Source organism: Medicago truncatula, chromosome 7 (assembly GCF_003473485.1).
Source record: "Medicago truncatula cultivar Jemalong A17 chromosome 7, MtrunA17r5.0-ANR, whole genome shotgun sequence".
NCBI classification, from domain to species: Eukaryota; Viridiplantae; Streptophyta; class Magnoliopsida; order Fabales; family Fabaceae; genus Medicago; species Medicago truncatula.
The window spans coordinates 4399426-4471514 of record NC_053048.1 but is presented as its reverse complement, the minus strand read 5'-3'; the positions used below and the strand labels follow the sequence as shown (position 1 = coordinate 4471514).

The window sequence follows — 72089 nt, the reverse complement described above, 5'->3', positions numbered from 1 at the left end:
ACGCCATGTGATGTACTCAAAACCTTAAAGCCTAGGAAATACGCAAGCTTACAAAGCTCAGTGATCTCAAAGTCTAACCTCATTCTAGCGTTGAATTCATCTACCTCTTGTGCACAACTACCATTCACCAATAGACCGTCTACAAAAAGACATATGATCGGTAAATATAAATTCACTCATTCTTTGCCTTTTACATACACTCTATGCTTAGTAGTTTAATTCTAAAAATAATTTATCTACTCTTTTATTCCAAGCTCTTGAAGTTTGTTTTAGGCCATACAAGGCTATGTGTAATCTATACATTTTATCTTCTTTGAAAAATGCTTGACACATCATCAATGGCTGAAAAACACCGGTAGAAGATTGAAATGACCGGGCGGCAGTTAACTGCCGGGGAAGGGAACCGGCCGCAGTTAACTGTTGATAATCTGTTATAAGAACAGAACAGACATAGGAATTTCCAAAATTTCATTATTGCGTTTTTGGAATTCTTAGGTGCGATTTTCACCAAGCATAAGTCATTCCAAGCCAATTTCAAGCACAAAATCAAGTAAGTTGTTATCATCCTATTGCATTGCTGTTTTGTGATTGAATTGTTAGGTTTTTTTGGCTAAATTTTGATTATAGAAGTTTGTTGATTTTCTGATTTTATGATTTGATGTTAGATTAGAGTTGAATCTAATATTGTTGTAGAATGATAGGAAATTGTGGTAGAAATTTTAGGATTAGCTTAGGTTTTGATGAATTGTTAGGAATAGTTTAGGTTTTGATGAATTTTTGATAGAATTGTTAGGATTAGTTTAGATTTTGATCACCGATTTGTTTATGTAGATGTATCAAAATAAGAATCAGGGTAATGTTCAATTGAACAAAAAGGAGGGCGATGAGAAGAAGAAAGCAAAATCGCCTATGACATGGCACGAAATCGAATGTGATGGTTCCGTAAAAAAAAAGATTCGAAGGTGCCGGTGTACAATCATTCCAGGTGGAGGAGGAGCGGGAGGACATGCTATTTTGATCCTCAACCAAAAGCAGGTGCCCCAGGGACTGTCGAGGACAACCCAATTGACTTGTGTGACGAGGAAGATGATTGATTGTAATGGCTTGTAATGTCTAATTGTTTTGGATCTTTTTTTATGTTTTTTTATATGTCGTGCGCATTTTGGTACATTTTGCTTGACATTATGGTACTTTGAATAAAGTCGCGTATTGAGTAATTTCGATTAAAATCGCGTGTTGAATATTTTTGATTAAAAGTTACATATTATATTACGTTACATAAAGTTCCTAAATATGTCCTATCATTACATTACATTCGGGTAGAGATATGTCGTACAACAATTGTCTTACCTCTGAATTTGGGGTAAATTCAAACTTGCTAAACAACAACCCTCAAGCATTAAACCGGAAATTTTATTGTTCCATTCAAAACAAGATGTATTACGCATTATCAACTATATATGTTATCACATCGAATTCCCTCATATAAGACGAGTCATCGCATAAAGAATGAGGTCCATTCTGTGACACTCATCTTATATGAAGGAATTCAATAAGCAAGGCCCTTGAGGCCCAAACCCAAGAGAATTGGGGAAAACACAATGATGGGACACACTAATTCTTATGCCGGGTCAACCGTCCAAAACCATTTCCAACGGACTCTACAATAGCAGCGCATCTCATAGAGGAATTTACGAGCCTCAACGCCTATATTAGGGTGATTCCACATCACCTTCGAGGTACACTTCACTTTTACCACATTCTGCACTTATCCATCTTATTTAGATTCTGACTTGAGCGTTAGAGTGCTAACGTGCCTACAAACACCTTTCTCCTCCATCGTTAAGACTCAACCTCCGCCGCATCGGAGCACGCAAGCCAGCTGCATATCCAGGTTCCCATTATTATTTATATGTCTTCAAATATAAAATAACCATTTCTTTTTGACTGGATGTAAGAAATAGTGCTGCTATTGATTTTAATATTTTCAGTTCTTTTAATAAAATTTTCATTTGGATGAATTTGACTACACATATTTGGACCGACGACATTGTCCAACAAAAAAATTGGACAATTGAAAGAAGAAAGCCAGCAAATAACCTGCAGCTTTCTTGGTGACGTTTGGACGAAATGGAATTTGTATTTTGAAGCCGTGACTGTGATTGACTAGTGTGATGTGGCTACCTATTATTCATTAGTCGTCGAGGAATATGTTTGTGTTGATTTTTTAGAAAAAGGTAAAGTTAACTAACGTTATTATCTTGTATAAAAAAACTAACTTTACTATGCAAAACCCAAAATTGATTTATGTTGCAACATGTGTTTGGTTTAAAAGAAAAACTAACCAGTGTTTTGAGAGAATAAGTTAAGAAAACCAATATAGTAAAATTCAGTTGGAAAATGTATATTCAATTTTTTAAGTTAAAAAATGATCAAATGTATTTAAAGGTCCTTCAAACATCTTTATTTATGTAAACACCTAAGTGGTAAATGAAGGTAAAGTTATGAGACCAAATTGAGACGGTTTAAAGTTAAGGGACCAAAATGAAATTAAAAAATAAGTTAAGGGATCAAAGCATGTATCAAGCCTAAAAACAATTATGTTGTCTCATTTCCTAAAAAAAAACTATTTGTTCGTGTTTTCATTCGGTCACTCATAGCAAAATAATATCAAATTAGTCTATGCTTGTATCTAAAATAAATAGATGGATTAATTCGTTCCTAATTTGTATGAAAATGTCATCCATTAATTAGTTTGAATATCAAACCAAGTTGTTTGGGCTCCAGCGGCAAGGAGCTCCTTCCAAGGACGTATCCGAGGAATACCAGGTTCGATTTCCAGGAACAACGTTTGGCCAGTGCACATGCCCCTACGCATGAGCCGGATTAGTCGCCCACCATTGATGGGTCGAAAATCGGTGAAAAAGCCAAAAATAAAAATTGAATATCGTATTTTGTTTGATACTAAGTGCGTGTTTGGTTACGCGGTAACAATAATTGATTTTGGTTGAATTGATTTTACATAATTGATTTTGATTAAAAGTGAGTTGAATGAAAAGTGATTTATGTTTGGATACCTTTAAGATAGAAGTGATTCATATGAAAGATGTTGTTTGAATATTTTGTGTCAAAATTGCTTTTAGTCATAAAAATGACCAAAATGAGTTTTTCCTTTATGTGCATTTAAAATAGATTTCATTTATCTTTTTTTTTTTCTACAAATTTCATGACCATTTTTAGGTTTTTATTTAGAACATTTCCACATTTTTTTTTTAGAAGAAAGAGCATTTCCACTTTTTAGTTAGATATTTAATTTTGTGTTTAAGTTTAATACAATTGTGCAAAGATTATTAAAAAAACTTTCTAAGGAATAAGATAATTAAAAAACAATTAGTTAATTTTTTATTTTTTTTGAAAGAATTAGTTATTTTATTATTTTGTAAAATGTTAAAAATTATTGGGCTCCACAGGGTGATATAAGGGTTATTAAAAAAAGGCTTTTTGATAAACAAAGTAATAAACAGTAGTCGACAAAAACCACCGTTTCTTGTGTCTTCTTCATTCTTCTGCTTGAAATTTCTGAAAGAAAAAAAAAAATCACAGCAACAAAAATGGTACACATACAACAATAGCAGTGAGATGAAGTAAAGGATTTCTCATGTAGCTGGAGGGATTTGTCAAATATAAACAGATATGTGAAAAAAAGTGATGAGATTCAAGGGTAAAAGAGACAAATGGGGCTATGTACTTTCACGGTAGGGAAACTCGATTCCAAAAAGCTAGGGAAAGCAGCTTCTGTACAAATCGATTCTGAAAACGCAAACTTACGATGGCGGTATAGTGTTGGTGGATAACCAAACACCTTGAAATTGCATTTGACGATACAACGTGCGGTGAATCCGTTTTCACCGGGTAACCAAACACCGACTAAATTGAGCTGCAAGCAATTGTGTAAAATAAAACTGAGTCTTTAATTTTGTTTAGGGGATAATTGAGTGTTTATTCAAAAAATCAAAACTAAATTGTCACCTCATGTATAATTTGGATAAGAAATTCTAACCATGTATCAAAACGCACACCAAGTGTCCTCGTGAGCTTAACTCAGTTGGTATGGACAATGCATAAAACATGTAAGGTATAGGGTTCAAACCTTAGCCACCACAAAAAAAAAAAAAAAAAAACACAGACTAAGTATTTGCAAATTTTTTTTTTTTTTGATAGATAGACGAAATGGCAAAGCCATTATAAACTCACACACACAAGTGGAGGTACCGGGGTTCGAACCCCGATCATGGCATCCGACCTAACAATTTCGGTATTTTACCGGTTGATCTAGGACTTCTGAATTTTGCAAATATTTTTTTATTAGACTATCTATCAAAACAAAGAGCGATATGATAAACTATAGGCTTAAATATGCATTTCATCCCTGTAATTATAGGCCATTTGATTTTTCATCCTTGAGCTTACTAATCCTCCCATTTTGTCCCTGTAAAAATTAACCATTTAAAATTTCGTCCCTCTTTCCGGTTAATCACTGCCACATCATAAAATTAGCAAAATGGCATGAGAATGGACAAAAATACCTTCATAGTATTGTTATAGTATTGTTGCTACAACACACCACCACCGTCCCATTTAACTCGCTAGCCCATGATTCTTCTCACACACCCCATCAATTTTTTCACTGTTTTCATCGCTTTCTTCTTCCTTCACCTTCTTCATTTTTCTGTCTTCATTAGTTCCTGATGAAAGTGAACGTTTCATTTCAACGCTGATTTCGAATTGAATTGCAGATTCAATAACCCTTTTGGATTTTCTTTCTTCTAAAGCAAAAAAGTTGGAGTTATGGTGAAGGGAGAAGAAGAAAGTTGAAGGGGGTGTGAAAAGAACAAAGAGGTGTTTTTCTTGTGGTGAAAGTTCATCGGTGATAGCAAAAACAACGCAAACAAGAACAACTAAAACACGCACACAAGGACCCTTACACGTGGAATCCATGTTCAGGTGACTTAGCTTTGCTCCGTCGAAGCTTCGGTAACATTTTTTTTTTCGTTTTTCTTTTCGATTCCGTTTGTTCTCTGCTAGTGGGTTTGGTTCTCCCTCTTGATTCAACTATTTTGTGGTTTTTCGAAGCTGTTGGCTCCGGTTCTGCCTTGTTTCGGCGAAACTTCGTCGTCGACCCTTTTTCTAGATCCACTCTGCTTGTGGTTTTGTTTTTCCTTTGATTTTTGGAAGATCGAGGCTTTTCAGGGTGTTTGGTTTGAGGTTGGGTCGTTATGTTCGAAGTTTTTCTGGTTTGAGGTTGGTTCCCTTCAAAGAAGGGAAAATAAAATTTTGCAGAAAAAATGTGAAGCTTGAAGAAGAAGGATGATGAGGGTATTTTTGTCCATTCCCATGCCATTTTGCTAATTTGATGACGTGGCAGTGATTAACCGGGAAGAAGGACGAAATTTTAAATGATTAATTTTTACAGGGGCAAAATGGAAGGATTAGTAAGCTCATGGTTGAAGAATCAAATGGCCTATAATTACAGGGATGAAATGCATATTTAAGCCTAAACTATATATTGATAATGTGATGGATAGAAAAAGATAAAGATCAAATGAAATATTAAATATTTGTATATAACTTAGGAAGAATATTCAAATATAATAATTGACGTTTCCTTAAAACGGCAAGGTAACAGTGTTGTCAAAACATGGTTAGAGGATGTGTTATTTAAAATTAGTTATATTTAAAATTAGAGATGTGTTATTTGAACAATTTTTTAGGTGACAACTTATTTGACAACCATAGTTTTATAAAGAAAAAGTAGGTATTGACACGAAAACCAAAACAATAGAGAGATAAAGTAAAATATCATGTGAATATGAGAAAGTTGTCACAAAATGGATGTTTAAATATCATAAAAAATAATAGTTTTAGTAGTTTTATTTGAGCTAATTTTATTAACTAAATTTCTTTGTAACCTTTAGAATTGCTAATTAGAACAAAATAAACAGTTAAATTTCTCTAACATTTCATTGTTATAGACATTGGTTTGACTATAGCCACACCAGGTTATACATAGATCCACCCATGTTGACAACCAACTCTCCTTTAAATAAATAAATAAAATATCAAGGTTTAGCTTCTGTTTGTTAGAGTGAATGAAATCCCTAATTGTGGTTTCAAACTTTTTAAACTTCTTTATGTTTTGTTAGAGTGAATGAAATCCCTAATTATGGTTTCAAACTTTTTAAAAATTCTTTATGTTTTTGGTGTTCATTTTTAAAAGAAAAGTGACATTTTAATTGATCTCATACATACTTTTAACCAATTTTAGTCTAACAAATTTAATTTAGTATATGAGTAAAGAAAATCATGAAGTGAATCTCAACTCAAAATTGTATTACAAGTATTGAAGGATAAGAACTTATTCTGGAAGTTATTACAATAAGATTTTATTTGATAAGAGTAAGTTTCCTTCATCATATAATTTCATAAGTTGTTCAACATTTGAAGATGTTGAAGACTATCGTTGAAATAAAGAGTTCTTGGATTTGGAAGGTTATTATTGAAGAATCATCAAATGATTCTTTTAAGTTTGCATTGCCTTTGACTCGTTTGATTATAATAGATCAAGTCCTCGTATGGATTGTGAAATGTGACGAATGTTTTCAGAAGTTCAAAAATAAGCTTACGACAACGCCAATAAGAAATCATGAGACTCGACAAAAGCTATTTGTATAAGGAAACTATCTAATGGGGTAATCAAATCAAAAGAAATTCATGAGTTTCACCCATTTGAAAATCGAGACAAGATTTACAACATCTACCTTTCTATTTTACGACATAATAATTATTGTTTATGTCGCATTACATTTTTACTCAAAGCTAACAAATAATGGTTTGTTATCATCAAAATTTATGGGCTTATGTTCTTTAATCAATTTTGGTGTAACATGTTGATCTTGTCCCTTAGAAGATACGAAATCAATGAATTAATAATATGCATTATCTTTATAGTGTAACTTCTAACTGTACCCATATATATAGGAAGGGTTTTTGCCGACAAGCTAGCTAGTTTTGGTCACACCATTGTTAATGACAATAGTGGTCCATTTGTTTTAGTTTTGTTAGGGCTATTTTTTTTATAGATATGTATGTGTCAACCTATGTTTTTCTTAGTTTTTTGATGGGTTTTTGTTTCGTCCCTCCATTTTTTATTTGTTTTGTCTTTATTTTGTTTTATTTTTTAGTATATATAAGATGATGTTCATTTGACGTATAATGTTTTTGGATGAAAGGAAATAGCCAATTGAAATTTGAAATAGTCACAATTTACAGAAAGAGAAAGCCAGCAAATAACATGCAGCTAATTTCTTGGTGACGTTTGGAGAAAATGGAATTTCTATTTTGAAGCTGTGATTGACTAGTGTGATGTGGCTACCTATTATTCATTGGTTGTAGTGGAATATGCGTGTTGAATTTTCAGAAAAAAAAGTTCAAGTTCATATTTTTGCTAAAGAAAAGAAAAATTAAAGTTAGCTAACGTTATCAAGCTTCCTTTTATAACCTCCACAATTAATGTCTTTAAGCACTCTTAAAGCAAAACCCAAAATGAAGTTATGTTGCAACACGTGTTTGGTTAAAAAGGAAACTAACGAGTGTATACGAGAATAAGTTAAGAAAATCAATATAGTAAAATTATTTTGGAAAATCTGTGTTCAACTTGTATAGTTACAAAATTGCTCGTTCTTTCTATTAATCAAAAACAAAATTGTTGTTTTCAACGACCACAACGACAACCAAACAAAAACATCACCACACACACAACAATCATCTTACTTTTTGGCGAAGCAAATCAGCCGCGACAAAGGTGGTCGAACAACCCAAAACAAAGCTATAAAGAAGATTCGCAACAAACAAGCAACGGGTCTGCACAACCTATTTTAAAAAGAGAACCTAGAAACAAAAATTGAAATGAATCCAGAAAGTGAGGCAAACAACTTGCAACCTAGCATCCATATCTGAAAACTAAAACAAGAACTCGAGCACTGAAAGGACCAGCCGATGAAAAACAACCTCCAGCGAGTCGGAAAGATACATAAGTATGGAACACCTATCAAAAATTAACTTGAATCAATGCAATGACGATCAGAGGAAACCTAAAAATGGAAACCATAAAGATTAAAACAACTAAAACCAGGTCGTGAACATAGAGCTAGGCCTAGGTTATGAACCACAGTAACCCATAACATTGAAGAACCATATCCTAAATACTGAATCGCATAACACATAAGGGAATCCATAAAACCAACCACAAGAACATCGATTACCCATTTCAGAAGGAAGGCAGATTTGGAAAAGGGTGGAGCCATTGTTGGCCGTGGCAACGTTTGGGGTTTAGGGGTTGTACAGTGGAGATTGTTGGAACAAAATGTGTTTCACAATGAACCTTATTAAGTTTTGATGATAACAAGGTATTAAAAATTGTCAATTGGTTATTACTAATAATTGTTCAAGTGTACAGGACCAAAGGCTACTCAAGTTATTTCAATAGGTCTTGGAAGAACAATGGAAAGAAAAAGAAATTCTGAGCATCTGAAGAAAACTGCTCCTGAAGCTGAAGTGCTCCTGAAGAGATGACGTCATCAGAAGCAGAAGGTCATCAGAAGCAAAAGTTTTCATCAGAAGCAATATCTTCACCAGAAGCTACGTTTGATCCTTTAATCAAACTGAAGATTCAAAGTAGCTGATTCTCAATTCAGTCTTATCAAAGAAGAACGAAGAATTGAAAGGGAGGTATCAACGGATATATGGATAGCACTGAGCACTTGTCTCTCATTAATAGAGTTGACAAAGTACAAGTGTACAACCACTACCTCCACTACTCTGTTTTCTGTCTACGCTACAAGACAAAACAACAGCCATGCCTGCAGAATTTGTACACTCAAGATGGGAATGAATTTGAAGCTTATTCTTCAAAGGACTACACCCAAATCAGGCAAAGGATCACTGGTGGATAATCAAAGGATTTCAAACGACTCTTTAGACGTGCTGATTATCTCAACGTCTCTTTCACGCCTCTATATAAAGGAGTGAAGACTTGAAGATTACATATAGAGAAATACATAAGTTCAAAAGCGCCAAAACTCTGTCAATTTGATTCTACAAAGCACACTGAATTTCTGCACTGATTTGATACATCTTAGAAATTCAAAGTCTAGAGTCTTTTCTGTATTGTATTGTGAACACCACTGATTGTATATCAAGTGTTCAATTCAAACTCAATTCTCTGTATTTTTGTTTGATTAGAAGTCTCTTGCCTGCGTGCTTGAGCATTAGAAGTCTCTTGCTTAGTGCTTGAGCATTGGAAGACTCTTGCGTGTGTGCTTGAGCATTTTTTTGTGAAGTCTCATACTTAGAAAGTATTGAGCAGTTGTAATCTTGTGATTATAGTGAAATCTCCTTGGAAGTGCAAGGGGGACTGGACTACTTCCGTGTTGTGGAAGGAACCGGGATAACTGCTTGTGTCTGTGTCTTTCTTTTCTCTGCTCTGTTCTTTTCCGCTGCAATCGGACTCTGATCATTTCATCAGAAGCAATCAAACTGCTTCTGAAGTTTTATCAGAAGAAGTAATATTGAGAAAAAGAAAACACAATTCAAACCCCCCCCCCTTCTTGTGTTTTTCACCTTCAATTGGTATCAGAGCTTGCTCTGTTATCACAGCACTTAACCGTGTTACAGTTCAAGATCTATTAGAAAAACATGTCTGGAGATGAGGAATCAGTTACTACAAAATACACAAGTGTCAAGCATGACTATGATACTGCTGACAAGAAAACAGACTCTGGAAAAGCTCCAAAGTTTAATGGAGATCCAGAAGAGTTTTCATGGTGGAAAACTAATATGTACAGCTTTATCATGGGATTGGATGAAGAGCTATGGGATATACTGGAAGATGGAGTTGATGATCTGGATTTGGATGAAGAAGGAGCTGCTATAGACAGAAGAATACATACTCCTGCTCAGAAGAAGCTTTATAAGAAACACCACAAGATAAGAGGAATCATTGTGGCTTCTATACCTCGCACCGAATACATGAAAATGAGTGACAAATCTACTGCGAAGGCTATGTTTGCTTCTCTATGTGCAAACTTTGAAGGCAGCAAGAAAGTAAAAGAGGCTAAAGCTTTGATGCTAGTTCATCAGTATGAACTTTTCAGAATGAAGGATGATGAGAGTATAGAAGAAATGTACTCAAGATTTCAAACTTTAGTTTCTGGATTGCAAATACTGAAGAAAAGCTATGTTGCTTCTGATCATGTTAGTAAGATTTTAAGAAGCTTACCTTCAAGATGGAGACCCAAAGTAACTGCTATTGAGGAAGCTAAGGATCTAAATACTTTAAGTGTTGAAGATCTTGTTAGCTCACTCAAAGTGCATGAAATGAGTTTAAATGAGCATGAAACCTCTAAGAAGAGTAAATCCATTGCTTTACCATCTAAAGGAAAGACCTCAAAATCTTCCAAAGCCTACAAAGCCAGTGAATCTGAAGAAGAATCACCTGATGGAGATTCTGATGAAGATCAATCTGTAAAGATGGCTATGCTGTCCAACAAGCTTGAGTATCTGGCAAGGAAGCAGAAGAAATTTTTGAGCAAGAGAGGTAGCTACAAGAACTCCAAGAAAGAAGATCAGAAGGGATGTTTCAATTGTAAGAAGCCTGGTCATTTCATTGCTGATTGCCCTGATCTTCAGAAGGAGAAGTTTAAAGGCAAATCCAAGAAATCAAGCTTCAACTCCAGTAAATTCAGAAAGCAAATCAAAAAGAGCTTGATGGCGACCTGGGAAGATTTGGATAGTGAATCTGGTTCTGATAAAGAAGAAGCTGATGATGATGCTAAGGCAGCCGTGGGGTTAGTGGCAACAGTATCATCAGAAGCAGTATCAGAAGCTGAATCAGATTCAGAAGATGAAAATGAGGTATATTCCAAAATCCCTAGACAAGAACTTGTTGATTCTCTAAAAGAACTTTTATCACTGTTTGAACACAGAACCAATGAGTTGACAGATTTAAAAGAAAAATATGTTGATTTGATGAAACAACAAAAGTCAACTCTATTGGAACTGAAAGCTTCTGAAGAAGAACTCAAAGGGTTTAACCTCATATCAACAACATATGAAGATAGACTCAAGAGTCTTTGTCAGAAACTACAAGAAAAATGTGATAAAGGTTCAGGCAGTAAACATGAGATTTCCTTGGATGATTTTATTATGGCTGGAATAGACAGAAGCAAAGTTGCTTCTATGATCTACAGCACATACAAGAACAAAGGCAAAGGGATTGGATATTCTGAGGAGAAATCCAAAGAATACAGTCTCAAGAGCTACTGTGATTGTATCAAGGATGGATTGAAATCCACCTTTGTGCCTGAAGGTACAAATGCTGTAACTGCTGATCAGTCAAAACCTGAAGCTTCTGGTTCACAGGCTAAGATCACATCAAAGCCAGAAAACCTTAAGATCAAGGTAATGACAAAATCTGATCCTAAGAGTCAAAAGATTACAATTCTGAAAAGATCAGAAACTGTTCATCAGAATCTGATTAAACCAGAATCTAAAATCCCAAAACAAAAGGATCAGAAGAACAAAGCAGCTACTGCTTCTGAGAAAACAATACCAAAAGGTGTCAAACCTAAAGTATTGAATGATCAGAAGCCACTCAGCATTCACCCTAAGGTACAAGGGAGGAAAAGTAAAACCTCCAAAACTAACCCAAAAGGACCCATGAAGATATGGGTACCTAAATCTGAATTGTCCAAAAATGCAGGTGTGCTTAAGCGCAAGAGAGAAACAAAGGTCATGGTACCTAGACAGCGGATGTTCAAGGCACATGACTGGAGAGAAAGCTTTGTTCCTTACCCTTACAATGAAAGATGGAGGAGAAGTGAAGTTTGGTGGCAACCAAACTGGAAAGATCATTGGTACAGGTACTATTGGTAATTCCTCCATCTCAATTAATAATGTGTGGCTAGTAGATGGTCTGAAGCATAACCTATTGAGCATTAGTCAATTTTGTGACAATGGGTATGATGTAAAGTTCAGTAAGACCAACTGCACACTAGTCAACAAGGATGACAAATCCATTACATTCAAGGGAAAGAGAGTTGAGAATGTCTATAAAATAAATTTCTCTGATCTGGCTGATCAGAAGGTAGTTTGCCTTCTGTCAATGAATGATAAAAAATGGGTATGGCATAAAAGGTTGGGACATGCTAATTGGAGATTAATTTCTAAAATTAGCAAGTTACAACTGGTCAAAGGATTGCCTAACATTGATTATCATTCAGATGCACTTTGTGGTGCATGTCAGAAAGGGAAAATTGTGAAAAGTTCTTTCAAATCTAAAGACATTGTATCGACCTCCAGACCCTTAGTATTACTCCATATTGATCTTTTTGGTCCAGTTAACACTGCATCTTTATATGGAAGTAAATATGGATTAGTCATTGTTGATGATTACAGCAGATGGACTTGGGTAAAATTCATTAAAAGTAAAGACTATGCATGTGAAGTGTTTAGCAGCTTCTGCACTCAAATACAATCTGAAAAAGAATTGAAAATTTTGAAAGTCAGAAGTGATCATGGTGGAGAATTTGAAAATGAGCCATTTGAACTTTTTTGTGAAAAACATGGGATTCTCCATGAGTTTTCTTCTCCTAGAACTCCACAACAAAATGGGGTTGTAGAAAGAAAGAACAGAACCTTACAAGAAATGGCCAGAACCATGATCCATGAAAACAACTTAGCTAAACATTTTTGGGCAGAAGTAGTCAATACTTCATGTTATATTCAAAATAGGATCTATATCAGACCTATGTTGGAGAAAACAGCATATGAACTCTTTAAATGAAGAAGACCCAATATCTCTTACTTTCATCAGTTTGGATGTACTTGTTACATCTTAAACACTAAAGACTATCTGAAGAAATTTGATGCCAAGGCTCAAAGAGGAATCTTTTTAGGTTACTCTGAAAGGTCAAAGGCATACAGAGTGTATAATTCAGAAACACAATGTGTTGAAGAATCTATGCATGTAAAATTTGATGATAGAGAGCCTAGAAGTAAAACTTCAGAGCAAAGTGAAAGTAATGCAGGTACAACTGATTCTGAAGATGCATCAGAATCTGATCAACCTTCTGATTCTGAAAAGTATACAGAAGTTGAATCTAGTCCAGAAGCTGAAATCACTCCAGAAGCTGAGTCTAATTCAGAAGCAGAACCTAGCCCAAAAGTACAGAATGAAAGTGCTTCTGAGGACTTTCAAGATAACACTCAGCAGGTTATTCAACCTAAATTCAAGCACAAATCTTCACATCCTGAGGAGCTAATCATTGGAAGCAAAGATAGTCCTAGAAGAACAAGATCACATTTTAGACAAGAAGAGTCATTAATAGGACTGCTTTCAATAATTGAGCCTAAAACTGTTGAAGAAGCTCTCTCAGATGATGGATGGATATTAGCTATGCAAGAAGAGCTAAATCAATTCCAAAGGAATGATGTGTGGGATCTGGTACCCAAACCTTTTCAGAAGAACATTATTGGAACAAAATGGGTATTCAGAAACAAGCTGAATGAACAAGGAGAAGTAACCAGAAACAAAGCTAGACTTGTTGCTCAAGGCTACAGTCAACAAGAAGGCATTGATTACACTGAAACATTTGCTCCAGTTGCAAGATTGGAAGCAATCAGGTTACTTCTATCCTATGCAATTAATCATGGCATAATATTATATCAAATGGATGTCAAAAGTGCCTTTCTTAATGGTGTCATTGAAGAAGAAGTGTATGTTAAACAACCTCCTGGGTTTGAGGATCTTAAGCATCCTGACCATGTTTATAAACTTAAGAAATCACTATATGGCTTGAAACAAGCTCCCAGAGCTTGGTATGATAGACTAAGTAATTTCTTAATTAAAAATGATTTTGAAAGAGGACAAGTTGACACAACACTCTTCAGAAGGACTCTTAAGAAAGATATTTTGATTGTCCAAATATATGTTGATGATATAATATTTGGTTCTACTAATGCATCTCTTTGCAAAGAATTTTCTAAGTTAATGCAGGATGAATTTGAAATGAGTATGATGGGAGAATTGAAATTCTTCCTTGGAATTCAAATCAACCAAAGTAAAGAAGGAGTATATGTTCATCAAACAAAATATACAAAGGAGCTTCTGAAGAAGTTCAAGCTAGAAGATTGTAAAGTGATGAACACTCCAATGCATCCAACCTGCACCTTAAGCAAAGAAGATACTGGAACAGTAGTAGACCAGAAGCTATACAGAGGTATGATTGGTTCTCTGTTATACCTCACTGCATCTAGACCTGATATTTTATTCAGTGTATGCTTGTGTGCAAGATTTCAATCAGATCCTAGAGAATCTCATTTAACTGCAGTTAAGAGAATCTTCAGGTATCTGAAAGGAACAACTAATCTTGGACTCCTGTATAGGAAATCCCTAGATTATAAGTTGATTGGATTCTGTGATGCTGATTATGCTGGTGATAGGATTGAAAGAAAATCAACCAGTGGAAATTGTCAATTCCTGGGAGAGAATCTGATATCCTGGGCAAGCAAAAGACAAGCAACTATTGCTATGTCTACAGCAGAAGCAGAATACATTTCAGCTGCAAGTTGTTGCACACAACTACTTTGGATGAAACATCAGTTGGAAGACTATCAGATTAATGCTAACAGTATTCCCATTTACTGTGATAATACTGCTGCTATTTGTTTGTCAAAGAATCCAATTCTACATTCAAGAGCCAAGCATATTGAAATCAAACACCATTTTATCAGAGACTATGTTCAAAAAGGGATTTTAGATATACAATTCATTGATACTAAACATCAATGGGCTGATATATTTACAAAACCTTTATCTGTTGAAAGATTTGATTTTATTAAGAAAAATTTGAACATGCATTTTGTGTCTGATTGAAAAATTGCTTGCCTCTGAATAAGAAGTTTGGTTCTGAAGTTTATTCAGAAGCATTTTGGTTCATCAGAAGCTCTTAACTGAGGTTCTGAGGAAAATGTGTTTCTGAAGATGACGTCAGCACTAAAACTTCAGAAGTGTTATTCTTTGCTTCTGAATAGCTTGGTTAGTGGGAACGTTGGTAGTTACTTTATGTAACAGCTGTTCCATTACCCAAAAGGTAGTTTTCTGAAGAGTCTCTGACGTGGTCTATTTGTATTGGAGTATAACAAAAAGGGCAATGATGTTTTATTCGCTTTTTAACATACTTACACGCGCCCCCAATTTGTCATTAATGCTGTGTTTGTTTATCCCTTTTGAATTGCAAACGTTTTATTAAAAACACTAAGTCAATTCACACATTACTCACTTCACAACAAACACTTTCTATTTTCTTCTCAACCCTCTGCGAAAGTAAGCGCATTCACTCATCCTCTCAAAACACCTTAGAACCCTAAAACTACTTCAAATCAATGGCATCTTCAAGTTCTGCTGGTGGTTCTTCATCAAATATGGATATAGATACTCCAGCATATGAGATCAAAGGAAGAACTATGTCTATTGAGGAATGGGAGTTAATCATTCAAGCGGAAAATCCAGTGGATTTCGCTTCTCTAACTCACCATGGGTGTGACTTGGTAAGATTCTACAAGAAGCAGAAGATGATGGGTTACTTCAGTCTTCTCAATGGTCCAACTTATGAAGTTCTAGTCAGACAATTCTGGGTAAGGGCTTCAGTCTTTGACATTGAAGCTGCTAGACAGGAAGAAGCTCAACTGATCCTGATTGATCCTACTCTAAAGGGAAAAACCAGAGAAGAAATGGGTCTACTCTCCTTCACCGGCACAGAGATTAGATCAAATGTCATGGGTATTCCTGTAACCATAAATGAGCAGATTATTGCTCAAGCCATGGGAAGGGATACTTCTGGCAAATACTTTGGAGAAGAAATTCCTAATCCAAGAACCAGCTCTTGGAAGGAAATTGTCAATGAGACCATCTATGGGTCTAAGGTTGCTCAACCTTACAGCACTTTGAGCATTGAGAAGAAAATGTTGCTGAAGATACAGAATGAAAACATCTTTCCCAAAGGTGGAGGAAGTGATCAACCCTATCTTGGTCACAAAGTCTTTCTGCATCACACCATCACTCAGGAAACAACGATGAATGTTCCAAAGTACATGTTCAAATACATGATCAAGGAACTAAAGAAGAGTCAAATGGAAAACAGAAAGTTTGTTCCTTATGGAAGACTACTCTCTGTAATCTTTCAAGAAGGAGGACTTCTAAGTGCCTTGAAGGATGTGGGCATCTATGATAACCAGAAGCTGGGAGCAGTAACTGGGAAGATAATCAATGCATCAACTCTTGTAAAGATGAAACTCATTCCAGCAAATGCTCACAAGAAACTAGATTCTGATATGCGTGAATCAGATGCAATATCTGATCTAATCACTCATCACATCCCCATCTGCAAGAAGGATCCCCTGGATGTGCAGAGAGCCTACATCTTGGACTTCTACAAAACCTACAACAAGAATATCAGCTTGAAAGATGTCCTTGAGGAAATGTATGGTGGTGATCTGCCTGTGGCCAAAGGCAGAAAATCTAAGAAGAAGCAGATCACCAAGGAAGAATACCTTGCTGAAGATGCTACTGAGGAGGGTGCTCAGAAGCATAAGAAAACCAAGAATGAAAAATCTGCTATGTCCACCATTCTTGAGGAAGTGGAGGATTTGGATGATGTCCCTCTTATCTCAAAAAGGACAAGGAATGCTCAAGAAACAGCAGAACATCCTGCTTCTGAACAAACAGGTTCTGAGCAAGCTGCTTCTGAAGAGCCTCTAAGTCCCAAGAAGAAAAGAGAAGCTGCTCTTAAGACCATCAAAAGGAAGAGATCTTCAAGGAATCTGAAGACAGCTGAAGGACGAAGGGCAGAAATGTTGGAAGAACTGGAAGATAACTGGGATGAAGACTCAAGCCCCAAGAAGGCAAAGAGGACTATAACTTCAGAGCCTATAGTCATGCCCAGTTTTGAAATGACTGAAGAATTAAAGCAGTATGCTAAGGAGTACTCTGCATCTAAGATAGCAGAGAAGAAAAGGTTGAAGGAAGTGTTTGAGAAAGAAAGGGATGAGCGTCTCAAGGCTGCAGGGTATGTGCCTACTCCTGACATTGCTGCTTTAGCGTCTGAGTTAGAAACTGTTCAGTATGGAGCAACTCTGCTTTCTCAAGCCTTGAAGAATAAGCAAGCTTCAGGAGCAACTTCATCAGAACCAGTTTCAAAAGCTCCAGAAGCAGTTCATCCAGAAGCTCAATCTTCAGGTAATTCATCCAAACCTGACATCTATACTCAGATTCAATCTCTACCCTCTTCACCCTCTTCATCATCCACAGAATCAGATGACCAACCCCTTAGCCAACACATAGACAAACTTCTAAAAACCAAACCTACCAAACTAACAGAATATGGAACACTTGACTATGAGAGCACTCAAATAGAATTTTCCAAAAATAGGATTAAACTGTGTGAGAAATTCAATTTGCCTACTACTCATCCACTATATCCAGATATTCCAGAACCTGTTAGTGTACAACAACCTGAACCCAACCAAGAACCTAACCAAACTCCACAAAGAGCCTCTGAAGTAGTTTCGGAAGCAACTACTTCAGAAATCCCCCAACAACAACAAGAATCCTCAACCATTCACAATTTAGAAAAACACTTAGGTGGTGAAATGCAACCTACACCTACAAAGGCCTCTAAGACAGTCCCTAGAAAGACTGTGTTAGAAAACCAACAAACTGTTCCTGAGAAAACTGTTCCTGAACAAACTGTTCCTGAACAAGATGCTTCTGAACAAGTTGCTCCTGACCTACAAACAACTTCTGACCAAACAACAGAACCAGAACAACAACCAGAACCACCAATAATAGATTTAGCCTCTGACCAACCTTCCACATCTCATACAACTCAATCTGAACCTTCAACCATCCCTAACTATATCCTTGAATCTGAGTATATTGATGAACAGTTAATCAAGCTTAGTGATGAGATTCAGACACTGATTCTTCGCAGAACAGTTCCTGTACCTCCTATTCACTATCTTGATCAATGGATGGATCTGAAAAAGAGTTTTGATAACCTGCTGGATAAGCTTAGTTCAAAGTGTGTCTCATCTCACTCTGCCATGCTGCAAAAGATGTTGGATGATATGCATGAAGCAGCTAGAGTGAAAGAGCTGAATTACGTGCCTCTGCTGGACATCACTCCTTTCTATCCAGAAGAAGAGTACATTACAAGGGCATCAAGAATTCATGCTGGGTATAAAAGAAGAATGAGGGAAAATGATGAGCTACTCAAGAAGAAGGATGAGAAAATCAAGTATCTATTGGAACAGATGTACAAGCAAACCCAACCTTAGTTGCACATTTTTTTTGCTTGTTTTAATTCTTGTTCTAAGTACTTTAGTTGCACTGCATTTGTATCTCAACTTTTCTATATATATATATTATCATTGTTTCTGGATCTTGTGCTTTTTCACCTTCAATATGTTTTACAAGCTTTAACTCTGATGATATTTACTGTTTTTAATGCTGCTTGCTCTGAAATACTATTTTTAAAGGTTATATGTTTATTCTTTTGTTTTGTTTTGCTCTGATACTCTTTCTTTTGTTTCTATTCTTTTTGTTGATGACAAAAGGGGGAGTAAATGTATAGTATTTTTAAGGCACTGAGCCCCACTATAACCACTTCTAAATTTCTTTTAAATACTTCTGATTTGATTTTTATAAGTATTTTATTGAAATTTAATTAATAAGAATAGAACTTAGGGGGAGCTTACAAACCTCACCTTAAAGATCTATTAGACTCAGGGGGAGCTTACAAACCTCTATCCCAGTGGTCAACTTATTAATTAGATCAACAACAATTGAACATTTTAAATACTATTGTTTGTCATCATTAAAAAGGGGGAGATTGTTGGAACAAAATATGTTTCACAATGAACCTTATTAAGTTTTGATGATAACAAGGTATTAAAAATTGTCAATTGGTTATTACTAATAATTGTTCAAGTGTACAGGACCAAAGGCTACTCAAGTTATTTCAATAGGTCTTGGAAGAACAATGGAAAGAAAAAGAAATTCTGAGCATCTGAAGAAAACTGCTCCTGAAGCTGAAGTGCTCCTGAAGAGATGACGTCATCAGAAGCAGAAGGTCATCAGAAGCAAAAGTTTTCTTCAGAAGCAATATCTTCACCAGAAGCTACGTTTGATCCTTTAATCAAACTGAAGATTCAAAGTAGCTGATTCTCAATTCAGTCTTATCAAAGAAGAACGAAGAATTGAAAGGGAGGTATCAACGGATATATGGATAGCACTGAGCACTTGTCTCTCATTAATAGAGTTGACAAAGTACAAGTGTACAACCACTACCTCCACTACTCTGTTTTCTGTCTACGCTACAAGACAAAACAACAGCCATGCCTGCAGAATTTGTACACTCAAGATGGAAATGAATTTGAAGCTTATTCTTCAAAGGACTACACCCAAATCAGGCAAAGGATCACTGGTGGATAATCAAAGGATTTCAAACGACTCTTTAGACGTGCTGATTATCTCAACGTCTCTTTCACGCCTCTATATAAAGGAGTGAAGACTTGAAGATTACATATAGAGAAATACATAAGTTCAAAAGCGCCAAAACTCTGTCAATTTGATTCTACAAAGCACACTGAATTTCTGCACTGATTTGATACATCTTAGAAATTCAAAGTCTAGAGTCTTTTCTGTATTGTATTGTGAACACCACTGATTGTATATCAAGTGTTCAATTCAAACTCAATTCTCTGTATTTTTGTTTGATTAGAAGTCTCTTGCTTAGTGCTTGAGCATTGGAAGACTCTTGCGTGTGTGCTTGAGCATTTTTTTGTGAAGTCTCATACTTAGAAAGTATTGAGCAGTTGTAATCTTGTGATTATAGTGAAATCTCCTTGGAAGTGCAAGGGGGACTGGACTACTTCCGTGTTGTGGAAGGAACCAGGATAACTGCTTGTGTCTTTGTCTTTCTTTTCTCTGCTCTGTTCTTTTCCGCTGCAATCTGACTCTGATCATTTCATCAGAAACAATCAAACTGATTCTGAAGTTTTATCAGAAGAAGTAATATTGAGAAAAAGAAAACACAATTCAACCCCCCCCCCCCCCCCCTTCTTGTGTTTTTCACCTTCAGAGATTGTGTGCACCGCCGACGGCGTAAGATCACATCTTGAGGGTAATATTTGTATTTTGAAGGATGTAAGGGAATGACATGATCGGAGGTGGTTGTAGGATCTTCTCTCTCTAAGGTTAAAAATCAACTTCATCTGTTATGCTCAATTCAATTTATCTTTTACTTAAATGTATTTAAATACAAATCAACTTATATTAATCTTTTAACCAAAATTGGTTTTTTAAAATCAATTTATTTGAAAAATTTCGTACCACCAAAATTACAAGCTAAAACATATTTTAAGAAAAAAGAAAGATTAATCTTTATAGTTGCCCTTCCTCTCCACAATCAATTAATGTGAAGTCCTTCAAGAAACAACGTTTTAAAGAGATCCATTACATGTTTATTTAGAACAAGCCCAACTTCAATTCCACCTTTACCATCTTTGCTCTCTGCCAGGCCAATTGTTAAACCTCTATCTACCGAAACTATCTCCACCTTTGTTGGTCTTCCCCACCCAAAATCAATCTCATAAACACCAAATCTATTAGATCCCGCCACTCCTATTATTTCAAATCCTTCAGTTGACAAATAATTGAATTTACTAAACCCATCACTAGCTCCTTCAAGACCACCCTTTTCATTTATCATCTTTATTTTCTCATGAATACACTTAGCAACTAAAAACACCCCATCTTCATTTATGTAATCCGATGGTTTTGTATCAACCAAATGTCCCCATACACAATTTCCAAAATAGTTATTTGGTAGTGATGGCTCTAACCTTGCTCTGCAATCTACGGTGAATCCAAATGCAAACTTCTCTTTCTCCATTTTAATTCCATGAATTGCTTTTGCCAAACAAACAAGGGCATAAGAACATGTGAGAACAAACGATGATAAAGTGGGTGTGTTATCATGGTTTTTGGGTGCCAAGCCATTAATTGGACTTGAACCTTTTGACCGTTGATATTCTCTATTTTTTCTTGGGAAGGGCAAAATTGAGAAAAACCCTTAGATTCTAAGTTCGGGGGTCGTTTTCGCTACGGGAAGGTGTTAGGCACCCGGAGCGATTATGGTACTCCATAAGAACCGCTCTCCTAAGTTTATTTCTACGCTTTAATTTTATTGCTTATTTGTAAAAAAGAAGGTATGATTAGTTAAGAATGGGGGTGAGAAGAAGTAGAATTTGATTTTATTTCGGCTTGGATGAGTTTTGACTCATTGCCTACGTACCGTTTTACGGGATCAAAACCGGCGTAGTTCTTGCTCAAAAATGGTTTTTTGTTTTTGTTAGTTGATTTTAAGTTCGAAAAGAGATTTTGAAGAATAGGGATGAGAGGCCTCAAGGGCATAAGATTTGGAAAGTGTGAGGTGGAATTAGTCATTTTGCAAAAGTAAAGTCCAAGGAGGATTAAGGTTTATTGAAAATTTTACTTAAGAAAAATAAAAGGGAAATAAGGAGTTTTGACTCCTATTTTATTTTCAAAAAGGTTTTCAAGTGAAGTTATTTGCATGTTCTTTTTGGAAAAAAAAGTTGGATTTTTATCTAAGTGTTCAAACCTAAACGCTTATCTAACCATACAATCCTATGCATACATCTAAGGTGAGTGTGTGCGTGTCGGTGCGTCATAGTGTCCATAGTCCATATTACAAAAATTGCCTAAGTACATTCTATGGCCCCTTTGCCAAGCTACAAACCAATGATAACAAATTACATCATCGAATGAATTAAAATTTGCAAAAATAAGTGCTAAGCTAAAGAAAGTGGAGGAGGTGGTGGAATGCTATGAAATGAATGTCACATGAGATGAAATAGTTAGTAGAATAAGGCATAGAATAAAAAGAAATGCACAAAAAGAAAAATTAGGAGGAAAGACATGGAAGAAATTAACAAAGTGACAAAATGTGCATGAGAATGGTCATAAGGCTCTAACATGTGTATGTCCTATGATCCCTTCATTATGGCAAAATTTTAGAAGTCTTGCTTTGTGCCATAAGGTGAGAATTAATAGGACATATTCAAGCTAAAGCTCATGACACATTTTCAAGACATTTTGCACCTTATTTATTATTAAAACACATATTAATTGCAAGGCAAGAAGAAAAATGAGATTCAAATTCACAAGTAGCAAGCCACACATAGGATCAGCAACAAATTTATCATAAAATTGCATTCCAAGAGTTCAAATCACATGTCCATAATTCATGAATGATATGATACTAAAAAAACACAAGTTTATGTCTAAACACACTAATTAACCAAAAAATATCACATGCTCCTTTTTTATCATTTTAAAACCATTTAAAAATATAAAAGAGACATGAAAATATATCAAGAAACATGTGATAATTTTTGGAGATTTTTTAGAGAAAATTTTAAACATACAGGGGTTCAATCAGCAAAGAAAAGTGGTGCAAATAGCAGAAAAAGAAAGCAAAAACGAAAGTGAAAGGCCCAAACCATAACAAAAAAACTGGAGCATCAGGGAGCGTTAGATTGATCTGAAGGCTGAGAATGAGAGAGTAAAACCGAAAATAAACCGGACCGGTTCAAGTCTCTATATATAGAGGTGAAATCCGGTTTTTTCATTTTGATACTCCTCTTTCTCTTTCTTCTCTCTTTTAGAGAGAGAAGCTCCACCTTCTCTCTAACTTTCCGGTCATCTTCTCCGGTTGGCATGGCTTTTCCGGCGCGGCGGACGGCGGTGGCGCCTCCGCGCCGGAGTTCGAAACTGCTCCGATTCAAATTTTTTTTACGTTTTTAAACATCCTTTTTTATGTATTACTCGAATCCGAGCTTAGATTTTTCAAAAGAGCTTTGAATCGGAGTAGATCTAAACTTGAACTTTGAGGAAAACCTTTCTTTTTTTTTTTGAACAAAGAAAAGGAAAAGGAAAGCGCGGAGAGTTACCTCTCCACTGTGCTTTGCGGTTCTGGCTTGCGGTTCTGGCTGCGCGTTTCTGGCTTTGTGATTCTTGCTTTCCGGTTCTAGCTTCGCGTTTCCGGCCTCGCGTTTCTGGCTTTCCGGTTCTAGCTTTCTTCTTATTTCTTCTTCTCTGTGTTTTGCGATTCGGTTCTGGCTTTGCGTTTCCTCACGTTTTGCGTTTCCTCTGTGATCGGTGCTAGAGTTTCTCGCCTCCGGTGAGAAATTCGTACCTTGAATTGCAGGGGAATCAATTCAATGATGAAGATTCATCAGTGAATCTCTGAGAATTGGTGAATTTGTTGCTGAATCTGATTCTGGAAACAGTTAGGGTTTTCTTTGTTCTTGAGACTTTTTCTGTTTTTGATCTGTAACTGAATGGAAAGAGAAAAAAAAAATCTGTTTGTGGTGATTTCAATGATTGTGTATCTGATCCTGAGAATCTGACACTGTGTTGTTTTTATAGCTGACATGTGGCATTGGGCTGAGAAAGGGGCGCTGCCCTGTAATTTTGACTTGAGGGACCTGTTTGCAATTTTAAAAGAAAAAGGACTGGACTGAAAAAAATAAAAGCAAGGACTGAAATGAAATAAAAAAACTTTTGGACAAAAAATGCAATTTTGGAACCTCAATTGAGGGACCAAAATGCAATTAAAATAAAATTGAATAAAAAACGCAATTTGACCAAACGTAAAGCGAAACAAAAGTAAAAATGACAAAACGGACTAAAACGAACCAATGGCCTAAATGAGGTACTTCAAAGTACCCTCTCTACGCCAAAATTTTGTGTGAAATGACCAAAATGCCCCTAGGGCTAAAAATGACCTAAACAGATTGAAATTGACTTAACACTGACTCAGACGCAAGTTTGAAATGAATTTAACAAGGTTTACTGATGAAATAAAAAAACAATCTGAAAAGACTCAGAGACAGTCACAAGGATGAAAATGGGTCCCACTGCAGGAAATGACCAAAATACCCTTCTGTATGACTTTTTGCAAATTTTGAAATAAACTGTAGAAAAAGCAATGTAATGATTCAGAGACACTTTTGAATGACTTACAAGACAAGTAAAGACATTTCAAAAGGTTTTATGCAAGAAAAACATAGGTAAAATTGTGATTGAAAATACTGCGAGGCAGAGACAATTTGAACTGTGCAGTTGAAATTTGATAATTGACAAAGTTTGAAATGAAATTGGGCCCAATATTTTTAGGTCCAAAAACAGGGTATAACAGCTGCCCCTATTTAAGTTTCTTTGTCTGGAGAGTCAAGAGACGGGGTCTTTGGCTTGACAGGACGAAGATACTTAAATATTAGCATTTGCACTGTGTTTGGTCGTAAAAATACGCCTACCCATTTTCAAATAATATGCATGCCATGCATCATTTGGATTATGAATGCAAGACCTCATGGGGATTGGAATTAACAAAATACGTCGTATCCATTGCGGGATTGGTAGACATTGACAAAGATAGTGAATAGCAGAGTAACGGGAAACTAGAAACAAGTTGGACAGGTACAAGCTGTTCTTGGATTCAAACTAGCCACTCGACCGGGGATGAAACAAACAGACAACTGCGAGTTGTTCTTATGGATTTGAACTGGTCACTTCACAGGGGATAGAGGTTACTGGACAAACATGAGTTGTTCTTATGGATTCGAACTGGTAACTCACTTGGGGATATTGGAAAGTGCGAGTTGTTCTTATGGATTCGAACTGGTGACCCGACTGGAAAAAAGAGAAAATTGGCAAGTACGAGTTGTTCTTACGGATTCGAACTGGTTACTCGACTGAAAGCAAGGCAAATAGACAGGTGCGAGCTTGTTCTTGGATGCGAACTGGTTACTCCACCGGACAGAAACAGATAGACAGGTACAAGCTGCTCTTGGATTGAGCTGGGCACTCGACCGATAACATTGAAAAGTAAACGGGTGCAAGTCGTTCTTGGATGCGAACTAGTAACTTGACCGAACAGAAACATATTCACTGGGGATTGGTTTGTTTTGACAAAATATAGATTGAGATTGACTTGACGTCGATTTGTATTGAAAGGCAGAAATTGATCGATATTATTGGCTCACAAGGTTTTGACAGAGAACCTGACATGAGTATTGAATTGAGACTGATGTTGATATTGGAAATGCAATATGCATGGATGATATAACAGATTCACTAAATGCATGGGTACGTAATATGCATGATTATGCATGTATGAATGCTTGTAATGCATGACTATTGGCATTTTGTAGGCACGACTTCACGGGGAAGACAAGACATTAGAGTGTTGGGCACGTAGTGGCTCGTGCTATATTACACATTCCTGGAAATCCTCTTTGGAGATGACGTCGTTGGGAGACGTGCCGGAACCATGGCCGAGGGCAGGTAGGTATGCAACTTGCTGGGGATAGAATCTTGAGAGACTCCACCGGGGAAAACGCCGTTGTGCTGGGCATGTTGTAGATATCGCATCTGTGGTCAATGCTTTTTGCATGTTATATTTTCAACCTCCATTCATTCATTTTTTGCATCCCATTTTTGCCTGGATCGCCCTTTCGGGTTTTCAATCCACCGGAGAAATAAATTCTTTTCAATGCCCCATTTTTGCCTGAACTGCCCTTTCGGGGTGTCAATCCAGCGGGGTGCTCATTTTTGCCTAAGCCGCCCTTTCGGGTTTTCAACTTAGCGAGCTCATTCATTTTCATGCATTTTCATTCTGTTTTTTCATTCTTGCCATTGACCACAGATTATCTTGGAGGAGAACCTGCTTGTAACACATATTGAAATAGACACCAACATACTCTCGCTCATGCATGTTTCATTTGAATGTACCCTGTTGCTCAGGTTTGCTTTTCAAAATAGACAAAAGGTTTTCAATTTTTCAAAATGTTTGTTTCAAGCATTGTCATTATCAAAATAGAAGGAAAATGATTTGTATATAGCTTTGAAAATAGAAGAAAATAGAGTTTTAAACAAAAGCACAGGCTCAATTTGATGTATAAGAGTGGTGGTCAGCCGAAGGCGTGACTCCACGGATTCACAAAGCTTGGAAAATGGTAATTTTATTGGTTGGTGGTACATTGAACACAGTAATCATTACATTTCCCAAAAAACTTTGAATTCACAAGTACAGAAGCTTCAGATGAAGATGGTCATTAACAGCTGCAGATGCCCCAAGGGGGACGATGGTTAGCCAGATATAGTTACTTGCCTTTTGTTTCAATCTCATTTTTGCATGAACCGCCCTTCTGGGTTTTCGGCTCATCGAGACGCTCATTCTTGCCTGAGTTGTGTTCAATCTCAGCGAGCTTTTCATATTTGTTTCTTTTGTCCCTTATTTTTGCCTGGATCGCCCTTTCGGGTTTTCGATCCACCGGGAAGCGCATTTTTGCCTAGGCCGCCCTTTCGGGTTTTCGACCTACCACGCTGTTCTTTTCACATTTCTAGGCGAAGTATTTCTTGACTATATCGGCATTCACTGGATTTGGAAGTTCTACACCATCCATGTGTGTAAGGATTAAAGCACCACCGGAGAAGGCCTTCTTGACAACATAAGGACCTTCATAGTTAGGCGTCCACTTGCCCCTTGGGTCGGGTTGCTGACTTATCCTCCTTTTCAAAACAAGTTCCCCTACCTTGAATTCTCGAGGATGGACTTTCTTGTCAAAAGCAGTCTTCATTCTTGCTTGATATGACTGTCCACGAGCCATGGCATCCATACGTTTTTCCTCAATCAAATTCAACTGATCATACCGGCTTTGGCACCATTCAGCCTCGGATAACTTTGCTTCCATGATCACACGGAGAGACGGGATCTCCACTTCCAAAGGAAGAACTGCTTCCATACCATATACAAGAGAGAAAGGGGTTGCCCCGGTTGAACTGCGCACTGTAGTACGGTAGCCATGCAGAGCATAGGGTAACATCTCATGCCAGTCCTTGTAAGTGGTTACCATCTTCTGGACAATTCTCTTGATATTCTTGTTGGCGGCCTCAACTGCACCATTCATCTGAGGTCTATAAGGAGAAGAGTTATGATGCTCAATTTTGAATTCTTCACAAAGAGCCTGCACCACATTATTATTCAGGTTGGTACCATTGTCAGTAATAATCTTGCTGGGAACACCATATCGACAGATGATGTTGTTCTTGATGAACTTAGCTACCACTTGCTTGGTCACATTGGTATAAGATGCTGCTTCAACCCATTTGGTGAAGTAGTCAATTGCCACTAAGATGAAACGATGACCATTTGAAGCCTTCGGTTCAATTCTTCCAATCATGTCAATGCCCCACATTGAGAACGGCCATGGGGATGAAATAACATTGAGAGCGTGCGGAGGCACATGAATCTTATCAGCATAGATTTGACATTTATGGCACTTTCTGGCGTGCTGGTAGCAATCATGCTCCATGGCCATCCAGTAGTAACCTGCTCGTAACAACTTCCTTGACATAGTATGCCCCGTAGCATGGGTCCCGAAGGTACCGTCATGTACATCATGCATTAACTGCTCTGCTTCGTGTTCATCAACACATCTTAACAATACCATGTCATAGTTTCTCTTGTACAGAATATCTCCATCTAACAGGAATCTACTGGCCAATCTTCTCAGGGTCTTCTTATCTTGTTTGGAAGCACCCGGCGGATACTCACGGCTCAGCAAGAACTGTTTGATGTCATAATACCAGGGTCTATAGTCAACCATATTTTCACCAGCCTGATCGATCACATCCCCAATAGCAAACACATGCGAAGGTCTTTCAAGGCGTTGCACTTTGATTAATGGCACGTCATTCCAATGGTTTACTCGAAACATGGAGGATAGAGTAGCAAGAGCATCAGCCATTTGGTTCTCATCACGAGGAATATGGTGCAGCTCAACCTTTGTAAAATATGTCAGAAGACGTCTCGCATAATCACGATAAGGAATCAACTTAGCATGGTGGGTCTCCCATTCACCCTTTATCTGATTGATGACGAGCGCAGAATCTCCATAGATGTCGAGGTGTTTGATTCTCATGTCAATTGCTTCCTCGATCCCAAAGATACATGCTTCATACTCAGCCATATTGTTTGTACATTCGAACAGAATTCGGGCGGTAAAAGGAATGTGATGCCCCTGCGGGGATACAATGACTGCCCCAATTCCTTTACCATAAGCATTGACAGCACCATCAAAGATTAAACCCCACTTGCTATTGGGATCTGGACCTTCATCAATCAACGGCTCGTCGCAGTCTTTGGATTTCAAATACATGATCTCTTCATCGGGGAAATCGAATTCAATTGGTTGGTAATCATCAAGAGGTTGGTAAGCAAGGTGATCGGCAAGAATGCTACCTTTGATGGCCTTTTGAGTTTTGAACACAATATCATATTCAGACAAAAGCATCTGCCAGCGTGCAATCTTCCCAGTAACAGCAGCTTTCTCAAAGATATATTTGATCGGATCCATTCTGGATATCAACCAAGTTGTATGATTCACCAAATAATGACGCAGGCGTTTGGCAGCCCAAGCTAAAGCACAACAAGTCTTCTCAAGCATTGTATACCGAGTTTCACAGTCGGTGAACTTCTTGCTCAGATAGTAGATAGCGTGCTCTTTCTTTCCAGTTTCATCTTGTTGACCAAGCACGCATCCCATGGATTCATCAAACACTGCCAAATACATAATCAAAGGCCTTCCTTCCACGGGTGGGACAAGGATAGGTGGTTCCAGCAGATAATTCTTGATGCTATCAAAAGCTTCTTGGCATTCATCATTCCATACAATAGGCTGGCTCTTTCTGAGTAGCTTGAAGATCGGCCCGCAAGTTGCGGTCATGTGAGATATGAATCGAGAGATGTAATTCAAACGTCCGAGGAAGCCTCTAACTTGCTTCTCTGTCTGTGGAGCTGGCATTTCTCGGATGGCCCGGACTTTATCAGGATCGACTTCAATGCCCTTTTGGCTGACAATGAAGCCTAATAACTTCCCGGATCTGACGCCGAATGTACATTTGTTGGGATTCAATCGAAGCTTGTATTTTCTCAACCTTTCAAACATCTTTGTTAAATATTCAACATGCTGATCCTCATCTGTTGACTTCACGATCATGTCGTCTACATATATTTCGACTTCTTTGTGAATCATGTCATGAAACAGAGTAGTCATTCCCCTTTGGTAGGTAGCACCAGCATTGATTAGGCCGAACGGCATTACTTTGTAGCAGAAGGTACCCCATGGAGTGATAAAAGACGTCTTTTCTCTATCTTCCGGAGACATTTTGATCTGATTGTAACCGGAGAAACCGTCCATGAAGGAGAACACCTTAGATTGAGCAGTATTATCAACAAGCACATCAATATGAGGTAACGGAAAGTTGTCTTTTGGACTGGCTTTGTTCAAGTCCCTGAAGTCAACGCACATCCGGACTTTACCATCCTTCTTCGGCACAGGCACAATATTAGCAACCCATTCAGGGTATTCAACTGTCATGAGGAAACCCGCATCAATTTGCTTTTGAACCTCGCTCTTGATCTTGAGAGCCATATCTGGATGAGTCCTTCTCAATTTCTGCCTGACGGGAGGACATTCAGGCTTGGTAGGGATCCGATGCTCCACAATCATAGGGTCTAGACCTGGCATATCTTCATACGACCATGCGAAAATATCCGGATATTCCCGGAGGAGCTGGATGATCTTACTTTTAACCTCTTCCCCTAGAGCAGCACCGATCTTGATTTCCCGCTTGTTCTCCTCGGTACCTATGTTGATAAGCTCAATCTCTTCCTGATGGGGTTGAATGGCTTTCTTTTCTTGCTCAAGTAACCGAGTGATCTCATATGGTATGTCATCACCGCCCTCATCTTCGGCTTCATATACCGGGAATTCAAAGTTTGGAGGAACCATAGGATTACTGTGTTCAACGGGTTTATTATGGTTCAACCTGCATATAATGATTGGATGATTTTAGAAAGAGTTGTTTTTTTCATGCAGATTTTTGAAATTAATAAGAAAATACAGATGTTTTGGTTTTTTCTGGCATTACCATTTTTTCCAAGAAAAAGGCACTAAAAAAGCAGTCGTGAAAGAAACGACAATTTTTATTAATCAACGGCAATGCCGAAACAAACACGCCCTTACAGAAAATATCACTCTCGCTTTGGGCAGAGCGAGAGGATTGTTATTTTTGAAAACAAAGCGCTAAAGCAACAAGACACATTACTCGGAAACATGCATGATTGAAGGAATGTCAATGGCATCCCAATCTCTCGCAATGCCTCCTGGTGTAACAAATGCAGGCCTGAGACCGGATCCAGTTGCTTCTTCAGAGATAGCATTAACAAACCCAGCACTGTGGAAGACTCCTGAGGAAACCTTTGATGACGGGGAGAACCCGAGACCTTCTTTACGCTTGTTCTCAAGGAGTTGTATTAACTTGCCCCAGCCAGCAGCTTGTCCTTCTTGGATGTCATTGACAGTCAGATAATTGTCGTTCATCAGTCTCTGGATGTCATTCTGAACAACGTAGCAACCCAAAGGATTACAGAATCATTCTTGGCAATTGGCATGATCATGGTCAAACAGAGAGGCTTGGCATAACTTGATGTGTAGTGGCACCAGAGGAGTTGTAACATTACGGACGTCAAGTCCGGGAGCTTCCTCATATACCTCAATCATGTTCACAGCAGCGTGATTTGGAAGAGGGTTATCGAGGACATGAGGGACGTTGTTCTCAAAAGTCAACTTTCCTTGGTTAATGAGCTTCTTCACAATGTGTTTCAAAGCATAGCATCCTTCGACATCATGACCCAGAGCACCTTGATGGAAATCACATTTGAGGTCGGATCGGTGTATTCTGTCTGATTCGTAAACTTTCCGAGCACGAGCCACCTTTCAATCTGCGGCAGAAGAACCAGGAGGCAGTGAGCACTTGGAAGCCTTTGTGACCGATGTATGATGCATATGATGCATGATATGCAGATGCAAATGCAAAAACGACTCTTTTTAATGTCATCGAAGGACTTTTTAAACAAATTCGAAACATTGTAAACACTGTTAAACAAGCAAAATAAGGTTTTACAATGGTAAACTTATGAATACAAGTTCACACCTGCGGTGTCTTACAATGTTTCGATCTGTCTAAAAAAATCTTCGATGTATGCGTGAAAAAAAACTTATGCATGAATGCATGTATGCATTGTTGTTTTGTTTAGTTACAAAGAACAAGGTGGGTTGAGATTCAAAGTAACAGGGCCACGGATGGACACGGCGTCCGGTGAACTAAGACTTTGGATAGTAGTAACCAAGGTTCTAACACAGTTCCCAAACTGCAACCTCTCTCACATATATCATGGTAGTACAGGACGACACCCGTTCCATGATTATTTGTGAGAAGGTCTAGTTTGAGTGTAGTATCGCGTGACGACTAAAGTTTGAGACAACACTCAATTTAGCCACCGCACTACGTCCTAAAAAGGCTAGGATGGGTTTGGTAACTACGGTTCATAGCTTCGTCGAACAATTGAAAGTGAAGTGCCTAAGCATGACAACACACGCCGACAATATCACCTTCAAAATGCCTCAGCTATGTGAGATTGATCGCATAATCCAATACACGAGGCAACCCCCGGATCGAATTGTCGATTATATCTCTACCTAAACATAAGTTCACTCAGCCCGGGTATAGGACTTTTGATATTCTCACCCCACACGTCAAATGAAAATAAACAAGTATTCACATATGTAAGCAATAAAACAAAGCGTAAATATAAACTAAGGAAAACTAGGCGCGACCCGCTAAAAAGAATCCCCAGTGAAGTCGCCATTTCTGTTATCATGGTTTTTGGGTGCCAAGCCATTAATTGGACTTGAACCTTTTGACCGTTGATATTCTCTATTTTTTCTTGGGAAGGGCAAAATTGAGAAAAACCCTTAGATTCTAAGTTCGGGGGTCGTTTTCGCTACGGGAAGGTGTTAGGCACCCGGAGCGATTATGGTACTCCATAAGAACCGCTCTCCTAAGTTTATTTCTACGCTTTAATTTTATTGCTTATTTGTAAAAAAGAAGGTATGATTAGTTAAGAATGGGGGTGAGAAGAAGTAGAATTTGATTTTATTTCGGCTTGGATGAGTTTTGACTCATTGCCTACGTACCGTTTTACGGGATCAAAACCGGCGTAGTTCTTGCCCAAAAATGGTTTTTTGTTTTTGTTAGTTGATTTTAAGTTCGAAAAGAGATTTTGAAGAATAGGGATGAGAGGCCTCAAGGGCATAAGATTTGGAAAGTGTGAGGTGGAATTAGTCATTTTGCAAAAGTAAAGTCCAAGGAGGATTAAGGTTTATTGAAAATTTTACTTAAGAAAAATAAAAGGGAAATAAGGAGTTTTGACTCCTATTTTATTTTCAAAAAGGTTTTCAAGTGAAGTTATTTGCATGTTCTTTTTAGAAAAAAAAGTTGGATTTTTATCTAAGTGTTCAAACCTAAACGCTTATCTAACCATACAATCCTATGCATACATCTAAGGTGAGTGTGTGCGTGTCGGTGCGTCATAGTGTCCATAGTCCATATTACAAAAATTGCCTAAGTACATTCTATGGCCCCTTTGCCAAGCTACAAACCAATGATAACAAATTACATCATCGAATGAATTAAAATTTGCAAAAATAAGTGCTAAGCTAAAGAAAGTGGAGGAGGTGGTGGAATGCTATGAAATGAATGTCACATGAGATGAAATAGTTAGTAGAATAAGGCATAGAATAAAAAGAAATGCACAAAAAGAAAAATTAGGAGGAAAGACATGGAAGAAATTAACAAAGTGACAAAATGTGCATGAGAATGGTCATAAGGCTCTAACATGTGTATGTCCTATGATCCCTTCATTATGGCAAAATTTTAGAAGTCTTGCTTTGTGCCATAAGGTGAGAATTAATAGGACATATTCAAGCTAAAGCTCATGACACATTTTCAAGACATTTTGCACCTTATTTATTATTAAAACACATATTAATTGCAAGGCAAGAAGAAAAATGAGATTCAAATTCACAAGTAGCAAGCCACACATAGGATCAGCAACAAATTTATCATAAAATTGCATTCCAAGAGTTCAAATCACATGTCCATAATTCATGAATGATATGATACTAAAAAAACACAAGTTTATGTCTAAACACACTAATTAACCAAAAAATATCACATGCTCCTTTTTTATCATTTTAAAACCATTTAAAAATATAAAAGAGACATGAAAATATATCAAGAAACATGTGATAATTTTTGGAGATTTTTTAGAGAAAATTTTAAACATACAGGGGTTCAATCAGCAAAGAAAAGTGGTGCAAATAGCAGAAAAAGAAAGCAAAAACGAAAGTGAAAGGCCCAAACCATAACAAAAAAAACTGGAGCATCAGGGAGCGTTAGATTGATCTGAAGGCTGAGAATGAGAGAGTAAAACCGAAAATAAACCGGACCGGTTCAAGTCTCTATATATAGAGGTGAAATCCGGTTTTTTCATTTTGATACTCCTCTTTCTCTTTCTTCTCTCTTTTAGAGAGAGAAGCTCCACCTTCTCTCTAACTTTCCGGTCATCTTCTCCGGTTGGCATGGCTTTTCCGGCGCGGCGGACGGCGGTGGCGCCTCCGCGCCGGAGTTCGAAACTGCTCCGATTCAAATTTTTTTTACGTTTTTAAACATCCTTTTTTATGTATTACTCGAATCCGAGCTTAGATTTTTCAAAAGAGCTTTGAATCGGAGTAGATCTAAACTTGAACTTTGAGGAAAACCTTTCTTTTTTTTTTTGAACAAAGAAAAGGAAAAGGAAAGCGCGGAGAGTTACCTCTCCACTGTGCTTTGCGGTTCTGGCTGCGCGTTTCTGGCTTTGTGATTCTAGCTTTCCGGTTCTAGCTTCGCGTTTCCGGCCTCGCGTTTCTGGCTTTCCGGTTCTAGCTTTCTTCTTATTTCTTCTTCTCTGTGTTTTGCGATTCGGTTCTGGCTTTGCGTTTCCTCACGTTTTGCGTTTCCTCTGTGATCGGTGCTAGAGTTTCTCGCCTCCGGTGAGAAATTCGTACCTTGAATTGCAGGGGAATCAATTCAATGATGAAGATTCATCAGTGAATCTCTGAGAATTGGTGAATTTGTTGCTGAATCTGATTCTGGAAACAGTTAGGGTTTTCTTTGTTCTTGAGACTTTTTCTGTTTTTGATCTGTAACTGAATGGAAAGAGAAAAAAAAAATCTGTTTGTGGTGATTTCAATGATTGTGTATCTGATCCTGAGAATCTGACACTGTGTTGTTTTTATAGCTGACATGTGGCATTGGGCTGAGAAAGGGGCGCTGCCCTGTAATTTTGACTTGAGGGACCTGTTTGCAATTTTAAAAGAAAAAGGACTGGACTGAAAAAAATAAAAGCAAGGACTGAAATGAAATAAAAAAACTTTTGGACAAAAAATGCAATTTTGGAACCTCAATTGAGGGACCAAAATGCAATTAAAATAAAATTGAATAAAAAACGCAATTTGACCAAACGTAAAGCGAAACAAAAGTAAAAATGACAAAACGGACTAAAACGAACCAATGGCCTAAATGAGGTACTTCAAAGTACCCTCTCTACGCCAAAATTTTGTGTGAAATGACCAAAATGCCCCTAGGGCTAAAAATGACCTAAACAGATTGAAATTGACTTAACACTGACTCAGACGCAAGTTTGAAATGAATTTAACAAGGTTTACTGATGAAATAAAAAAACAATCTGAAAAGACTCAGAGACAGTCACAAGGATGAAAATGGATCCCACTGCAGGAAATGACCAAAATACCCTTCTGTATGACTTTTTGCAAATTTTGAAATAAACTGTAGAAAAAGCAATGTAATGATTCAGAGACACTTTTGAATGACTTACAAGACAAGTAAAGACATTTCAAAAGGTTTTATGCAAGAAAAACATAGGTAAAATTGTGATTGAAAATACTGCGAGGCAGAGACAATTTGAACTGTGCAGTTGAAATTTGATAATTGACAAAGTTTGAAATGAAATTGGGCCCAATATTTTTAGGTCCAAAAACAGGGTATAACAGGGTGGCTTAGAATTTAATTCATTTGTGTCCAATAATTCCCATTTTGTTAACACCATTTGCTTTATCTTGTTCAAATCTTCACGTGTGAGCTTGAACGTAGCACGAAGAGAGTCTTCGAGGTTTGGTTCAAAAGCTAAAATCTTCAAGCATCTTTCGTTTCCTTTTTCATTTGGGAACATGTTGGTTATGAACTCTCTCCAATTATTTGTGAACTTATCACCAAGTTCATCTAGATCTTTCACGATATTCCTATCAAATAATGGTTGTAATTCTCGCAACAAAGTTGGTGGTTCTTCGGTTTCAATGGTTTTGTTGCATAGATAAGCCCAAGCTTTGATGAACATGATTGAGGATTTTCCATCTAGAATAGCATGGTGAGTGCTTATTCCAATGGAAAAACCACTTTCCGGAAAAAAGGTTATCTGAATTGAGATAATAGAAGCAAAAGAATCAGTTGATTCCAAATGTGGTATAAAAGAGCGAGACAAAGAAGCTTCATGGGGTGATTTTTCAATAGCATGATTGAAATCTAAATCAGACTCTGCAATGATAAAGGAAACTCCATCATCATTTGGATTGAATTGGATGAATGGTTGTGGAGAATCAGAAGGCCAAACGATTTTACCAGCTAAAGGAAGAAAGTGTTGGAGGGTTAAAGAGAATGAAGATTTGAGAATTGGAACAAGTTTTTGGAAAAAGAAAGAAGTGTGTGAATGTGAATTTGGGAGGGTGTAGAAGAAAACACGTTCTACCGGATGGAACCTAAGCCAAAATATGTCAAAGTAAGTAAGAGGGGTTGTTGTTTTTTGGGTTGATGATGGAGGAGTAACTTTAATGTGTTCATGGATTTTAATGTTGCTCTTGTCGATGGAATCCATGTAAACCAAAGGTAGTGTTGTTTGAATAAATTTCTTAGCTATAAGAAGATTAGAGGGAAGCTCTATTGTAAGGGGAAAAATGAAAGAGAGACGTGTGGAAAAGAAATATAAAGAGTTAAAAGATATAAGAGAGGAAAACTTGAATATTAAGATAATTTATGTCGGGAATTAAAAACTATAGATTATGTAGCAATTAAAATTAAATTATATCAACCAAGTTGCTTGGGCTCCAGTGGCAAGGAGCTCCTGCCAAGGACGTATCCGGGGAATACCGAGTTCGATTTCCAGGAGGAACAACATTTGGCTAGTGCGCATGCCTCTACGCATGAGCCGGATTAGCCGTCCACCATTGGTGGGTTGGAAACCGATGCGAAAGCTATAAAAAAAAAATTAAATTATATCACCTCGTATATTTTGAACAAGAAACTTTCAACCACGTATCAAAACACAGACCAAGTATTTGCAGGCGTTATTTTGGTATTTTTTTCCTTTCAGCAATTTTTTTTTAAACAACCAAATGGCAATCTATCACTTGAGAGATAGATATATGAGAGAGTGATATGATAAATTGATAATGTGATGGATAGAAAAAGTTAAAGAGAAAATGAAATGTTGACTATATAAAATTGATGAAAGACCGGATTTCGAACTTTATATATCCATTTCTCCACAATTAAAATACCTAAGCTTCAACTGCATAATTAATTAAAAAAAAAAAAAGGTAAGAGAATATTCAAATATATTAATTGATGTTTCCTTAGAACGGCAAGGTAAAATCGTTGTCCAGACATGTTTAGAATATTTTTAGAAAAAGGTTAGAAACCAAAAATTGTGGAAAACTCTATGATTTGAAGAAACAGAAACCAAAATATTGGGTGATAAAATCAAAGGTATATATGGCTTTTGCTTTTGTTTCGTTTCTGCTTCTGGAAGAACGACGTTTGTAACAATCTCCTTGAAAATATTTCAAATTAGTGAAAAGCAAGTTCTATGGTAATCCTATTCATAGCCCACTACTGGTCAGATGTATCTATTCACTGTAGCTTCTACAATTTCAAATATAATAAAGATATATTTTTTTCTTTCTCATTTATTGAATAATTATATTTTAAATTTTTTGTTCAAATTATCTTTATTCGAACTAAAATTCATAAACCTTTCTTCGAGAAACGAGTGTTAACAAACGTCCTTGTGAGCTTATAGTTTAGTTAGTATAGACAATTCATAATATATGAAAGGTTCGAAGCTCGAACCCGACCACCACTAAAAAAACAAGTGTTAACAAATAAACAAAAATGAAAAAAAAAAACCTTTAGTATATTTAAAATTAGTGACCATTAATTTAGAAATTAATAAAATGCTAATACTCAATTGAAATTATTTTAGAATTAGCATCTCTGATATTGTTCGAACTCATCTCAAGTTTGATAGTAAATTTTTGTAAGAGCTTTTTGGTAGGTATAAATTTGTCTAATTCTTAGTTGGTGGAAGTGTCCGTGGTTTTTAATTATAAGATTGATCAAATTTCGTTTGTGTATATGAGGCTTTCTATTTACTAATTCTATACATTTTTTTAAGTCATATAGCTTACGAAAACACTAACTATTGTACTTACCACTTTTTAGAGTAGGTAAGAAACTCATAATTGATGGTCATTGTTTCTTTCTCGACGTAGTTGCTTGAAGAAAAAAAAAATTACAATTAAAAAATATTACGCACATGAGAAATTCTCAATATTTTTTGAAAAGACCAAAAAGACAACATATAAAAATATACTAACAATACCAAACCTATAATTTTGGCCCCTTTCCTTCCAAAATTGCTGAAAAGACGTCACGTGTCTCAAAAAAGGGGCCATAATTGCAACTTTTTGAAAAGATAAGGGGTCAAAAGATCATATTTCTCTTATGTTAAGGGTCAAAAGAGCATATTTCCCTAAACGCAGGGGTCACTTTTGTTATTTTTTTATATGAAGCCAAAATCGCAACTTTTTAAAATTTAAGGAGTGTAAAGTGCACTTTAACCTAGAAAATAATGTGAGTAAACTTTTTCTCAAAAATTTCAACACACAAATTCCTCAACCGCCATTGAATAATAGGTATCTACATCACATTAGTAAATTAAACAAACAAAATACCAATTCTATTGTCTCCAAGGGATTCACAAAACAACAAGGGCATTTCCTTATTCCACTATTTGCACCACTAAAACAAGTTACAAATACAAACTTAATTTTCCTTCATTCAAAATAAAAAATTTATTCAGGCATGTTAATCATTTGTTCCTATCCATAGGAAGATATTAATCAACATTGCACATCCTTTCCACTGTCAATTAATGCAAAGTCCTTCAAAAAAGAAACTGCTAAAGAGATCCATTACAAGCTTATTAAGAACAAGCTCAACTTCAACCCCACCATTGCCATCTTTGCTCTCTGCCAAACCAATGTATAAACCTCTATCCACTGATACTGTCACCACCTTTTCTGGCTTTCCCCAACCAAAATCAGTCTCATAAACACCAAATTTGTTAGAACCCCCAACTCCAAAAACACCAAATCCCTCATTTATCAAAGAATTATATTTGCCAAACCCATCATTAATAGATCCTTGAAAAACACCATGATCATTTATCATCTTTATTTTCTCATGAATACACTTAGCAACTAAATAAACATCATCTTCTTCCATAAAGTTCGATGGTTTTGTATCAACAAAATGCCCCCAGACACAGTTTCCAAAATAGTTATTTGGTATTGGTGGTTCTAACCTTGATCTGCAATCTATGGGGAAAGCAAAAGAAAACTTATCTTTCTCCTTAGCAGCTCCATGAATCGCTTTTGCCAAACAAACAAGCGAATATGCACAAGTGAGAACAAAAGCTGATAAAGATTGTGGCTTTAAATTTGATTCATTTTTATCAACAACTTCCAATTTTGATGATACCATTTGCTTTATCTTGATCAAATCTTCAAGCGTGAGATTGAACGTGGCACGAACTGAGTCTTTGAGTTTTGGTTCAAAGTGTAAAATATTTAAGCTATTTGGGAATCATGGATATGATCTCATTGCAACTATTTTTGAATGTAACACCAAGTTCATTTGGGTCTTTGATGATTTCCATGTTGAATAGAGGTTCTAACTTAGCTAACAAAGTTGGTGATTCTTCATTGGTTTCAATTGTTTTGTTGCATAAATAAGCCCAAGCTTTGATGAACATGGTTGAAGATTTTCCATCAAGAACACCATGGTGTGTGCTAGTTCTAATGGAAAAACCACTTTTTTGAAAAAGGGTTATCTGAACTGAAATAATAGAAGCAAAAGAATCTGCGGATTCCAAATGCGGTATAAAAGAACGAGACAAAGAAGCTTCATCGGGTGAGTTTTCAACGACTTGATCGAAATCAACTTTAGACTCTGCAATTAGCAAGGAGACACCATCATTTGGTGTATATAGGATTATTGGTTGTTGAGACTCGGAAGGCCAAATTATCTTACCAGCTAAAGGGAGAAAGTGTTTGAGGGTTAAAGAGGGTGAAGATTTGAGAATTGTAACAAGCTTTTGGAAGAAGAAAGAAGGGTGTGATTGTGAACTTGGGAGGGTGTAGAAGAAAACACGTTCCACTGGATATACCTTTAGCCATAATATGTCGAAGAAAGTGAGAGGGAATGTTGTCGTTTGTGTTGATGATTGGAGGAACAACATTGATGTGTTCATGAGTTTTGATATTGTTGTTATTGAAAGCCATACGAGATAAAGGAAGTGTTGTTTGATTAAAATTTCTTAGCTTTGAATGATTAGAAGAAAGCTTATCGTAATCGTAATAGATAAACTCTGATTGAAAGGAAACAAAAGCTCACGTGGAAAATATGGGGGCTTTATCGTGTTGGTACTTACTCATCTGGTCACATTTATAATTAAGAAACACATTTTTAGATACATTGAATAGTTAATGTATATCTGACCTTTAAATATGATCAGATATATTATTTATTCAATATATCTAAAAAGTAATTTTTTGTTGATAAATGAGTCCGGAGGGAATAGTATTGAGCTCACATCATGGATTTTGATATTTTTGTTGTTGAAAGCCATATGAGATAAAGAAGTGTTGTTTGAATTAAATTTCTAAGCTTTGAATGATTAGAAGAAATCTTTTATTATCGAAAGATGAGAGAGGCATGTGTGGTGAGAAATATCAAGAGTTCAAAATGATAAGACAGAAAAAATGGAGTACTGTCATAAATAATGTCATGAATAAAACAACAAAACTATTTCACCTTAGATGGCCAAATTAATGGAAATTATTGTAGGTAATGGTAAGAGACTAAAAAAAAAAAAAAATCTAGGTACATTTACTTATATGTTTTTTGTATGAATCATAACTAAACTATTTATAATTTTTTTTTTTTTTTTAATATCTACAATTTTCTCTATGTTTGATTTTTTTTTTTTTTTTGAGCAAATTCTCTATGTTTGATATAGTCACTAAATGTGCATTTTTAGTTAAGATTAATACCAAAAGTATATAAAAATATGCATATAAATTTTTACCAAAATGTATTTGATTAAAAATAAAAAACTGAGTTAGGAAAACTCTATGATTGCAAGGGAACAAAAGCTCACGTGGAAAATATGAGGCTTTAGCTTGTTAGTATTGAGCTCACATTATGAGTCCCATATTCTAAGCTAGGTTGGTTTTTGAATAAACCATGTTATATATGGGCACCATATTTAATTATTGTAATATACATAAAGTTTGGCACCATATTTAAAACTACAAATGTAAAGGTATAGGGTAAAATATTCTTACTAGAGTCCTTCTAATTATATAACATATTCGCATGTAATCTTTGATTCAAGTTTCAACCCATGAACATATTTCATCATAAAATAGATCTTTGCTTTTGTAGCAATTATTTCAACAGTTGGACTATGTTGGATTTTCGAATATGGCCAATCAAGCAACAAATTTTCAACGATGGCATCAATTAGTTAAATTTCCAAAGGATTCAATTCCAATTGTTCTAAGTAACAACCTTCAACCGGAACCTTTTCCCTTTCTATACATTTGTTTTCTACAATAGTGGAAACACAACAGCACAATGATAGAGTCAAGTCCCTTTTAAAAAAAATGATAGTCAATTCAAAAACAAAGCAAACATATTTTAAAAATTTTGGGACTCTGAAGTGACGAATAATTTTAAGAAGTTCGAATCATGATCTTGATGTCATGTTAACAAAATAGAGAATCATAGAAAAAGAAAATAACAAACGAGGCAACATAGATTTAAATAATATCAAAAGCATAACTTATTAAAATTAGGTTTACAAGTGAATATTATATAATAAAATCTAAAAGGACTCGATTCACTTAAACCCTAAAAAGATCCAACAACATGAGCCCGACATCTTATTATCTAACACATTGCACTTGCATCCCACAATCAATTGGAGCATAGTCCTTCAAGAAACAAATTGCTAAAGAGATCCATTACATGCTTATTAAGAACAAGACCAATTTCAACCCCACCATTGCCATCTTTGCTTTCTGCGAAACCAATGGTTAAACCTCTATCAACCGACACTATCTCCACCTTCTTTGGCCTTCCCCAACCAAAATCAGTCTCATAAACACCAAATCTATTAGACCCCGACACTCCAAACACACCAAATCCTTCATTTATCAAATAATTATACTTATCATACCCATCATTAATAGCCCCTTCAAGAACACCGTTCTCATTTATCATCTTTATTTTCTCGTAAATACACTTAGCAACTAAGAAAACACCGTCTTTTTTAATGAAATCCAACGGTTGTGTACTGATGAAGTTCCCCCAAACACAGTTTCCAAAATAGTTACTTGGTATTGGTGGTTCTAACCTTGCTCTGCAATCTACGGTGAAAGCAAAAGAAAACTTTTCTTTCTCCATATCTGCTCGGTGAATCGCTTTTGCATAACAAACGAGTGAATAAGCACAAGTGAGAACAAAAGATGATAAAGTTTGTGGCTTTGAATATGATTCATTTGTATCATAAAATTCCCATTTTGATAACACCATTTGCTTTATCTTGTTCAAATCTTCACGCGTGAGATTGAATGTGGCACGAACGGAGTCTTCAAGTTTTGGTTCAAAGTGTAAAATATTTAAGCTATGTTCGTTTCCTTTTTCGCTTGGGAAAATCGTGGATATGATCTCGGTCCAGCTATTTGTGAATGTAACACCAAGCTCATTCGGGTCTTTGATGACTTCCCTATCAAATAAAGGTTCTAACTCAGGTAACAAAGTTGGTGATTCTTCTTTGGTTTCAATTATTTTGTGGCATAGATAAGCCCAAGCTTTCATGAACATGGTTGATGATTTTCCATCAAGACCAGCATGGTGTGTGCTTATTCCAATGGAAAAACCACTTTTTGGAAAAAGGGTTATCTGAATTGAAATAATAGAAGCAGATGAATCTGTTGATTCCAAATGTGGTAGAAAAGAACGAGACAAAGAAGCTTCATGAGGTGAGTTTTCAATCACATGACTGAAATCTGCATCAGACTCTGCAATGAGCAATGAAACACCATCATTTGTTGTGTACTGGATTTTTGGTTGTTGAGATTCTGATGGCCAAACAATTTTACCAGCTAAAGGGAGAAAGTGTTGGAGGGTTAAAGAGAGTGATGATCTGAGAATTGGAACTAGTTTTTGAAAGAAGAAAGAAGGGTGTGATTGTGAATTTGGGAGGGTGTAAAAGAAGATTCGTTCTATAGGATGGAACTTTATCCAAAATATGTCGAAGAAAGTGAAAGGAATTGTTGTAGTTTGGGTTGATGATGAAGGAACAACTTTGAAGTGTTCATGGATTTTGATATTGTTCTTGTTAAATGCCATGTAAAACAGAAGAAGTGTTGGTTGAATCAATTTTTTGGCTCGGACAGATTAGAAGGAAGCTTATTGTATGGGAAAGATGAGAGAGACATGTGTGGTGAGAAAATAGAAATAGAAAGAGTACGTTATCGTAATTAATGTCATGAATAAAACACTAAAATCATGTCCATACAAGTATAGACATTGTAATATGTAAGATCCGTAGTTCGAACCCCATACACAATTTTATTTATTCTAGTCACCAGACTACTTGATCAAAAACAAAGAAAAAAAAATTATTTTTGTAAAAAAAGAAAAAACAACTTTTCCATATTACAACGGGAATGAGAAACCGTTGTCAGTACTGCATAAGTTACTGCACATATTCATTGCATAAGTTATTGCACACATACAACAATGTCAAGCGAGTCCACCACACAGAGATTTTTTTGTACGTCCTTTTCTTTGTGAACGCTCCCGTGAACTAATGACTTTGATAATTCAAAGTTTGGCTGAAAAAAATAAGAAAGTCAGATACAAATTGTTCCATCTAATAAGCTAATTCAAATTCTTTTATGTACTCCCTCTGTTTCTAAATATAAGCAAAATCGATTTTTTAGGTTCATTCATTTAATGATGTATGTGGTCCATACTATGAAACACATGCATCATTAAATAAATGAATCTAAAAAGTGAATTTTACTTATATTTAAAAACGGAGGGAGTAATTCGTTTTGGTTGGATTCATAACTAGTTATGTCCAATTGTTTTGGTTTGTCTGTCCGTACACTTTTTTTAAATGAAAGATGTGAGTATTTGGTTGGTTGTGATGTTAATTAATGAGAGGAAATCAAAAGACTTTTTGCGGTTGTAATTAACTTTTTTGTTTGTTTAAGCTAGGTAAAATATCAAAAGACCTTTTAATTCGATAGAATTTCAAGTTAGTCATTTAAGTTTTAATTAGATCCTTTTAATTTGACAGAATTTTCAAGTTAGTCCTTTAAATTTTAAAAGTTTTAAATAGGTCATTTTAGTTGATAAACTATTTCACCTTCACCATTTCAAAAGTTTCAAATAAGTCATTTTAGTTTGAAACTTTTGAAACTTAAAGAACTAACTTGGGAATTATGTCAAACAAAAAGTACCTAATTGAAACTTTCTAAACTTAAAGGATTAATTTATGAATTCTGTCAAACTAAACTGACGAAAAGTGATATTTAACCTTTATGTTATTATGATACTGATATAAAGTTAGTATGGTCTAATCTCTGTCGGAGAACTTGTGAGACATATATGATAGGTTCTTCTCTTTCAAGCATATTTTTTCAATAAACAACAGTCAATGATCAAATCATAATCACATGCTTAGAGTGATAAGTTTTTTTTTATTTAATAAGCTTTTGGCAATTCCATGTTGATTGGTAATACAGCTGATATAACACAAAGAAAGGGAAAACATAATGATACACAACAAGTTGAATCCATCATAGAGGTTGAAGAAGGTGAAATTTTAATCTCTCAGAAGCTTCATAGTCATGCTGAGTTTAATGTTGATATTAATACCTCAAGCCCAAGATTAACTCTACAAAACTCCTTTGATCTGCTTGATGAGGAAGAACATTCTGAGGAGGAACTTTTTGTGGCAAAGGTGGCTAAGCTAGTTGATGGGTGTTATCGCGATTTTCGGGTGTCAAGTCATTAATTAGGCTTGAACCTTTCAATCTTTGATATTCTCTATTTTTTCTTGGGAAGGGCAAAATTGAGAAAAAATCCTTAGATTCTAAGTTCGGGGGTCGTTTTCACTACGGGAAGGTGTTAGGCACCCGCGGTGACTATAGTACTCTATAGGAGCCGTTTTCTTAGTTTTATGTCTACGCTTTATTTTTAATGTTATTTATGAAAAAGGGAATTTATTTATGTTAAGAATGGGGGGGATAAAGTGTTTGAGGTTTTATTTTAGTGGACTTGGAGAGGTTTTGACCTCATGCCTACATACCCATTTAAGGGATCAAACTCCATGTAGTTCTCTTTCAAAAAAAAAATGTCTTTTTGTGTGTTTGGTTGATTTTAGTTTTTGTTGGAAAATGATTTTGAAGAAGAGAAAGAGGCCTTAAAGGCATAAGAGAAGAAAATGGTGAATGGTTGGTTCAATTATTTATTAAAAAAGTTTAAGTAGGAATTAGGATTCATTTGGATTTGGTTAAGAAAATAAAGGAAAAGATTCAATGGAGTTTTGACTCCAAGGTTTGTTTGGAAAAAAATTGAATTATGGAATTTACTATTATTATTTTTTTTGAAAATTGGCATTTGTCTAAAAATCGCGTTTCCTAAGCATACATCTAAACGGTAAGCATGCAACGTGTGTGCGTGTCGGTGCTTGTGTCGGTGTACATCACTTATAGTGTCCATAGTCCTTTACATTGAGTCCTAAATACATGTTATGGTCTTGCAAGGAATTAAAAAGGGAACTAATCTACCTAAAATTATTACAAACCCATTTGATATAGAAATGAATAGAAAAATGATGCCTAAACTATGGGATGAATGAAATGTGAGATGAAATGGTTAGTATCATAAGGCATAAAAATGGTAGAAAGGTAAACAAAATTGAATAGAATAGCAAGAGAAAAAAAAAAAAAAAAAAAAAAGGTAATGAAATGAAATAAAATGGCAAAATATACCTAAAATTGGTTATGACACTTAGACATGCTCATGACCTATAATCCTCCCATTATAGCAATGTTAAAGGGGTTTGATTTTGAGCTATAATGTGGGAACAAATAGGACACATTCAAGCCAAGAATCATGACACATTTTTAAAGATATTTTGCACTTTATTTCTTGATAAAACACACATTACTTGCAAAACAAGAAAGAAATGAAAATCTACATCCACAATCAGCAAGATATACATATGATCAGCAACACATTCACCATGAAATTACACACCAATCATCCACATCACATGCCAACATTTTATGAGAAAATATACCTCAAAAATACACATACTTAGATCAAACACAAAATTAATCGAGAAAAAATAACACACACATTTTTATCATTTTTAAACCATTGAAAAATATCACAAAAGTATTAAAATGTATTAAGAAACATATAACAATTTTTTTAGGAATTTTTAGAGAAAAGATTAAGCACGCAGAGGTTCAATTAGCAAAAAAGCAGGTGCAGACAGCACAAAAAAGCAAAAACGTACAGGAACCTTAGGCCCAAACCCAAAGCCCAACACCAGATCACAGGAAAGTACAGGGGCCGTTGGATTGATCCAGGAGATGGAAACCTAGATCCAACGGTCTAGATTGAGGGAAAACGAACCAGAATTGGACCGGTCCGGTTCAGTTGGTTATAAAAAGGTTGGGGGACCGGTCCAGTTCATTCTTCCTTCTCCTCTCTCTCTCTAACCTAAACCTAGTGAGAGAAGCTCTCACCTCTCTCCTCTCTTCCGGTCGTCTTCTCCGGCATGGCTCAACTTTCCGGCGCGGTGGCCGGCGGTGGCACCACCGCGCCGGAGTTCGAAACTCCTCCGATTCAAAAACTTTTTACACTTTCAAATATCCTTTTTCTTCTACTTCTCGAATCCGAGCTTAGATTTTTAAAATAAAGTTCCAATCGGAGTAGATCTAAGTTTGAACCTTGCGAAACTTTTTGGAAACGGAAGGAAAGGAAAAGTGAAAAAACGAAGGGTTACCTCTTCGCTGTTGATGCCTCTGTTTTACGGTCTGGATTCGCGCACGCTCTTCGTATTTCACGATTCCGATTCGGTTTCTTCACCTTCCTTCTCTTCTCTTTCTTCTCACGTCTTCTTCGTGATCGTGCTTGAGTCCGTCACCTAATAGTGATGGATTCGCACTTGTATTGCGAAGAAGCTGAATCGGTGATGAGGATTCAGTATTGGATCTCTGAGAATTGCAAGGGATCTTGTTGATTCTTCGTTGATTTGCACTGATTTGTGATGTTTTGTGTTGATTTGTGTTGATTTGTGATGATTTGTGTTGATTTGTGATGATTCTGGTGGAATTTGGAAACGGTTAGGGTTTGGAAGATGATGAATGTTCTTGAGTGTTCATCGTGATTCCTGGAAATTGTTGAGTTTTGATCTTTGGGATCAGAAAGAGAAAATTGGGAAGTGTTTGTGATGTGGCGTGTGATTGATTCCTTTCTGACTTGTGCATTGAATGCAGCCTTTTATAGGCTGCCACTTGTATCTGAGACCCAATGGGACACTGCCACCTGGAATTGGACTTAATATGGCTCTGCCTTGGACTTTTGACCTTAAGGACCTTTCTGCAAAATGTAAAAAATGAGGACTGGACTGTAAATAAGAAAAATGGACTAGAAATGTAATTTTGAAAAGTTTTGGACAAAAATGCAATTTTGGAAACCTTTTGAGGGACCAAAATGCAATTAAAAGAAAATTGAATTAAAATTGGTAATTTGAAAAAAAAGTAAAGTGAAACCTAAAATAAAATCAACAAGAGGACTAAAACAAACCAATTACTGACATGAGGTATTTTAAAATACCTCCCTGCCGAAATTTTGACAGGAAAAGACCAAAATGCCCCTAAGGACTAAACTGACTCAAACTGACTCAGATGCAATTTTTGAAATGACTTTTTAAACAAAGACTCAACAGTGATTTGTACAGACAAGTTGAAAAGACTCAGAAGCAAACACAGGGACTAAAATGGGTTCCACTGCAGGAAATGACCAAAATACCCTTTTGTATGATTTTTGAAATAAAATGCAAGAAAAGTAATGCGACGCTTCAGAGAGTTCTTAAATGACTTGTAATGTCAGAAAAGACAGAGGCAGTAAAATACGTTTAAAAAGAGAGTAAAGATTCAGAGTAAAATAACAGAGAATTGACAAATATCAGTGTAAAAAAAGAAATTTGAACGAGTATTTTTAGGTCCAAAATCAGGGTATAACAATGGGGATCTTCCCTCCCTTACTCTTGATGATTTGAATAGCAGTTGTAAGGTTGTGGAAGTATCCATAGAGAGGGAGTCTGAGTTACACCCCATAGTCTTAGAGGGCCCAGGAAAATTTGATGATGACCCCTCTAAGATTGTGGCTTGTAAGCCCAGCACTCCTAAACAAGTTTCTGATAATGGGAAGCAGGATGTCCCCATTGATGAAACTTCATCTCTAGTGCAGAGTAGTAATGTTGGTAGGAGGATTCTCCCCAAAATTATTTCTACCTCAATTGGTTTGGCTTTGGATTCTGACTGGGTGGAGCAGCCTATTTTGCAGCCTTTGGCTACTACTGTGTCACTTGGTGATGTTAGGGATCCTATTTTTTATGATAATTTGACAATGCAGCCTATCATTTCCCCCATCACTACTAATGATGAGATTTTAGGGCTAGATAAGAGAAAGGTTCACTTCACTTCTGGCCCTAAGAATTTGTCTGCTGCCTGTTTGAAAGATGGTAAAATATTGAGTAAGTATTGGGGGGAAGAGGACACTGATACTACTGATGGCACATTGGAACCTGATACTGACCATGAGGATGATATAGACCTGCAACATTCTCATGAAGCTGGTTTTATTAAACTAGGCAGGAAAGGCCGGAAGAAAGCTGCTAAAACCTTAGATGGTAAAAACTCTGTCAGAGTTTCAACTAGATATAAGAAGACTAGTGTTCGCCTTAAGGACCAAGCATGAAGTGCATCCTTTGGACTTTTAGGGGATTTGTCTTTACTAGATTTTCTATGCTTTAGCTGTTTTTCTTCCCTCCTTGCTGTTTTAGGAGGGTTTGCTTCTTTTTGTTGGATTTGTTTCTTTTTGTTTCTTTGTTTCTGAAACTTTTTGTATGAGGTTCAGGCTGCACCTGAAAACATTTATTGAATTTTTTAGCTTTATCAAAAAAAAAATGTAAGGGACGGGGTTCAAACCATGGACATTCCACTTATTTACATTATAAAGTAAAATCTAGTCACTACGCTACCTAACCAATAAATCCATCTAGAATAAATGGAATGGAATGCAGTGAGTTTATTTCAATTCAAAAAATTAAATTAAGATGCAAAATTTTAAGACCGTAAACATCGTATATAATACAAAGTGTGTTTGCATTTTAAAGACAGGGACAATATTAATATAAAAAGTAATGATATTTTAACAACCATTTAAGATAACTTTTGGTGACAACTTATTTTCTCTCTCTTTTTATTGGTTAAAAATATTGGAGAGAGAAAAATAAAGAGAGAATAAGAAGATAATATGAATATGAGAGAACGTTATCAAAAAGTATTCTCTAATATAAATTAAAAAATGTCGTAGTACGGTGTCGCATATCAACCTATGTTGACCAAAAAATCATTTTTAAAAAAAGTATTTACTAGATAGATGTATGCGAAAAATATTCGAAATTGTCCTATCAATATTCATTCTAGAACTGGCACAGACAAATTTGCCCTCCCTCTCTCTATCTCCAATAAACAAACAACAGTTGAACCCCCAAATCAATGATGTACTAGAAATATGACTTGACTTTTATGAGCCATCAACTATGAATAGTCAAATTGAGTTTTTCTTGTTTTTGTGTTGAGACGTCGAAGGAATTAATTATATGCAGGAGATCCATATTAACATTTCTCACACTCCCTAACAAATCAACTGGGTATTAGAAACACAAAATATAGAGACCAATTTTAACATTATAAAACTTTGCAAAAACTAGAAAAAGCACAAGACTAAATTTACAAACGAATATATTTGATTTTTTTTTTTTGTTGTGAATAAGAAATATTATTAAATAAAAATATAAGTAAAACCGACCGTCAGTGTTTTCGTGAATATGACTCAATTGCATCTAATATGTGGTGGGTTAATATTCAAACTTTAAATTCTTCACTTATTCACCTTACAAGGTGTTATATAACTTGATTGTTAGAAAGAGGTTGCTGCACTTGAAACTTGAAAAGTTTAATGGTTATGTATGTAAAATTCAAAGCGTATGGGGTTGTCACACTAACCTTTAGGTTCGATTCTTCCCCACCAATAACTCTATATTGGATGCAATTGGAATGACCAGAGAATCCCCTTCATGATACTATGAGTTCCTTGACATGTATTGCACAACCACATCAAGCGTATCTACTAACAGTATTTTACGGGTTTATGGTTCGAGCAATCACTCATGCATTAGAGAATTGATGGATGATTTAGATTAAGAGAATGAGGGAGAATTATGTTGTTAATGCAACAAAATTCTCGTTTATGTGTGTGTCAAATTAATGCCCAAATGTCAAACATTTATAGTGCATTATATGACTCTTCATATGAGAGAAAACACCATTTTGACTTGAATCAATGTTAAGGTTCATTAAGCACCCCTTTGCCAAAAGATTCTATGTATATAAAGAGTTGCAACTTTTGATTTTAAAGTGATTCCATTATTTTGGAAATCACCAACACAAGGTGCATTTCTATACATTAAACTAAATGACAAAAAAAATAAACCATAAGTCACCAATGTCAAAACGCTCATATAAAAACATGGCCACCTCTCCAATTTTTTTTTCTCTCTCTCTCCCCCTCCTTTTCTTCTTCTTCATCCATTGATATGAGGTGGTTTATCGCTGAGGATGTATAGTATGAGAATGACAATCTTATATGAGAATGGTGAGAATAATTATCAACCATTTGATTAAAAGTTTATGGCTGAGATTTAAATGCTCACTTAATATACCACATGCACCTCTATTTTTCTCTCACGCGCGCCTCTTGCTCTTCTTCTTCTTCCATACAACAAACTAAACCCTTTTCACTCAAAGCTAACCCTTCTTCTTCCTTGACCAAATGCTGGGAAAAACTAAATTTAACAAATTCAAAATTCGCTTAACAAATTAACCAACACACAAAAACCAATTTTTTTTTTTGAAATAATAAACCCACATTTGTTATTCACTCGGTGGATGATTGCTGCATCTCCTCCATACTCTGTCGAGAGAGAAGAACTGTGCGCGTAAGTGAAAAAAAGAGGTCCACGTAATATTTTAATTGTGCATTTAAATCTCAACCATTTTCATATAAAATTGTCATTCTCATAGTATACATCCTCATTTATGGCTAATTAAACAATAAATAATTTGAAGTATCCAACATTACAAATCTTGATGCATATGAATATTCCACACACTACCTCAAAAAAAAAAAAAAAAAGAATATTCCACACACTTTGTTTGTTCAATGTTATTAATTAATCAAAATAAATTAAATGATTGAGTTTAAATGATTAAAGAATTTCTTTCTTTATGGACGTATTATTCATAAGAATTTGCATTTGAAACCAAATTAAAACAGGTGAGGTTTAACATGGAAAAGCTACATTTTTCCCACCATGGGAAAGTTAGTTTTTGACCATTAGATCAAACTAAGAACACATCCTTACCATACTCCCTCATCACTAGATTTTGTAATTTTATTATTTTAAAATCATTTTTTAAAAACAAAAAATATATTTTGAAATTAAAATAAACATTTAAAAATAAAAAATAAACTTAAAAATATGGTAATTAATTTTCCAAAATTTTAAAAAATATAAATAAATTTTTTGAAATAAACTTGTTTTCAAAAAATTTAATTATGATTTTCGAAAATTTAATTTTTGTAATTTTCAAAAATTAATTTCCATATTTTTATAGAATTTTTTTATTTCGAAAAAAAATGTAAAACCTTACCTGAAGGTGAAATCGAGAATTCTTCAAATTTTTGGAAAATCATAATTAAATTTGAAAATTACAAAAATCAAATCTTCGAAAATCATAATTAAATTTTTTTGAAAACAAGTTTATTTCAAAAAGTTAATTTATATTTTTTAAAATTTTGGAAATTAATTTCCATATTTATTTTAAATTTATTTTTTATTTTTATATGTTTATTTTAATTTTGAAATATATTTTTTGTTTTTAAAAAATGGTTTTAAAATAATAAAATTACAAAATCTAGTGATGAGGGAGTATGGTAAGGATGTGTTCTTGGTTTGATCTAATGGTCAAATACTAACTTTCCCATGGTGGGAAAAAAATAGTTTTCTCATGCTAAACCTCACCATTAAAACAATATTTGATCAACTTTTATGGTCACCATTCTAATTGAATTACGATCCTCAAAACCCTATATCTAAGAATCAAATAATCATCCCACTAAATAAATGGGAAATGCAAACAAACGTTTTAAAACACATGTTAAGAATGATCTATGTATGAATTCAAAGTTAAGCCTTTAATGTAGTCATGACCTTGACCAGATCCAACCAACCATATCTGTATGTTTTTATGGATATCATTATTTAATGAAGCGACGCCTACTAGAATGTTACGGTGCATTTCTTTTGGAATAATCAACGGTCATAACTGAATTATTGAGTTTATGAAACATCATGAGTCATTACAAATGACACTCCTTTTGTCTCTTGCGCTTTAGGAGTTTAGTGCTTGAAAAAAAAAAAAAAAAAGAAAGAATAGAGAACTTTTAGAGGGAAGGCTTTGAGGGACTTAATCATCTTTATAATACAAAATATTTCTGATTTTAGAAAAATAAAAAATTGTTGTAAATTCTGGTCTCAAATCACACCAATACAAACTATGATGTGTGGAGCAAAGGAAAGTAGTAACCAATAACAAAGTGAATGTAAGCAATAATCAACAATAACAGCACCTAGATCTAATCTAGGAATCAAAGTGAAAAACACAAACCACAAGCAAAATATAAAAGGAGAGAAGAGAGAAACAAACACACCAAAGATTGTTCACCTAGTTTGGTTCAAACTTGACCTGCTCTGGAGGAGAGATTGAACTGTTCAATCCACTATCAATGAGTTCTTCAAAGAGATACAAAAGGGTTACAAGAAATTAGCTTTCCCAAGTTCACAAAGAACAACCCTAATTTCTACCTTTTTTCCCAATCTCACCAATGAACAAGACACTCAATGATTTTCACTCACCAAGGTGTTTACAATGTTTCCCAACCCAAGAGAACTCTAATCAAAGACCCTAAACCCTAAAGTTGCTTCCTTTGATTTCTCAAGTTTCTCTCTCTTCAAGCTCACCTTCAAAATCTGCAAAGAACACTTTTATAGCTGTCTTCTGCGTCAAAATCGTGTCACGTTTTTCCCCAATCTTGCCACGATTGATGCGTACGATCCAAGGTACGACCAACCTTATCCTGAAAATCTTGCCTAACAAGCCAAAAATCGTGTCACGATTTCCCAAAATCGTGTCACGATTGGACGCCCTGAAAACCAGCTCTCGACATTACCAAAATCGTGTCACGATTTCTCTGCTTCACAACTTTACATTTTGTAGACATACACAACATTATATTGAACGAGGATTTTGAAGTGTATCAGAATGTTTGGATAATTTTTTTAAATCTAATATATACCGTTATAATACTCACAAAATTAAAAGTACATCGTTAATAAGGTATGTACATTGTCTTAGATTTGTAATGTTCAAATTAATTACTCTCTTATTTAATTAATAGCGTGAAGTCGTTTGTGACCCACCAACTTTGTTGAAAGTTCAAACTGATTTCATATATAAATTACAACAAAACATAACCAAAACACAAACCAAAAATTCATTTGCAAAAAAATGGCATCATCACTTAATGGCAGAAAACCAAGTGAAATTTTCAAGGCACAAGCTTTATTATACAAACACATATTTGCCTTCATAGATTCCATGTCTCTTAAATGGGCTGTTGAAATGAACATACCAAATATTATTCACAATCATGGCAAACCAATTTCACTTTCAAATTTAGTTTCAATTCTTCAAGTTCCATCGTCGAAAATAGGTAACGTGCGGCGTCTCATGCGTTACCTCGCGCACAACGGATTCTTTGAGATAATTACAAAAGAAGAAGAGTCTTATGCTCTCACTGTTGCTTCAGAGCTTCTTGTTAGAGGTAGTGATCTTTGTTTAGCACCAATGGTTGAGTGTGTTCTTGATCCAACTCTTTCGGGTTCGTATCATGAGCTGAAGAAATGGATTTATGAGGAAGATCTTACACTCTTTGGTGTTACTTTAGGGTCTGGTTTTTGGGATTTTCTTGATAAAAATCCTGAATATAATAGATCATTTAATGATGCAATGGCTAGTGATTCTAAATTGATAAACTTGGCATTGAGAGATTGTGATTTTGTGTTTGATGGATTGGAATCAATTGTGGATGTTGGTGGTGGAAATGGAACCACTGGTAAAATTATTTGTGAGACTTTTCCTAAGTTGAAATGTATTGTGTTTGATAGGCCACAAGTTGTAGAGAACTTATCTGGAAGCAATAATTTGACTTATGTTGGTGGGGACATGTTCACATCTATTCCTAATGCTGATGCAGTTTTGCTTAAGGTATGCTTTTCAAAACCAATCTCTAGTCAATTACAAATTTAATTATTTATAGCTATGTAGCACTGGCACTTCATAGCGAACTTATGTTTGGTATCTCATATATGTCTGTGTTCAACATCGATTCATGTGGTTATATTTATTATTTAACCATCTAATTTTCTTAAATTATTATTAGTGTCATATCAAGTTCTTGTGCATATTTATGTCCTTCCTAGACTTGCACTATTGATCAAAGATAAATTATTAGCCAAACAAAGTTTGTCTCTAATTTTTTATCTAATATATATATATTTTTTTTGACAAAATCTAATATTTAGAAATGCTAAAATTTGTGATTAAATTAATTTTCTCTACTATTAATTTTTATTAAAAATTGAACTTTTTTTCATAGTTTTATTTCAAACCATAACTTCATCACTTTTGCACATTAACTAATTATGAAATTTTTGAAAATTTAATTTGTTTCTTTAGAAAAGCAATTCAATACTTCATTTAGTCGTTAACTCATTTCATAATAAATTATATGAAAAAGATATCTAACAATCCTCTTTTTTTTTTTTTTTTTTTTTTTTCTTTTTCTCCTAAAGTATATTTTACATAATTGGACTGATAAGGATTGCACAAGGATACTGAAGAAATGTAAAGAAGCTGTTACAAATGATGGGAAAAAAGGGAAGGTGATTATTATAGATATGGTCATAAATGAAAAGAAAGATGAGAATCAAGTTACTCAAATTAAGCTCCTTATGGATGTAAACATGGCTTGTCTTAATGGAAAAGAGAGAAATGAGGAAGAATGGAAGAAACTCTTCATAGAAGCTGGTTTCCAAGACTATAAGATATCTCCTTTGACTGGATTTTTGTCTCTTATTGAGATCTATCCATAAACACTTTTGTATTGATCCATCATGCATTCCATTGTTTACATGCTATAAAGATATCTTGTTGTCTATTATAATATCTCAGTTGTAATATCCATTTGTTAGTAACAAATAATAGAATTTGCATTCATGTATGATTTTTACCTTTTTAATGATGATTAACGAACTCTCTATTTTAGTGTTTGCATCACTTACACACATTGCTCTCCTATTATTTGTGCTAGACCCTTGTAATATAAACACTCACACACACACTATGCATGCGTGATTGAAAGAAAATACCAATTATATATGTAAAAACAAATTAAGTAGCAATTTACTCTTGGCTAACAAACTAACCCAGATTAATGTGTTTAATTCCAAGCCCCAAATTATAAGCTTTTTTTTTTTGTTGACAAAATCCTGTTTTAAGAAAAATTTGACCAAAATTTTAAACTATTTTACAATACCAATGAAATAAAGCATATGTGTGTTTGGATGGATAGAGTATTTTGGAAGGGGAAGGGAGGGATAAAGATTTGGATGGTGTTGTACGTACGATTTTTGATTTTGACGTTAACAATTTTACTTGCAAGGACACCGTCCCTGTTAAAGCACAACATGCTTTGGCGAGTGTCTTTTTTGTAAAAGTGTTCAAGATATGGAAGCTAATTTGACATGACCACTAGATAGAAGATAGTTTTAGGGTGTTTGCAAGCTGCACATGGTCAACATATGTCACATGTGGAGTACCGTACTATCCTTAGATAGTGCCTTATGATTCCACTATTCCCTATTGGCTATTGATGTGGTGTGCCCTGTTTTTCCTAAGGCGTGCCTAAATACTTTTGGGTAGCATGCAGTTTATTGTAAGGAGCTTCTCGACTTTAAGTATATGGACAAAGCACATTGACAATTGTTTGCATGTTGATAGACACATGATTGAATCAAAAGAGATAGTGGTTGATAAAGTTGATTCGAAAGAAAATTCAGAGGGTGATGTTTCTGGTAATTCATTATTATAGATAACAACAAGGTGGTTAATGGTTAAATTGACATCATCATTATTTTAAAGTCATTGTGGAGAAATGTTGATAATTGACTCAAAATTGATGTTGAAGTTCATAAAAAATTGTGGGGTGATCTTTGTTTATCGTGTGGCATGATTTGGTTCAGCAATTTAGAGGTTTTTGGGCACATTTTTTCACAGCGTAAAGTAGTCAAATTGTGGACTGATTTATGGATCAAGTTCAAAACGTTATTGTGTATAAGCTCCAAATCGTGACGCGATCCAAGAAAATCATGGCACAATTTTTCCTGGGTCTTAGTACTATATAAGACTTCATTTTTCAATTATTTTAGTGGCTTCAAGATAGAAACATGAGGTGCTATAATTAATTGACTTCCTAGCTGTATTTGCAGAAAACATGGGAAACCTACCAATCATTTAGCCTTTGTATTACCTCGCAACATTCAACATTTCTGTATTTAGAGGAATACATGTTGAAAGTGTTCAGTACGGAATATATACCAATATATTTTAAGAACAATTGAGTAGTGGTTCAACAAGTAACTGAGTTCAGTTGTTTCTCATATAAAATTATTGACCCTAAAGATATATGGAGTAAATGGAGCATGTCCTAAATGAAGCATACCCGGACTCGACCATCAGAGTGGTCCGCTGCATAAGACATGAACTAGAAGGTGAGAAATATTGGTCCAGACCATAACCCAGGGGGATTTGGGGCATGTCCATCGAGTGGTGTCGCCTGCTCGCGTGTCTCGGGTCGGAATCGAACCTTGTCGAGTTGGGTCTTGGGTCATCCTGGAATAGTTTCCCCAAAAGTTATAGGCTGATGGTGCCATACTGTAGCTTAATAAAGGTCTCCTGCGGGACCCTCCTTTGTCGACAAGGGCCCCGCCAAATTTTGTGGCTTCAGACTTCAAGGAGTCTCGCCATTTTTTGGAAGGCCTTACGAGGTTGTTCAAGTGACCTCGTTCCAAGGGATTTCTGGGCTGCTGGTTCGGTGGTGTCCGAAACTTGGTTGGTATGTATAACGAATGGTTGCAAGAATTTTTTGATTTTAACCTACTAAATTTAGAGTTCTGCTGGACTTTTGGGTTCTGAGCTTATGACGGCTTGTGAGCCTGAGACTCTCGGGGAGTGCGTTTATTTTCCTTCCCTGGATACCTTGGCCTTGACTTTGTTTGGAATCGAAGGTAGGAGTTGTCTTATTTCTTATCACTTGTTGGCAGTTTATGTCTACTAATTAGTGGGCCCCTTCTAGTCGGGGCTTACGGGTCTTTGATCCCTCGCTATAGAGTCCTGGCACCCATTATTATTACGAATTTTTGGTGTGTCACAAAATAGTTTGCGACGAGATTTTCCCCTTTTTGCGACGGATTCTTGGTGTAACTAAAAGTGTGTTTTTAGTAGTGTTCCTAAGGTTGACTATTGAACTTTCTATACTGCCAAATAATGGTCAAAGAAAACGTTAATTATTGTCACAAAATAACTGATTGTGTTGTCAGATATCCAAACATATGGAGGTTTTATAAAATTCATCATCCTTCGTATGACAATCATATTGAGCCGCCAGGCGATGTGAAGCCTTCACATCTGCTCGTCGCCCTACATCGGGTGACTCAAGCAGCATGCTTCCCCTAACTATGTTACTGTTTAACGGTGTTTTTGGTAAACAAATACCGACTGGTGTTTATTATAACAAGAAGGACCAATCCAGAGATCCTAGTACATGTTGTGCATTCGTTTGGTGTTTGTTCGTCGAGTTCGTAGGTTGCTTAACGAACGAGACTAGACCATGTGGCGTCTTTTGACAGGTTTTAATGCATTAATTAAGTTTAAATTGCAGAAACTTAAAGAAAAATACAAATGCAAGTGCATTAAAGATAAAACTAGTTCGACAAATCCTTTACATACATTCTTTATGACTCTTTTCTCTCGCGTCGATACTTCGAGTGTTTTAGAATTCTCTATAGGCGATTTGCGACCCGTTTTCCCTATGGAAATCTAATATTTATACATAGCAAAATAGCTGGAAAAAGCCTAACTTCACGATCAACACTTCTTCCATGTACACAACCGCTTGTCTCCCTTGTTCTCCCTTGAGGAAACCGCTTCTCTTTTGAAATTCGAATCTTCCCGCCCCAAAGGCAATTGCTTGACTTCGACGACTTCACTACTTTTTATGTATCTTGTTGAACTTCAATGCTTCAAGACTCTTTACGCTAGGTCCAACATCTCGTCGAACTCTTTTGATTGAAGGAAATACTTTGATACCTGCAAAATTATAAGTCAACTAATGTTGAACACATTAAATAAGGCAGGTGAAAATACCAGCTAACAGTTACAAATCGTGGTCAGGCGACCGCCAAACAAAGATAACAAAAGTTGCTCTCAGTGACTTATTGTACTTTTCCACTCAACTATGATCAACCTATTAAGCTTAACAAATGATGCAAATAAAATGGAAAGAATTATCTGGTTAGGGAGAAATTATTACCATAAAAAATCTAATTGATATAAAAAAAATAAAAGCAAAAATATTAACAAAAATTCCTAGCTATAACCAAAATTGCAATATACTACAACAAATAAGACTAAGATGACAATAAAAGACACTAATAAGTCATTCTTGATAAAGAGTTATCAGTACCCGATCATGTCTTCTAATTTTTTTATTTTTTTTTTGTGAACAAACTCTAATTGATTGTTAATTTAGGGGGCTATATGTTGACAAAACTTTTTTGTATTATATTACATGTTTTTTTTTGGGTTCGTAGTATATTCCATGTGCAATTATAGTATAATAATATCTTGTCGCTCTAGGTTGATAAAATTAGTACGTAGTGTATTACATCACATTACATGTTGCAATTATAGTATAAAAATAAGAGTAATGTGTTGGTCTATAAACTGAATCAAATTCTGAAATACACCAAAACAAAATTTTCATTTGCAGGTGTATGGCTTCTTCAATAAATAACCGTAAAGCAAGTGAAATTTTCAAAGCACAAGCTCTATTATACAAAAACATGTATGCTTTCATAGATTCCATGTCTCTTAAATGGTCAGTTGAAATGGACATACCAACTATTATCTACAATCATGGCAAACCAATTACTCTTTCAAACTTAGTTTCAATTCTTCAAATTCCATCAACCAAAGTCGATAACGTGCAGCGTCTCATGCGTCTCCTTGCACACAATGGATTCTTTGAGATAGTAACGAATCAAGAATTGGAAAATGAAGAAGAAGCTTATGCTCTCACAGTTACTTCAGAGCTTCTTGTTAAAGGGACTGAACTTTGTTTAGCTCCAATGGTTGAGTGTGTTCTTGATCCTAAATTTAATGTTTCATTTCATAATTTCAAGAAGTGGATTTATGAGGAAGATCTCACCCTCTTTGCTACCTCTTTAGGATGTGATTTATGGGAGTTTCTTAACAAAAATCCTGAATATAATAGATTGTTCAATGATGCTATGGCTAGTGATTCCAAAATGATTAATTTGGCATTGAAAGATTGCAATTTTGTGTTTGAGGGGTTGGATTCAATTGTGGATGTTGGTGGTGGAAATGGAACAACTGGTAAGATTATTTGTGAGACATATCCTAAGTTGAGATGTGTTGTTTTTGATCGTCCAAAGGTTGTAGAGAATTTATGTGGAAGTAACAATTTGACATATGTCGGTGGGGACATGTTCATATCTGTTCCTAAAGCTGATGCAGTTCTGCTTAAGGTATGCTTTTCTAAACTATATTTTACCTCTGTCACTTTATTTTAAAATTCATATTTATTTTACCTCTCGAGATAAATTAGTAGTATTCGTGATGGGTGATCATGTGCGAACTTGCATAGTATAAGAAGTTAAAAATAGTAAAGTGTCTAGTAATTTAAAATAGAGCTTGTAAGTTTTTTTTTGAGATAATTTGTCTTGTAAGGAGGCTTTGTATATAATTTAAATTAAAAAGAAAAATTGGAAAGACAAAATTATTATTAATAATGTTGATGACTACACCCTATACATTTACTTTCTTTGACTTTTTATTTTAGTTATATATGTGATTGAAGTAGTATTTCACAATGTGCGATGCTATATATCCCGAGAGAATTTGTCTCGAGGGGATCGTGAAACAACATTTAGCCAATAAACTTACTTACTGGCCGGAAAGCATGGGATGTCATGGGTATAATTCTGAAAAGACTTTTATTAAATATGGACTCGTGAATTATTCGTGAGACTATTTTTCGCTATAAGCAACAATATCCGTTCACATTTGTTTCACGTGAGATTCAAACTCTACTCCTTGAGATTATGAAGTTAAACTCTTACCATTGACTTGACAAATCTTTGAAAGACATGTTTATAATCAATTGCAAATTTAGTACTTTTTCTGAAATCTGAAACTATGAGTTAAGCACTTTCCAGATGAAGTTATTAAAGATCATTTGAAAATTTAATTGAGTCCGTAACTCATTTATCACAAAGTTATTAGGGAAATTTATAATATTTCTTCTCTTGCTTTTTGTTACTTTGCAGTGGATTTTACATGATTGGACGGATAGGGATTGCATAAAGATATTGAAGAAATGTAAAGAAGCTGTTACAACTGAGGGGAAAAGAGGAAAAGTGATTGTGATAGACATGGTAATAAATGAAAAGAAAGAAGAGAACGAACTTACTCAAATAAAGCTCCTAATGAATGTAACAATTTCATGTCTAAATGGAAAAGAGAGAAATGAGGAAGAATGGAAGAAACTCTTCATGGAAGCAGGCTTTGAAAACTACAAAATATCTCCTTGTACTGGATTATTGTCTCTTATTGAGATCTATCCTTAAAACACTAATGTGAACTTAATAAATTTGTAATGTTTGGTTCTGTTTGATCCAGATTTGTTATGTTTTATGACATAGGTTTGTTGCTCTTCTCCGATTCGTCATCCCTTGGATTTGCATTATTGGGTTGATATTACAGAATCTGGAATTGGTTCGTTTGGTGGGCTTCATTGCAAGTCGTTTCGCGCAACTTCAGCTTTGTACCGTTAATTTTCCGGGTTGTTGCTTCATTGTTCCACTGTTATGTGTTAACTGATGTTCGATGCTGTTTCTTTGAAAGTGTGTATACAATCTGTGGTTGGTGTTCCAGATCTGTTGAGATTTACAGGTTTTAAGGTTAAGGTCTACCTCCTTCGAGCAGGTGTCGCTTTAATATCCGTATTTGTCCTCGTGATTGATTTTAAACTGTTTTGATATCCTCGTTCTTCTATCTATTTGATGTTGGATTGTTTGTCTGTACAGATCGTTTGTGTGTTGTTGTTTTAGGGGGTTGTTGGTTCTTGCATCCATTCTGTGTTGACGGTCGGTCAATTCTCTTGTCTATAGACCTTTGATTAGTACTCTTTTGATGCAGGTTGTTTTCTGCAAGGTTTCACCACGTTTGGCTGCGTTTTCAAGGATGGTCCATATAGTGTATATTTCTCAGCCTGCAAGAAGGAGGAAGTGAGTACTGAACCTGTTCTGGCTGAAGCTCTAGCTACCCGTTGGTGTCTTCATTTAGCAAAGGAAAAAGGTCTTCAAGATGTTATAATTCAATCTGATGCTCTTGCTGTTGTTAAGTGTTTTAGAGGTTCTAACTCTCTTGCTAGTATTGATTTGATAGTCTTAGATTGTAAGGCCCTTATGAAAGATTTTAGTAGTGTGTCTGCTAACTATGTTTGTAGAAACTTAAAGCTCATAGACTTGTTGGCCATGCTATGCAAGCTGGTTGCAATTCCTGGGTAGGATATGCCTTTCCTACTGTTAGTTCTGCTAATGTTTGTAATGCTACTGTTTGTAACACTTCTGCCATTTAATGAAGTTGTTTGAATTTCAAAAAAAAAAAAATATTTGTATTACTTGTTTGGGTTGACCTACACTTTTACTTGGATTTATTGAGTTAGATTTTATGTCCCGTTATATATATATATATATATATATATATATATATATATATATATATATATATATATATATATATAGGGGTGCTACTAATTGGAATGTCCAATTAAACACTTCGGTGCATGTTAATAGTTTTAACTTGTGTGTATTACATTTGCTTAGTACTCATCCTAGTTTTCCTATTTTGTAGGACAATAATGGGTAGAGTCGGTTATTGGAAAATAAATTTGTTGTGTTTTATTCCTCTTTTGGTTCCTTGATTATTGAATGAGTTACCATTTTATATTCATTACTGCAATGTTTTTTTTTTTTTTTGTCAGGTAACCTAGTGGCTAGAATTCACTTTATAAGGTGAATAAGTGGGGTGTCCGGGGTTCAAACCCCGGCCCTTGCATATAACAATACATTGTCCCTGCCAACTGAGCTATGCTCACGGGGACTCATTAGTGCAATGTTATGCCACATATACATGAATTATATTAATTAAGATTGACATTTGAAATTAACCAAGCTTACAACCTTGATATAATTGTTTTAAGGCTTAATACATCTCCTGATCCCTTAACTTATTTTATTTTCTCAGTTTGATCCCTTAACTATAAAGTGTGTCAATTTGGTCTCACAAGTCTTTTGCCGTTATCTACTTTAATCCTCACAATTAGTTTTTTGATGGATAATATTTTTAATATGATTATAACCGTTAGATTGAAGGTCCATAGTATATTACAGTGAACCACACATATCTAATTTTTTTCCCTTCTATTCTTCTCCTTTCCTGTTCTTCCTCTTGATCTTAATCATCTTCAACATTGTTCATATAAAACCCAGAAAATTTCTTCATCACAATTAGCAACAACATCAACCTTTTCATAACTATAATCACCTAGATCTCAATTTCAACAATAACACACCAACAACAACCTCAACATCATAATCTTCATCAATCACTTTCTTATCTTCCATATTCATCAATAACAATAATAACCCAAAGTTGTATTCTTGTAAGGTAGGAGAAATTAGAAATCAAAACTCAAAAAAATTCTTGTCGCTCTCTCTACGTTATCTTCTTCTTCTTCCATCACTAATTGATAACCATCAAAAGGGAAACCCATTTCGCCAGATTTTGCTCTTTCCTTGGCATGGCACTGTAATAAATTGAAAGAAAGCAATATCATCATTCAAATGAAACTACACCTCAATTTCAGATTCAAATGAAATATACCTATCGAAAGGTTTCCTTCCCGTTAACAATTCGATAAGCAATACGCCAATACCCCAAAGGAAAATGCATCCCTCCTTCATATCCTTCAACATAATCACCATTTTAATGTTTTTTCTCTGTTTGACCCTTTTATGTTTGACCCCCTAATAGATCCTGTTCATACTCAGACTCAGACTCCAAAGGAAGAAACGAAGCAAAAAGAGAAGGAAGGCGAGAGATAGGGGTTTTGGCTTCAGTGGTTTTTCTTTTCTTTTCTTTATACATGGTTTAAGTTTGTGTTTTGATTATTAAAAATGATGAAGGAGGACAATATTCATGGATGAAATTAGATGACGGTGGTGGTGTTGATTTAAGTTAAAATACATGGGTTTTAATTTTGGAAGTTTGAAGAAATAAAAAATAAAAGTTTATTGATTTATTTAGGATTTTTTTTTGAGATTATGGTTGTGGTAGTAATTTTTTTTTAGGAATGATTATGTTGATGAAGATGAAGAAGAAAATGGGAGAAGAAGAAGAAGAAGAAGATGGGAGAAGATGATAAAGAAAGGTGAGAAAAATATTAGGTGTCGGTGGTTTACAATAAAATACAACAGACCCTACATCATCCAACAAACCTCTTTTAAAGAAAAAATCAAAAGGTTGAAATTTAAAAATTTAATAAGATCTATGGTGGACCACCTTTAAACATGGTTCACCTTAGAAATTTGATGTTAAAAATTGACAGAAATGACTAAAACAGTAAACGACAGAAGACTTATAGGATCAAATTGACACACTTAATAGTTAAGGGATTAAACTGAGAAAATAAAATAAGTTAAGGGATCGGAGGATGTATTAAGCCTTGTTTTAATGTATGATTTGTTAAAGTACAACCTTAGGCCATCCACAATAGTGTGTGTTTCACCTATTTAGCACCATATTAAATAGACACCCTCATTATGGAGTATAATATTTGAGTGATTATGGAGAAGAGTGACTATGGAAGCACTCTCTCTCCATTTAATAAATCATGATGAAATAAATAATTTTTTGTCGAAATGTAATGATATATAATTATTGAGGAGGGATATATTGACTCCAAGAGTAAGTATAAAGAGCTACTCCACATCCTCACCCTCCATTTTATCTAAATTTAATGGACTAGATTTAATTCTTTTTAATAATCATGGGATCTCACCTACCTAATCATTTTCACAATATTAATTATGATTTCCTTCTTTTGATTTAATAAATATTAATAAACTCATGAGGAGATTTTTTAGTTCATCTTCCTCCTTTCAACGGCTAATCTTACGTTACCATACTGTTAACACCATTCATAAATTAAGTCTTGTCTAAAAACTTCATAGAAAAAGAACATATCTTAAAAAATTTAATTTATAGCTTTTCATCTCCACGAAAGAAATAGATAAAAAAAACATGTCTAACTCAAATTCATAGGCATGGTCAAATTTAATTCACAACTAGCATTAGAAACAAATAAGTCCACCGATCGATGGATCAATCCTCAAAAAGAATAAAATCCACAATAATAATCATTTCTAGAATGTGTGCGTGGATAATAAAAAGAAATACATCTATGGAAGCCCATAAGCTCATTGACTCATTCTAAAAATCACATTAATAATAGGTATTAGGGAAAATATATGTAGTTTGGCCTTTGGATTGTGAACCGTGAAATAGTTGTCGAGAAGCTTCTTTTGATATTGTTTATGAAAATATTGCAGAGGAGATGAATTTGTAAAGAGTAATTAAGAATTAGATTTTCTTTACAAATTTACTAATAGTTAATTGTGTTTATAAAAGGTAAATATTGATTGAGTCAAAAGAAAAAACGGTATTTAATTATGTGAGATTTGTTAAGGTGAATGAGAATCCACTTTAAACAATAATAATTCTTTTTTCAACTTGCGGGCCTCATCCACCACCTCATTAGCTACTAGAATACCATCAAGAATTTGGCGATCTTTTACAAACGCTGACTGAGTATCCGAGATTACCGTTCCCATTACCTGACGCAAACGGTTTGCTAGCAACTTCGCCAAAATTTTGTATAAACAGCCCACTAGAGCAATGGGGCGAAAATCATTAAGACGATGCGCACAATCAATCTTTGGAATAAGAGCGATAAAGGTGCTATTTATTCCTTTTGAGAGGCGACCGTTGCGATGAAATTCCAGCACAAACCGCATAATGTCACCTTTCAAATCCAGCCAAAATTCCTTAATAAATCCCAAAGGAATGCCATCCGGACCCGGACTCTTGTAACCATCACAATCCCACACCGCAGCCTTAACTTCAGTCTCAGTAAACGGGTAAATAAGGGAATTTTCTTCCGCAACAGATAATCTTTTAAAAAGCAAATCATCCACCCTAGGCCTATTCATGACATGCGCCTGATAATGGTGTTGGAAGTGACTGAAAACTGCTGCCCGAACTTCGGAAACTCCCTCCACAACATTTCCATCAACTAAAATAGATGAGATGGTGTTTCTTCTACGTCTGCCGGACATAATGGCATGAAAATATTTAGAGTTTGCATCTCCTTCCCGAAGACATAGTAATCTCGATTGTTGCCATGAAATACTTGCGTTTGCCCTGGATAAAGAGTGTAAATCAGTTGACATCTCATGTAAGTCCATGATATCCTCCTCGGACAAGTCATCCACTTCACCCCTAGCCTCCAAAACATCAATTTGATTTTTTAGAGAAAGAAGCTTGCAAACTGATGATAACCAGGAAACTGTTGATTGGAATTATCTTGATGATGTTATGGGAAAAATGGGGTTTCCAACTTTGTGGCGTAAGTGGATGAAGGAATGTGTCAGTACTGCAACTGTTTCTGTTCTGGTTAATGGTAGCCCTACTGACGAGTTTTATATGCAACGGGGACTGCGTCAAGGCGATCCTCTCTCGCCTTTTCTTTTTCTTCTAGCAGCTGAAGGTTTGAATGTTCTAATGACTTCAGCAGTAAACTCAAACCTTTTTACTGGTTACTCTATAGGAATGCATTCCCCCACTGTGCTTTCCCACTTGCAATTCGCTGATGACACACTTTTACTAGGTGTCAAGAGTTGGGCGAATGTTCGTGCCTTGCGGTCAATCCTTGTGATTTTTGAGAATATGTCTGGCTTGAAGGTAAACTACAATAAGAGCCTGTTGGTTGGTATTAACATTGCTGAATCTTGGTTACAGGAAGCCGCTTCTATTTTGTCTTGTAAACTTGGTAAAACTCCATTTATGTATTTGGGGCTGCCCATTGGTGGTGATGCTAGACGTCTCTGTTTTTGGGATCCGGTTTTAGAGCGTTTAAGATCTAGATTGTCGGAATGGAAAAGTAGAAATTTATCTTACGGTGGTCGCTTGATTCTCCTTAAGTCTGTCCTGTCTTCGCTGCCTGTCTACGCCCTTTCTTTTTTCAGAGCTCCCGCAGGTATAATCTCTTCCATTGAATCTATTTTAATTAAATTTTTTTGGGGTGGGAGTGAGGATCATAGAAAAATTGCCTGGGTAGACTGGAATACTATTTGCATGAATAAGGAGGCTGGTGGATTGGGGGTAAGGAGATTACTTGAGTTTAATGTTGCTCTTCTTGGTAAATGGTGTTGGAGGTGTCTAGTGGATAGGGAGGGTTTATGGTTTAGGGTGCTGTCCTCTCGATATGGGGAGCAAGGTGGTCGGTTGAAGGAGGGGGGCATGACAGGTTCAGCTTGGTGGAGGGAGATAATTAAAATTCAAAATGGAGTAGGTGTGGAAGGTGGTAGTTGGTTCGAAGAAAGTATCTCAAAACGTTTAGGCAATGGCTTCAATACTTTCTTTTGGTCGGATTGTTGGTTAGGGACAGAGTCGTTCATGGTGAGATTTCGAAGGTTGTATGACTTATCGATTCATAAGGACCTGTCAGTGGGAGAGATGAACATTTTAGGTTGGGGTGAAAATGGAGAGGCTTGGAGGTGGAGGCGACGTTTGTTAGCTTGGGAGGAGGAGTTGGTAGTGGAGATTAGGATTTTACTTACTAATGTTACTTTGCAGGATACTGAATCAGATGTTTGGCTTTGGCGGCCCAACATTGGTGATGGGTACACTGTTCGTGGTGTGTATCAAATGCTCATGCGGCAGGAGAGGCACAATTATGACGTTGTTTCGGATGCTCCGTGGCATAAGAGTGCTCCTCTGAAAGTCTCTATTTGGGCGTGGCGTCTTCTCCGCAATAGATGGCCAACAAAGGATAACTTGGTGCGACGAGGTGTTATTTCTTATGATACTCAATTTTGTGTTACAGGTTGTGGACAAAATGAAACAATAGACCTCTTAATTATTCATTGTCCTATTTTTGGAGCTCTCTGGCAGCAAATTAAAACTTGGATCGGTGTGTTTTTTGTGGATCCTCATCAGGTTTTGGACCATTATTATCAGTTTGTTTATTCTTCAGGTGATTATGCTCCAAGAAGGTCTTTTCTTCATTTGATTTGGCTTTGTGGTATTTGGGTTCTTTGGAATGAAAGAAATAATAGATTGTTTGTCAACACAGCTAATACAACAGAGCAACTTCTTGAGAAGGTTAAGATTACATCTCTCAAATGGTTGAAAGCAAAAAATGTGTGCTTTCCTTTTGGTTATCATTTATGGCGGCAGCGTCCCCTTGCTTGTTTAGGGATTGGCTGATGTATGATGTATTTTTCGTTCATATCTTTTGTGGTTTGATTGGAACTATTTTGTAACTTTGTTTTGTCTCCTTTGGCACTCCTTGTGCTAGGGAACAAAACTCTTTATTAATATATCTCATTTTAGCTTGTTCAAAAAAAAAAGGTGAATGAGGTCACATGATTATTAATAAGTATTAAATCTAGTCCATTAAATTTAGATAAAATGGAGGGTGAGGATGTGGAGTAGCTCTTTATACTTACTCTTGGAGTCAATATATCCCTCCCCATAATTATTTGTGGGACCTATTTAATAATTTCTTTTATGGTGCTGGGTTAGAGAAAATTGGTGCTTAGTAAGTATTATTGTAAAATAAGTGATGGTCTTAATGTATTTGACATAATTAAGTACAACCCTGATATAATTAAATACAATTAAGTAAAAAGGCTAAGGGTTGTTTGGCTTATAATTAATTTGAGATCACAATTTAGTAGTGAATTATATTATGATTTAAGTGCATAAATAAGGAGTGACTTGTGAGATTCGTCAAATATTTTTAAAAAATTTATTCATTAGAATGTGTAGAATTGGGGGGATAGACAGGGCCTCAGGGTTTGCTTAAAATCATAAGTAAAAGTGTTGCGAATTCGAGACTTAAAAATCATACCAATATAAATTTATATTATATGTGGAGTAAAGGAAAGAGTAATCAAAATCAAAGAAGTGTAAAACAACAAGGTTAAGAGAGAAGCATAACAAAGCAACAAGGTTAAGAGAGAAGATAAAATCCAGTTCGGATAAATTTATCCTACACCTAGGGGAGAGAATAACTCTCCAATCCACTATGATATGACTAATACAAAGTGGTTACAAGAAAGTAGATTCCAACTCACAAAGAACAAATCATAATTTCTACTTATTTTTCAAGTCATTCAAACCCATAATGAATCATAACAGAAAACATATTAAAGAAAGCTTTTTCATCCTTTCTCAAATGAGATATCACTACCCAAGATATTTGTGAAGTATTTATCAACCCAAAAATCTCACCTAAAGACACTTAACCCTTAACCTTTTTACTTGAAAAGTTTCCCCATTTGGTTATCAAGATTCTCTATCTTTAAGCCACTAAAATAATTGAAAAATGAAGTCTTATATAGTACTAAGACAATTGAAAAATGAAGTCTTATATAGTACTAAGACCCAGGAAGAATTGTGCCATGATTTTCCTACTATATCTTTAGGGTCAATAATTTTATATGAGAAACAACTGAACTCAGTTACTTGTTCAACCACTACTCAATTGTTCTTAAAATATATTGGTATATATTCTACACTAGACACTTTCAACATGCATTCCTTTAAATACGGAAATGTTGAATGTTGCGAGGTAATACAAAGGCTATATGATTGGTTGGTTTCCCGTGTTTTCTACAAATACAGCTAGGAAGTCAATTAATTATAGCGCTGCCCAATTAATTATAGCACCTCATGTTAGGAAGTTTAAAAAAGTAATATTGTATCAAAACTTGTGCTTCATATTATATAATTTTTAATTAATATTTTCCAGGTCCCCAAGAGGTTAAATCAACTGGTATGGACATTGCATAATTTATGCAGGGGTCGGAGTTCGAACCCCATACACCCCACATCTCCACATATATATGCATGAGCTCGAGCCACTAGGCTACTAGACCAACAACAAAAAGTTACTACTTTTAGTTCCTTTAACATGTGCAATATTACACATGTTAGACATACCCTTTAAATAATAGCACTAGATTGTTTTCGTTGAACTGGAGCCATCGGTATATGCGAATTTGATCGGTTCAAGAAACTCTAACAATTCAATTGCATGATCGGTCTAGTTAATGTAATGCAGGATTGTCCGGTTTCCAATCTAACCGATCGGACCGGCCAGTCCGGCCCAATTTTTAAGAGTATGTTTTTATCACTTGAATCAATCAATGAATGAAATTTGATTCATTTCATACTATATGAGTCAAAATCTTGCATATGCAAATCTTTGAATATAGAGTGGTTAAATCATAATTCATATCAAGGTAACAAAAGAGCAATAAAACACCAACATTTGTTTTATCAATAACTTGCTCTTGCTATTATTGTGGTACAAAATACGAAAATCAAAATTTATACAAAGGAAACATCACAATTTAGGTCCAAGAAAATCACACAAGTCAAGGTCAGTGTCTTTCTTCCCCAAATTATCATAAGACATGTGACTTTATTAAGTTCACAACATCAATCAAGTGCTGGAGAATCGAACCTAAGATCTTCAAAAGGAGCACACTTCAAGATCCCAAGCCAATACCACCAGACCAACCCAAATGGGTTGTGCTTATTATAAATTTATTTTGTTATAACAGCATGTAAACTACTAAATGGATTAAACCATTAGTATTTTAAGGATAGATCTCTATAAGAGACATTAATCCAGTAAAAGGAGATATTTTGTAATCTTGGAAGCCTGCTTCTATAAAGAGCTTTTTCCATTCTTCCTCATTTCTCTCTTTTCCATTAACACATGAAATTGTAACATTCATGAGTAGCTTTATTTGAGTAAGTTGGTTCTCATCTTTCTTTTCATTTATTACCATATCTATCACAATCACTTTTCCTCTTTTTCCATCACTTGTAACAGCTTCTTTACATTTCTTTAGTATCTTTATGCAATCCTTATCAGTCCAATCATGCAAAACCGCCTGCAAAGGAAAAGAAAGCAATAGAGGAAAAACTATAAATTTCCTTAATAACTTTATGTGAATTGAATTACAGACTCAAATAAATAAATTTTCAAATTATCTTTCATAACTTCATATGTAAACTGATCAACTTGTAGTTTTAAAAAAAAAAAGTAACCAAGCAATACTTGTAGTTTTAAAAAATAAAAGTAAGCAAGGAATTTAGTAACTAAGCAATTGTTTAAGAGAACCTGAGTTCAATTTCTAGATGTAACAATTTTTTGTCGGAGTTTATTTATCTCCCATCAATCTTCGAATTATGAGGGCTCTTTTTCCTAAACACCGCAGGATTAACACAAAATAAAAGAAGAAAAAAACTTCTAAAATTAGTGTCAACATTATTAATAATAACTTTATCTTTCCCATTTATCATTTTAAATTTTTCATTTTTTTAAATTATGCTTTTGGTCCTGCTCATGTTTTAGCATCCAAAAGTGGTGACCTAGTAAGTTTTTTCTTGACATGACATAAACATTATGATGGTTTTGCTACACAACAATTTTAGGATTGAAAATTCTAAAGGGCCTAAAAATTAGAATTTTAAAACAAAGTGACTGAGAAAAAATATCTTAGTTTAGAAAAGCATACCTTAAGCAAAACAGCATCAGCTTTAGGAACAGATATGAACATGTCCCCACCAACATATGTCAAATTGTTACTTCCACATAAATTCTCTACAACCTTTGGACGATCAAAAACAACACAAGTCAACTTAGGAAATGTCTCACAAATAATCTTACCAGTTGTTCCATTTCCACCACCAACATCCACAATTGATTCCAACCCCTCAAACACCAAATTGCAATCTTTCATTGCCAAATTAATCATTTTGGAATCACTAGCCAAAGCATCATTGTATAATGTATTATACTCAGGGTTTTTGTTAAGAAACTCCCATAAATCACAACCTAAATTGACAGCAAATAGAGTGAGATCTTCCTCATAAACCCATTTCTTTAAGTTATGAAATGAAGTTGAAAGTGTTGGATCAAGAACACACTCAACCATTGGAGCTAAACAAAGTTCAGTTCCTTTAACAAGAAGCTCTGAAGCAACAGTGAGAGCATAAGCTTCTTCTTCATTTTCTAATTCTTGATTTGTAATTATCTCAAAGAATCCATTGTGTGCGAGGTAACGCATGAGACGCTGCACGTTATCGACTTTGGTTGATGGAATTTGAAGAATTGAAACTAAGTTTGAAAGAGTAATTGGTTTGCCATGATTGTGGATAATATTTGGTATGTTCATCTCAATTGACCATTTCAGAGACATAGAATCTACAAAGGCATACATGTTTTT

At 35.3% G+C, this 72089-nt stretch overlaps 5 protein-coding genes and 1 pseudogene across 8 annotated transcripts in view; 2 read left to right on the top strand and 4 right to left on the bottom strand.

Annotated features, from left to right (window-relative positions):
- Positions 1 to 34036: 34036 nt before the first annotated feature.
- LOC11433831 (malonyl-CoA:anthocyanidin 5-O-glucoside-6''-O-malonyltransferase) lies at positions 34037 to 36276 on the bottom strand. Its single transcript, XM_024770230.2, has 2 exons — positions 35222 to 36276; positions 34037 to 34218 (listed from the first exon to the last, which is right to left on the bottom strand). The coding sequence occupies exons 1-2, from the start codon at positions 36099 to 36101 to the stop codon at positions 34037 to 34039; spliced, it is 1062 nt and encodes a 353-aa protein (XP_024625998.2). The 5' UTR covers positions 36102 to 36276.
- Positions 36277 to 38260: 1984 nt separating this feature from the next.
- On the bottom strand, positions 38261 to 39864 carry LOC11419744 (phenolic glucoside malonyltransferase 1-like; annotated as a pseudogene).
- Positions 39865 to 41389: 1525 nt separating this feature from the next.
- Positions 41390 to 43107, bottom strand: LOC11430313 (phenolic glucoside malonyltransferase 1). Its single transcript, XM_003621444.4, has one exon. The coding sequence runs from the start codon at positions 42983 to 42985 to the stop codon at positions 41549 to 41551; it is 1437 nt and encodes a 478-aa protein (XP_003621492.1). The 5' UTR covers positions 42986 to 43107; the 3' UTR covers positions 41390 to 41548.
- Positions 43108 to 53542: 10435 nt separating this feature from the next.
- On the top strand, positions 53543 to 55401 carry LOC11430715 (isoflavone-7-O-methyltransferase 9). Its single transcript, XM_003621440.4, has 2 exons — positions 53543 to 54342; positions 54930 to 55401. The coding sequence occupies exons 1-2, from the start codon at positions 53584 to 53586 to the stop codon at positions 55227 to 55229; spliced, it is 1059 nt and encodes a 352-aa protein (XP_003621488.2). The 5' UTR covers positions 53543 to 53583; the 3' UTR covers positions 55230 to 55401.
- A 3550-nt stretch (positions 55402 to 58951) lies between these two features.
- Positions 58952 to 62108, top strand: LOC112416506 (isoflavone-7-O-methyltransferase 6). 4 transcript variants are annotated; one of them, XR_005643125.1, is made up of 4 exons: positions 58952 to 59963; positions 60765 to 61026; positions 61140 to 61397; positions 61636 to 62108. XR_005643125.1 is itself a non-coding variant. In XM_024770457.2 (3 exons), exons 1-3 carry the CDS (start codon positions 59190 to 59192, stop codon positions 61190 to 61192), a joined length of 1089 nt encoding a protein of 362 aa, XP_024626225.1. In that variant the 5' UTR covers positions 58952 to 59189; the 3' UTR covers positions 61193 to 62108. The 4 variants fall into 4 exon arrangements, 2 of the variants coding, with proteins under 2 accessions (XP_024626225.1, XP_039683998.1); XR_005643124.1 differs by having other exon boundaries at positions 61140 to 61422; XM_024770457.2 differs by having other exon boundaries at positions 61140 to 62108.
- Positions 62109 to 70106: 7998 nt separating this feature from the next.
- Positions 70107 to 72089, bottom strand: part of LOC11419743 (isoflavone-7-O-methyltransferase 9) — a 2123-nt gene continuing 140 nt past the window's right edge. The window contains exons 1-2 of the mRNA XM_003621436.4: positions 71379 to 72089; positions 70107 to 70751 (exon numbers count right to left, since the gene is read on the bottom strand). The exon at positions 71379 to 72089 is cut by the window's right edge and continues 140 nt beyond it. Of these exons, the coding sequence (XP_003621484.1) occupies positions 70452 to 70751; positions 71379 to 72089 (1011 nt within the window). The 3' untranslated portion in view covers positions 70107 to 70451. The remainder of the gene's footprint in view (positions 70752 to 71378) is intronic.

Coding starts and splice junctions, on each gene's coding strand:
- LOC11430313 (XM_003621444.4), bottom strand. CDS start 42,985: ATGGCATTTAACAAGAACAATATCAAAATCCATGAACACTTCAAAGTT.
- LOC11433831 (XM_024770230.2), bottom strand. CDS start 36,101: ATGGATTCCATCGACAAGAGCAACATTAAAATCCATGAACACATTAAA. Junction 34,219..35,221: donor ATTAAATTCTAAGCCACCCT/GTTATACCCTGT, acceptor CTGCAATTCAAG/GTACGAATTTCTCACCGGAG.
- LOC11430715 (XM_003621440.4), top strand. CDS start 53,584: ATGGCATCATCACTTAATGGCAGAAAACCAAGTGAAATTTTCAAGGCA. Junction 54,343..54,929: donor CTGATGCAGTTTTGCTTAAG/GTATGCTTTTCA, acceptor TTTCTCCTAAAG/TATATTTTACATAATTGGAC.
- LOC112416506 (XM_024770457.2), top strand. CDS start 59,190: ATGGCTTCTTCAATAAATAACCGTAAAGCAAGTGAAATTTTCAAAGCA. Junction 59,964..60,764: donor CTGATGCAGTTCTGCTTAAG/GTATGCTTTTCT, acceptor GTTACTTTGCAG/TGGATTTTACATGATTGGAC. Junction 61,027..61,139: donor AAACTACAAAATATCTCCTT/GTACTGGATTAT, acceptor TTTATGACATAG/GTTTGTTGCTCTTCTCCGAT.